A 72,089-nucleotide genomic window follows, 5' to 3' on the forward strand; every position below is an offset into this window, starting at 1 on the left:
GCATTATTAGGTACCAAGAGAGCCCTCCCGAAGATGCACGTGAAGACAGACAAGCCGCCAAGTCCACGGATGAAGAGGAACGCCGAAAGGAGAAGAAGGCATCTCAAGGGCCCGGACATCCGGCCCCGAGCCCGGACATCCGGCCGCTGGAGACATCAGCTATAGCAACCTCCCAGCCGCTGGACATCTACAGGCCCCGGACATCCGCCTCAGCCCGGACATCTGGCCCTGTCCTGGAAATCCGGCTTCTCGCCCAGATATCTGGACAAGCTACAACAGAGAACACAAGGAAACCCCCGCCATCCCGGACATCCGGCCTTCCGCGAATGCCCGGACATCTAGCCCGACGCACGGACGTCCGGCCTCCCCTGTCTACGCACGGTGTAAGGGCCCGAGGCCCGTGTACCCCTTTACCCGCCTAGACTATATATACTCTTCTCCTACCTACGTTTTAGGGATAGCATTGGTTAAGCTCATTTGAGATAGAGCTTTGCTCATCCATATCGGATCTACTCCTTGAGAGAGATCGCGGCCCCTCTTCGGAGAAGATCCACTTGGATTCAAGACCTCCTCACGGAGAAGACCATCAAGACCTCCTCACAGAGAACACCGGTTACCATTTGTATCATCCCTTGTTGACTTTGGATCTTGTATCTCCTCTCATGTTTCGAGGATCTAGCACATGTGTGACTTAATCTTGTTGGTTTGAGTGTTTCTCTTTGTGCCCCTTTTTGATTTCCCCTCGTGTTATTCGTGTTCATCGCGGGATCTGCTCCTTTCGTGAAAGATCAGCCGTCTAGGGTTCCGCCCTACATCACAACCCAACAAATTAATTAAGTAGAGTGATGAGATCAAATCAATAATTCAAGTACTAGATACTCAAGATGTCCATAACCGGGAACACAGCTAACCATGATTAGGTTATACACTCTACAGATGTTTGCGCACTTTTCCCCACAAGACTCGATCTCCTCCGTCAGATTTCTCACACTACATGATGTTTGAGAAACGGAAGATCGAGACACAGTCTTTCCGAAGAGGTCCCCTTAACCGATAGATAGGCCGGTACACCTACAATCCCCTACATCTGCTAGCCCGTCATGGAAAGGATTCCCATAACTTACTCAACTATGCCAGAGCCCATAATGGCTTGTGGCTGCACATGGAAGTTTCTAGCATGAATCATCTTATGATCCCTTTGAACCTGGGTGGCAAACCATAGGATGATCACACGGGTACTCCGGGATATCCCAGGGCAATGATGGATTTCTCCAGGTGCCTAGACAACCACTTGGTGCTCTAGGGTGCCTCAACCAATCCACCCAGATGTGTATTAGAGTATCCACCTTATGTTTAACCATTAACTAAAACACTCACATTTGTCATGGATCACTCAAACCAAACCACGTCTACGAGCATAGCATAGCAATATAAGCATAACATAATAACACCCAGGGTCTGAATACAAGACAATAGGTTCTACCTCATCAACTACTTCCCAATACCCACATGTTATCAAGTCCTAACCATGCAGTGTTTGAGGATTGAAACTAATGCATAAAAACTGGGTAATAAGGGATATGATCAAAGTGTTACTTGCCTTGCTGACGATCTGAAAACCCTAGTGACTCGTAGTAGCACGCTTCGCACTCCGGAAACTCTATTGTAAACAAACAATAGCATACATAAGAACTCAATCATAATATGCAAGGGTAAAACTCAACATAAAATATCCAAACTGAAAGTTCAACTGAAGAGCTTCGATTTGCAAAAAGAATCAATCGAATCGGAGTTACGAAACTCAAACTATGATAAAAAAAGTTGGAATTCAAATCTGCTTGAAACCAAATTTAAAATTGTCAAAACCATGTTCAAGTTGATTATCTGTAAAGAGGGGAACAAGACGAAGATTTTGGTGTTGGTTTCACTGGATTTGGACGAACGAGCAAAAAGTAGCGAGGGTTTGAAGAACAGGTACTAATCTGTGATAAAAGTATTCGCGGATAGGTCCATGTCCAAAAATAAAATAAAAAGAAAAACTTAACGAACGGACGTTCGCTAACAGAACTAAGCCGACAAAAACCGTTCGCTAAAGAAGCTAATCTAACGAACGCTCGCAAATAACCAGATCGGGAAAACCGGAAAAACCAAAAGAAAAACTGGGACGGTTTTGTACCGGTTCGGGGCGGTTTTTGTCGAAAACTGGCTACGGCAGTTAGCGAGTCCGGCGACGGGGGCGAACTCCGGCGTGGCAACGACAACGGGCGACGGCGGTGGCGCGCGGCAGCAGCAGCAGCAGGGCGACGGCGACGGGCAGAAGCGGTGGCAGGGCGATGACGACGGGCAGCAGTGGCGGCGAGGCTCGGCTGCGGCAGCGGTGGTGGTGCGGGCGGGGTGGGGAGGTGGAGGGGGGTCGGGGCAGCTTTATAAAGGGCGGGGGGCGTGGCTTGCGGGAGGGGCGGTGGTGGCGTACCCGAAGTCCGGCTCGGACTCCGGCGGCGGCGGGACTCCTCATGCGCGAGGAGGAAGGCGGCGCGGGCTGCTGGGCCGGCTCGGCTCGGCCTTCGGCCCAGTCGGGCGACAGAATTTTTTTTTTAAAAAAAATTCGCCCGAAAGAAAAATCCTAATGAAACATAAAAAAAATCTAAAAATACCAAAAATAATTTTCACTGTCCAATCCTTATATTTAGGACAAAGTGAACATTTTTCTGGCCTAAAAATGCAATTTTCAAAAATGCATATTTTTCTAATTTCAAATAAAATAGCAAATAAAATAATAATTTGATTTTAAAATTTCTCCTCTAATATTCCTCTCTTTTGAAGAAGTCATTTTATCTTCTCTCGTATATTTTTATTATTGAAAATAATTGGAGAGAAAAATATTTAAAATTGAATTGATCCTCTTTTCAAATTTGAAACATTCAAATATGAAATTTTGTGAAACCTCCAACTCTCTCCTTGGGTCCTTGAGTTGCTTAAGATTTCTAGGATCTCAACCAAAAATGCAAATAAAATATGATATGCATATGATGAACTATGTATTACATCCAAATTGAAAATTGGGATGCTACAAACCTACCCCCCCCCCTTAAGATGAATCTCGTCATCGAGATTCGGGTTGGCTAGAAAATAGGTGTGAACAGTCTTTCCGTAGGTCTTCTTCTCGCTCCCAGGTGGCTTCATCCTCGGTATGGTGGCTCCACTAAACTTTACAAAACTTGATAACCTTGCTGCGTGTAACTCGGCTGGCAAACTCGATAATCTTGACTGGTTTCTCCTCGTAGGTTAGGTCACTCTCCAACTGAATTGCTTCCCGGGGCACTGTATCTCTTAGAGGAATATCGGCCATCTCAGCATGACACTTCTTCAACTGGGAAATGAGAAACACATCATGAACTCCTGACAATCCTTCGGGTAACTCCAACTTGTAGGCCACTTCTCCCATATGCTCCAAAACTCGGTATGGTCCTACAAATCTCAGGGCTAACTTTCCCTTAAGTCCAAATTGTTTAACTCCTCGAAGTGGTGATACACGAAGATATGCTCTGTCTCCAATCTCATAGACTACCTCTTTGCATTTAGTATCGGCATAACTCTTCTGCTTGGACTGGGCTACCTTCAGTCTATCATGAATCAACTTAACCTTCTCTTCAGATTCTTAATCAAATCTGGTCCAAACAACTAACGGCCTCCAACTTCATCCCACATCAACGGTGTCCTGCACCTCCTTCCATACAAAGCTTTGAAAGGGGACATCTCCAAACTAGCTTGATAACTATTGTTGTATGAGAACTCTGCGTAAGGCAAATTATCATCCCAACTAGATCCATAATCTAGCGCACAAGCTCTCAACATGTCCTCCAGAATCTGATTGACTCTCTCGGTCTATCCATCGGTTTGCAGATGAAAGGTTGTTGTACTGAACTCTAGCCTGGTACCCAAAGTCTAGTGCAACTGATTCCAGAACTTCGAGGTAAACTGTGTTCCTCTATCTGATACGATGGTTCTCGGAACTCCATGCAGACATATGATCCTCGTCATATATATCTTGGCCAACTTTGCGCTTGTATACGTAGTTTTCACTGGAATAAAGTGAGCCACTTTGGTCAAGCGATCAACTACTACCCAGATGGAATCATATCCTGATCGTGTCCTGGGTAATTCGGTGATAAAATCCATGCCAAGTTTATCCCACTTCCATTCAGGTATCGGCATAGGCTGAAGTAATCCTGCTAGCTTGTGATGTTCTGCCTTCACTCTCTTACATACATCACATACAACTACATACTCGACAATATCCTTCTTCATACCTGTCCACCAGAAATGTTCCTTCAAATCCAAATACATCTTGGTATTTCTGGGGTGAATCAAGTATGGCGAGTCATGAGCTTCCTGAAGTATTAACTTCCTGATCTCCGCATTATTGGGCACATATACACGATCCTCAAACCATAATGTTTCGTGCTCATCCTCACAAAAACCCTTGGCTTTTCCTTTGCTCATTTTCTCCTTTATCTCAGCAATTTCCTTATCATCCTTCTGAGCTTCTCGATTCTTTCCCAATAATGTAGACTGAACCTCCATCACTGCAACAAAACCTCTTGGAACTATCTCCAAATGAAGTTCCTTGAGATCGTCGACTAACTCCTACGGTAATCCTCCGCTTACGAGGGTATTGACATAACTCTTGTGGCTTAAAGCATCTACTATGACATTGGCCTTTCCTGGATGATAATGCAACTTCATATCATAATCCTTTATGAGCTCCAACCATCTCCTCTGTCTGAGATTCAGCTCCTTCTGTGTCAAAATATACTTCAAACTCTTATGATCCATGTATACATCATAACGGTTTCCAATAAGAAAATGTCTCCAGGTCTTGAGCGCATGCACTGCGGCTGCTAACTCCAAATCATGCGTGTCATAATTCAACTCATGAGGTCGAAGCTGATGCTACCTCTTGAGCATTGCATTGGTATTCCCTTAAAGAGGAAAGGGTGATTCAGCGAAGCAGTGTAAGTATTTCCCTCAGTTTTTGAGAACCAAGGTATCAATCCAGTAGGAGACCACGCGCGAGTCACCTCGTACCTACACAAACAAATAAGAACCTAGCAACCAACGCGATAAAGGGGTTGTCAATCCATTCACGGCCACTTGCAAGAGTGAGATCTGATAGAGATAATAATAATAAGATAAATATTTTTTGGTATTTTTATGATATAGATTGAAATTAAAGATTGCAAAATAAAATAGATTGGGAACTTTTATGATGGAGAATAGACCCGGGGGCCATAGGTTTCACTAGTGGATTCTCTCAAGATAGCATAAGTATTAAGTGGGTGAACAAATTACTGTCGAACAATTGATAGAAAAACGAATAATTATGAGAATATCTTCGTATGATCATGTATATAGGCATCACGTCTGTGACAAGTAGACCGACTCCTGCCTGCATCTACTACTATTACTCCACACATCGACCGCTATCCAGCATGCATCTAGAGTATTAAGTTCATAAGAACAGAGTAACGCCTTAAGCAAGATGACATGATGTAGAGGGATAAACTCATGCAATATGATATAAACCCCCTCTTTTTATCCTCGGTGGCAACAATACAATACGTATCGTTTCCCTTTCTGTCACTAGGATCGAGCACCGCAAGATTGAACCCAAAGGTAAGCACTTCTCCCATTGCAAGAAAGATCAATCTAGTAGGCCAAACCAAACTGATAATTCGAAGAGACTTGCAAAGATAAACCAATCATACATAAAAGAATTCAGAGAAGATTCAAATATTGTTCATAGATAAACTTGATCATAAACCCACAATTCATCGGATCTCGATAAACACACCGCAAAAGAAGATTACATCGAATAGATCTCCAAGAGAATCGAGGAGAACTTTGTATTGAGATCCAAAGAGAGAGAAGAATCCATCTAGCTACTAGCTATGGACCCGAAGGTCTGAAGTAAACTACTCACACATCATCGGAGGGGCCATGGAGTTGATGTAGAGGCCCTCCGTGATCAATGCCCCCTCCGGCGGAGCTCCGGAAAAGGCCCCAACATGGGATCTCTTGGGTATAGAAGATTGTGGTGGTGGAAATAGGGTTTCATGGTGCTCCTCGATGTTTTTGGGGAATATGGATATATATAGGAGGAAGAAGTAGGTCGGTGGAGCAACATGGGGCCCACAAGGGTGGAGGGCGCGCCCCCTGCCTCGTGGCCTCCTTGATTGTTTATTGACGTCCACTCCAAGTCCCCTGGATCATGTTAGTTCCAAAAATAACGCTCCCGAAGGTTTCATTCCGTTTGGACTCCGTTTCATATTCCTTTTCTGCGAAACACTGAAATAGGCAAAAAACAGCAATTTGGGCTGGGCCTCCGGTTAATAGGTTAGTCTCAAAAATAATATAAAAGTGTAAAATAAAGCTCATTAACATCCAAAACAGATAATATAATAGCATGGAACAATCAAAAATTATAGATATGTTGGAGACATATCAAGCATCGCCAAGCTTAATTCCTGCTCGTCCTCGAGTAGGTAAATGATAAAAACAGAATTTTTGATGTGGAATGCTTCCTCACATATTTATCAATGTAATTTTTCTTTATTGTGGCATGAATATTCAGATCCGAAAGATTTAAGATAAAAGTTTAATATTGGCATAGAAATAATAATACTTCAAGCATAATAACTAAGCAATCATGTCTTCTCAAAACAACATGGCTAAAGAAAGTTATCCCTACAAAATCATATAGCCTGGCTATGCTCTATCTTCATCACACAAAATATTAAATCATGCACCACGCCGATGACAAGCCAAGCAATTTCTTCATACTTTTGATGTTCTCAAACTTTTTCAACTTTCACGCAATACATGAGCGTGAGCCATGGACATAGCACTATAGGTGGAATAGAATGGTGGTTGTGGACAAGACAAAAAAGGAGAAGATAGTCTCCCATCAACTGGCGCATCAACGGGCTATGGAGATGCCCATCAATAGATATCAATGTGAGTGAGTAGGGATTGCCATGCAATGGATGCACTAGAGCTATAAGTGTATGAAAGCTCTACAAAAGAAACTAAGTGGGTGTACATCCAACTTGCTTGCTCACGAAGACCTAGGGCAATTTGAGGAAGCCCATCGTTGGAATATACAAGCCAAGTTCTATAATGTAAAATTCCCACTAGTTTATGGAAGTGACAACATAGGAGACTCTCTATCATGAAGATCATGGTGCTACTTTGAAGCACAAGTGTGGAAAAAGGATAGTTTCATTGTCCCTTCTCTCTTTTTCTCTCTTTTTTTGGGCCTTCTTTTTTTCTTTTGGCCTCTTTTCTTTCTTTTTTTTCATCCGGAGTCCCATACAGACTTGTGGGGGAATCATAGTCTCCATCATCCTTTCCTCACTGGGACAATGCTCTAATAATGATGATCGTCACACTTCTTTTTACTTACAACTCAATACTTAGAACAAAATATGACTCTATGTGAATGCCTCCGGCGGTGTACCAAGATGTGCAATAACTCATGAGTGACATGTATGAAAGAATTATGAACGGTGGCTTTGCCACAAATATGATGTCAACTACACGATCATGCATGGCAATATGACAATGATGAAGCGTGTCATAACAAACGGAACGGTGGAAAGTTGTATGGCAATATATCTCGGAATGGCTATGGAAATGCCATAATAGGTAGGTATGGTGGCTGTTTTGAGGAAGGTATATGGTGGGTTTATGGTACCGGCGAAAGTTGTGTGGTACTAGAGAGGCTAGCAATGGTGGAAGGGTGAGAGTGCGTATAATCCATGGACTCAACATTAGTCATAAAGAACTCACATACTTATTGCAAAAATCTATTAGTTATCGAAACAAAGTACTACATGCATGCTCCTAGGGGGATATATTGCTAGGAAAAGACCATCGCTCCTCCCCGAGCGCCACTCATAAGGAAGGCAATCAATAAATAAATCATGCTCCAGCTTCATCACATAATAGTTCACCATATGTGCATGCTACGGGAATCACAAACTTCAACACAAGTATTTCTCAAACTCACAACTACTCAACTAGCATGACTCTCATATCACCATCTCCATATCTCAAAACAACCATCATGTATCAAACTTCTCATAGTATTCAATGCACTTATATGAAAGTTTTTATTATTCCTAAAAGCAAATTACCATGCTGTTTTAAAGGACTCTCAAAATAATATAAGTGAAGCATGAGAGATCAATTATTTCTATAAAATAGAACCACCGCCGTGCTCTAAAATATATAAGTGAAGGACTAGAGCAAAAACTATATAGCTCAAAAGATATAAGTGAAGCACATAGAGTATTCTAATAAATTCCCATTCATATGTGTCTCTATCAAAAGGTGTGTACAGCAAGGATGATTGTGGTAAACTAAAAAGCAAAGACTCAAATCATACAAGACGCTCCAAGGAAAACACATATCATGTGCTGAATAAAAATATAGCTCCAAGTACCGATGAACAAAGACAAAAGAGGGGATGCCTTCCAGGGCATCCCCAAGCATAGGCTTTTTGGTTTCCTTGGATTTTACCTTGGGGTGCCTTGGGAATCCCCAATCTTAGGCTCTTGCCACTCATTGTTCCATAATCCATCAAATCTTTACCCAAAACTTGAAAACTTCCCAACACAAAACTTAACAGAAAATCTCGTGAGCTCCGTTAGCGAAAGAAAACAAAACACCACTTCAAAGTACTGTAATGAAATCATTATTTATTTATATTAGTGTTAAACCTACTGTATTCCAACTTTTCTATGGTTCATAAACTCTCTTACTAGCCATTGATTCATCAAAATAAGCAAACAACACACGAAAAACAGAATCTGTCAAAAACAGAACAGTCTGTAGTAATCTGTAACTAACGCAAACTTCTAGAACCAAAAAAATTATAAAATAAATTTCTGGACGTGAGTAATTTATCTATTAATCATCAGCAAAAAGAATTAACTAAATAGAACTCTCCAGTAAAAAATGGCAGCAATTCTTGTCAGCGCTAAAGTTTCTGTTTTTTACAGCAAGATCAAAAAGGCTTTCCCCAAGTCTTCCCAACGGTTCTACTTGGCACAAACACAAATTAAACACAAAAAAACACAACCAAAACAGAGGCTAGATAAATTATTTATTACTAAACAGGAATAAAAATAAAATTGGGTTTCCTCCCAACAAGTGCTATCGTTTAACGCCCCTAGCTAGGCATAAAAGCAAGATAGATCTAGGTATTGCCATCTTTGGTATTAGGAAAGAAAAGAGAAATTTTCTTTTCTATAGCATTTATCTTTCTATTTTGATATAGCACGTGGCCATTGATAGTAGAAGAAATATTAAGTACGTTATAGAAATTGGCATCTAAGCTAGCCCTCATTTCTTTGATAATATCATTTTGGTAAAAGCACAAAAGAGAGGTAGATTCAACCTTCTCACACATGGGGTGCCCAAATATAGTTTTCATCCTTTCATAAGTATCAATGGGATCCCCCTCAAGAAAACCTTGTACAAAGATAGAATCTAAAACTTGGTTGAATGAAGAGGGTAAACCAATATAAAATCTTTTCAGGTAAACCTCAGTTTGATATTGGGGCACATAGCTAGCTCGAATCCTTAATAGCCTATCCCAAGAATCTTTCAAAGATTCATCAAGTAAATAACGAAAAATTCCGGGATCATCTTCATCAAAATTATTCAAACTCTCATTGATAACCCCTGTAGGTCTCTCCATAGCATCATTATTTATGACCTTAGAGAGGACAGAGGGACTATCCAAGGTAAAACTCGGGAGAGAACCCTTAGCCCTTTTTGAATCGGCCATGGTACAAGAAAACAAATGGAAAAGGGCCAAATAAAACGACAAGGTTGAAGTGGGGGAGAGGCAAATGGAAAATAATGTAATGCGAAGGGTAAGAGTTGTGATGGGTACTTGGTATGTCTTGACTTGGCGCAGATCTCCCCGGCAACGGCGCCAGAAATCCTTATTGCTACCTCTTCAGCACTGTGTTGGTTTTCCCTTGTAGCGGAAAGGGTGATGCAGCAGTGCAGCGTAAGTATTTCCCTCAGTTTTTGAGAACCAAGGTATCAATCCAGTAGGAGACCACGCGCGAGTCACCTCGTACCTACACAAACAAATAAGAACCTCGCAACCAACGTGATAAAGGGGTTGCCAATCCCTTCACGGCCACTTGCAAGAGTGATATCTTATAGAAATAATAATAATAAGATAAATATTTTTGGTATTTTTATGATATATATTGAAAGTAAAGATTGCAAAATAAAATAGATTGGTAACTTCTATGATGGAGGCCATAGGTTTCACTAGTGGCTTCTCTCAAGATAGCATAAGTATTACGATGGGTGAACAAATCACAGTCGAGCAATTGATAGAAAAGCAAATAATTATGCGAATATCTAGGTATGATCATGTATATAGGCATCACGTCCGTGAAAAGTAGACCGACTCCTGTCTGCATCTACTACTATTACTCCACACATCGACCGCTATCCAGCATGCATATAGAGTATTTAGTTCATAAGAACTGAGTAACGCCTTAAGCAAGATCACATGATGTAGAGGGATAAACTCATGCAATATGATATAAATCCCATATTTTTATCCTCGATGGCAACAATACAATACGTGTCATTTCCCTTTCTGTCACTGGGATCGAGCACTGCAAGATTGAACCCAAAGCTAAGCACTTCTCCCATTGCAAGAAAGATCAATCTAGTAGGCCAAACCAAACTGATAATTCGAAGAGACTTGCAAAGATAAACCAATCATACATAAAAGAATTTAGAGAAGATTCAAATATTGTTCATAGATAAACTGATCATAAACCCACAATTCATCGGATCTCAACAAACACACCGCAAAAGAATATTACATCGAATAGATCTCCAAGAGAATCGAGGAGAACTTTGTATTAAGATCCAAAGAGAGAGAAGAAGCCATCTAGCTACTAGCTATGGACCCGAAGGTTTGAAGTAAACTACTCACACATCATTGGAGGGGCCATGGAGTTGATGTAGAGGTCCTCCGTGTTCAATGCCCCCTCCGACGGAGCTCCGAAAAAGGCCCCAAGATGGGATCTCTTGGGTACAGAAGGGTGTGGCAGTGGAAATATGGTTTCATGGTGCTCTTGGATGTTTTCGGGGTATATGGATATATATAGGAGGAAGAAGTAGGTCGGTGGAGCAACGAGGGGCCCATGAGGGTGGAAGGCACGCCCAGGGGGGTTGGCACGCCCCCTGCCTCGTGGCCTCCTGGATTGTTTCTTGACGTCCACTCCCAATCCCCTGGATCACGTTTGTTCCAAAAATAACGCTCCCGAAGGTTTCATTCCATTTGGACTCCGTTTGATATTCCTTTTCTGCGAAACACTAAAATAGGCAAAAAAAACAGCAATTTGGCCTGGGCCTCCTGTTAATGGGTTAGTCCCAAAAATAATATATAACAATTTAAAATAAAGCCCATTAACATCCAAAACAGATAATATAATAGCATGGAACAATCAAAATTATAGATACGTTGGAGACGTATCAGCTGACGTGAAGCATATGAGACAACTCTTCCGTCTTGCATAAGTACACCTCCAAGTCCTAGGCGAGAAGCGTCGCAATACACTTGGAAATCCTTGCGTATATCCAGAAGAATCAGCACTGGGGCTGTAACCAAACGTTTCTTCAACTCCTGAAAACTGGCCTCACATTCCTCGGTCCATTTGAATTTGGTGTCCTTCAACAACTCCATCATGGGTTTTGCAACTTTGGAAAAATTCTTAATGAATCTCCTATAATATCCCGCGAGTCCCTGAAAACTACGAATCTCTCGATCTGAGGTGGGTGACAACCACTCAGTGAGAGACTCGACCTTGGTAGGGTCTACGGCTATACCTTCTCTTGATATAACATGTCCAAGAAATCCAACTTGCAGCCATGTAGGTTAGTACATTGAATGTACTGGCAACACACCATAGAGTAAAATAAAGAGAATGTCTATCTCTATATGCATATAGTTATAGCTGTTATTTGTTCTTTGCTCTATAGTGTTATCTTGCCAGCACATTCCATGTGCTGACCTACACACGCTACAACGTATTATGTTGTAGAGTTTTCAGACGAAGAGTAATGTGCGCTAGGTCATTGTTGTGCACTCAGCTATGCTGTTGGAGTTGATGGACTCATTTACCCTCGAAGATTCCGCAGTTATCTTACTTTAGATGGCCTTCAGCCATATTATTGTAATAAGTACTTTCTTTGAGTTATACGATGTAATAAGTATGTGATTGCACTCTGTTATAAATCCTCGAGTACTGTGTGTGTCAGTATTACCGACCCAGGGATGACACTTATGCACAGAGATTTGACCGTTTGAGGTCGGATCGCTACACTTTCTTCATGACTTATACATGTTCCTCTGACCATGAGATTATCTAACTCCCGAATAACGAAGGAACACCTTGTGTGCTATCAAACGTCACAACATAATTGGGTGATTATAAAGATGCTCTATAGGTGTCTTCGATGATGTTTGTTGAGTTGGCATAGATCAAGATTAGGATTTGTCACTCCGTGTATCGGAGATGTATCTCTGGGTCCTCTCGGCAATGCACATTGTCGGTGTCAAAACCGGCGGATCTCGGGTAGGGGGTCCCGAACTGTGCGTCTGAGGCGGATGGTAACAGGAGGCAGGGGACATGATGTTTTACCCAGGTTCGGGCCCTCTTGATGGAGGTAAAACCCTACGTCCTGCTTGATTTATTCTTGATAATATGAGTAGTACAAGAGTTGATCTACCACGAGATCAGAGAGGCTAAACCCTAAAAGCTAGCCTATGGTATGATTGTATGTTGTCCTACGGACTAAAACCCTCCGGTTTATATAGACATCGGAGGGGGCTAGGGTTACACAAGGTCGGTTACAAAGGAGGAGATATACATATCCGTATTGCCTAGCTTGCCTTCCACGCCAAGTAGAGTCCCATCCAGACACGGGACGGAGTCTTCAATCTTGTGTCTTCATAGACCAACAGTCCGGCCAAAGGATATAGTCCGGCTGTCCGGAGACCCCCTTATCCAGGACTCCCTCAGTAGCCCCTGGACCAGGCTTCAATAACGATGAGTCCGGCGCGCAGTGTTGTCTTCAGCATTGCAAGGCGGGTTCCTCCTCCAAATACACCACAGAAGAATTTGAATACAAGGATAGTGTCCGACCCTGCAAAATAAGTTCCATATACCACCATAGAGAGAATAATATTACCACAAATCGAATTCGCAGACACGTTTTGGCAGCATGACATCACGCCATGGCCCGGTAATTATTTGAACCGTTTTTCTTTAACCAGCCCCGCACATAACGTGAGGTGGTTTCTTGACACGTCTTGTCAAAGCAGAGATCATGTTCCCCTTATTACGGGATTCTGATCAATATGGACGTGGGTAACCCAACCGCGCCATCATCTACGCGGCTTGGGGGATAAGCAAGTTTTACCAGGCTAGTGGGGGCGCATAGTTTAGTTCGCCCATATAAAGGGATAAGATCTCACCTTTTTCTACCCACGCCTTCTTCCTTCTTGCTCATCCATTCTCGCGCACTCGAGCTCCAGCGCCCAAGTCCGCATCCTCCTCCTCAACTCTCTCCAAACATGTCCGAAGCGGGAGGCAAGTGGATGGCCTCCTCCGTCATGGAGGGGCACATCAAAAAGTTGCATGGAGCCGGATACTTAGCTGCGGACATCGTGCACCGGCTGCCAGCCGCGGTGCAGGTCATCCCTACCCTGGAACCTCACGAAAGGGTGGTTTTCCTCCCCCTTTTAGTCCGTGGATTGGGGTTTCCCATCCATCCATTCGTCCATGGCCTCATGTTATACTACGGGCTGGACTTTCATGATCTGGCCCCGAATTTCATCCTTAACATCTCGGCGTTCATCGTCGTGTGCGAGGCTTTCCTCCGCATCCGGCCCCACTTCGGCCTATGGCTAAAGACCTTCAATATCAAGCCGAAGGTGGTGGGCGGCCAACAAGCGGAATGCGGCGGAGCCATGGTGGGCAAAATGCCCAACGTTATATAGCTCAAGGGCTCCTTCATGGAGACCATAAAGGGGTGGCAATCGGCATGGTTCTACATCACCGAGCCGCACGACACCAACTGGGTGGCGGCCCCCGAGTTTCGATCCGGATTCCCCACGCGGCTCACTTCCTGGAAAGAGAAGGGCCTGTCCTGGGGTTCATCGGTGGAGCTGGACGGACTCCAGAAGTGTATCCGGAACATGACAAGCAAGAAACTTAAGCTTGTCAACATAGTCCAGGTCATGCTCTTCCGCCGGATCCTCCCATGTCAACAACGGGACTTCAACTTATGGGAGTTCGACCCGGCCCAGCACCAGACTCTACACGAGCTCTTCGACATGGCGCATAAGGACGTCTGGAGGGTGCTGTTCAAGGGCACCGACGTCCCTCCCTCTCTTACCGAGGACCGTGGGCTAAGCGCGAAGCGCCCTGTGAATCCGGTAAGTTCTGTACATCTGGTAGGATTTTATTTCCCATAGCTTAACCATGTTCGGGGTCTGAGCTCCCATGCCTTTGACAGGACTGGGTGGAGGCATCGGAGCAGATTAACTGTCCGGCCCCCCTTCTCGAAGACACCTCGGACGCCCTCCTGGCGGAGATGCTGACTCCGGCTCCTTATAAGGTGCTGGAGAAGACCAAGAAGAAGGCCAAGGGAACCCGAAAGAGTTCCCGGCGCCAGGTGGTATCAGACTCATCGTCTAATAACTCCGTGACGCACTCCTCCCATGAAGACGAGGAGGAAGACGAAGATGCTCCCCCTCCAGTCGGGGGAGATAAGAAAAGGAAGGCCGCCCCAACCGGGGAGGATGAAGGGTCCAAGAAGGGAAGGACTCTTCTTCCGGACTGCTCCACCACCGCCGCCGAAGGCGAAGACAAGTGGCTGCTCAGGGCCAAGCCCCTGGCAAAGTCGTAAGTATTCGAATACTAGAGTAACTCATAGCATACCGTTGTCGCACTGCTTTTCCTAACGCCGAATATGATTATGCAGACCGCCCCAAGCCTATATCGACGTATCTTCATCGGACGGTTCCTTGGACTCGTCGGATATGGATAGCGATCCACTTCCGACCGCCTCCTCCCCTTGCCCTACGGACAATGTCGAGGTATTGTCTCAAGGGGCGCCGAGCCGGGGGCGACAGTCCTGGAGGCGCCTCAAGGCGACCTTCCGGACTCCAGGAGCAAATGGAGCAAGGCTCCCAGGGGCTCCACGTTCGGCTCTCAGCCGAACACCGCGCTGGAACCTCCAGTGGTTCCGGACTCGGGCAGGCGGCTCCCTTCCAAAAGGGGGAAGACGCCCGTGCCGGTGACCTCTGTCCATCCAGAGGCACCGGACAACCTGCTGGGAGCGCTTCGCTATGCTTCCATCGACGAAGAGCACCGCACTATTATGAATGCGGTGATCAAGAAGGTTCAGTCCACCAAGAGCGGACTGAATGAAGCCTGTGCCAGCCTTCTAACAGGCTTTGAGGTAAGTATTTAAAATATAGTAAAAATATTACCGCATAGATAGTAGCCCCTGATGCTCTGTTTGGTGTTCACAAAGAAAAGTTGAATAGAGGAGCAAATAATATCTGCAGGAGTCTAATACAAGTATGTTGATATGCGTATGCAGGCTTCGCTGCTGACCTCTATCGCACTGACTGCGGAGGTTGCCGCACTGAAGCAGGACCTCGAGGGGTCTGAGAAAGAGCTCGGCCTTGCCAAGAGGTAGCTCAATGTGAACAAAGGTAAGTAATACCTTGTCTATAGATATATATATATATATACAAAAAAAGATGCGATTGCAAAATGATAGGATCATCATGAATTTGCCAGGGGCCACGACCGAAGTGGCGACCCTGAAGCAAGCGTTGTCCGAGGTTGAAAACAAAGCGGCCCAAGAGTGCACCGTGCGGGAAAAGCAAGAGGCACGGGTGGGTGAGGTGCAGCAAGAGCTCCAGGCTCTCATGACGAAGCACGAGGCGTTGGAGCTTGACTCGAAGACGCGAGAGTCTGAGCTTGCCGCGGCCCTTGAGAGCGCAAAGAATGCCAAGGCTGAAGCCAAAAAGGACCTCCAGGAGATTGAGGCTATGAGGAAGATAGCGGCGGGTAAGGCATTCAATATGCAAAGCAAGCATGTGAAAGTAAATTACTTGTTACTTACTCGAGTCTGAAGCTCTCCAGGAGCATCGCAGCGTGTCGGATGCTGCAAAGTTTTACCAGGCCGAGGAGGGAAGCTTGACGGAGAAGCTGTTCTGGTCTTAGTATACTGGGACCGAACACCCGATGCCTATGAGCGACCAGCTGAAGCAACTGGTCGAGCTGCACAAGGCGGTCGAATAGGCCATGAAGGGCTTTATAGTCCGGATGTGGCCTGGCGACGCCCTTCCCAATAGCTACTTCGGCCTGGTGTGGCGGCTTGTGGATGCCTGCCCATAGCTTGAAGTCATCAAGCGGTCCGTTTGCATCGAAGGTGCACGCCGGGCTTTTGCCCGTGCGAAGGTGCACTGGGCCAAGATTGACGCCGAGAAGCTGGTGAAGGAGGGACCGCCGCAGGGCAAGGAACATCGCCACCCCGAGATGTATTATGAGGGTGTCCTGAAGGGTGCCCGTCTTGTAGCGGACGAGTGTGGAAAGATGTAATATTTGAATGAACTTGCTCGTGTGATCCTGTATTATGAAAACTTGTTCATATGCGCTATGCAACACTTGTTTGAATTTAAAATATTACCTTATGTTCGGCTATTTATCAAATCTGAGAGATGGCTAGTCGTCGGCTTCTACCCCAATACCACGAGTGCTGGGGTGTTCGGGATAAACCTGAGCACTCTTGTTCCCATTTTTTGGGTCCTTCGAGGGTGGTGCTCAGCACAATCAACAAGGCAATCAGACTATAATGCTTTATCACTCTCACTTAGCCATAGAATTCTATAATTTTAAATTTTGGCGAAGCCCCTAGTATTCGGAAGGCCAAATTCGGGGCGCTATACACGCCTTAAGCCGGACAAAGCCGACTCCTCGCTTTAAGCTGCATAAGTCTTTAGGGACTCGAAACCTCTCGAATAGCGACCAGTCTCTCGCCTTATCATGACAGTTAGTTTTAGCTTTCTCTACTGAGGTGCTTAGCCCAACTGAACCGGGGCACAATCACAATAGTTCTCCCAGTGCTACCTTAGCCGATATAGCGGAACGTAAGGTACCAAACATGGGAGCCAGGCAAACCCAACTATTGACCCAAGACATGATTCAGAGCTGATGCATATAATGTTATAAGTTCGGGGTGCCGCACTGTCGAAAGTGTTTGGACTTTTCACGCCGTATTATGGGTTATGCTTAAGCCCCTAGCGTATTGGCCGTACCAGAGTGTACGGGTGTTGGATGTCATGAATGAACATATATATATAGGGTAGCACTATTTTGATCACAGGATCAGAATAGTTATTCAGATCACGGTCAGCCCTATATAGGGGCAACGAGGTGTTCCGGAGATTTAGAAAAGGAAAAAGATTAGCGCCAGACCGGCCCATTAGCACATTCTTGAATGGCCTAATAAACCACACACGACCTTCCCTTGTTCGCACCCCATTTCTAACCTCCCTCGCTTCCAGCCGGCCTCCACACACGACCCGCCGCCGCCCCATGCTTCCTCCCTCACCGGCACGGCGTTTCCTCCCCCGCCGCCCCGCGCTTCCTCCCCCACACCCCCACCATCATCGGGATCCTCGCTCCCCTGCTCCACCACCGCCGTGGTGACCACCCCAGATCCCCGCCATTGGGCGACCTCCCAGACCTCCCCGCAGCCGCGCCATGACCGGCTCCTTCCCCGTCGTTGGAGCTCCACATCCCCCGCCGCCGGAGCGCCACCTCCCTAGGCGCCTCGCTCCTCCAACCCCGACATGCGCGACCCACTAGGTGCCGCACCTGCATCTCGCTGCTCCGCTCCCCCGGCTGCCGGCGAGCCATCCGCCCCGCTCCACGATGGACGCCATCTCCCCGCACACCGACGCTCCATCCACCCCCGCCCAACAAGGTGATATGCCCCCCCCCCGCGGCTGTAGATAAGCACAGAAACACAATTCCTTCTTTGTACTTCTCTCGATTTTCTTGGGACGTTCGGATAGTACTCATCGGGCAGGTCGAGCAAAATTCTCGTGGAAGGTCGAACAAGATTGTTGGAATTCCTCTTACTTTTTGAGAAAAGCTTCAGTTTGATGTGTGCGTGCTCCGTGCAGAGGCATGTGTGTTAGTGTGTGTGTGTGTGTGCTCGCGTGCTCCGCAACAGAGGCATGCACATCCTCATCCTCCCGCAGTTCAGATTGGGGTGCAAATAAACCTGAGAATGGTTATTAAAAAACCGGGTGAAACGGTTCGGTTCTTACTTTGGATTTGATTGGTTCAGGTTTTATTGGGCTGAATCCTTTTTAGTTAGGTTTTGGTTTGGGTATGTGAAGAAACCAATTTGGGTATAGTTGGTTATGGGCTTAAACAATTTGGTTATTAACGGCTATAAACTATGAGTCCAAACCGGTTTCTGGGCATTGATTATGTGCAATAAGCAAGGACGCATCGACAACGAGTGTCTTTGATCCGCGTATGTGCTGCCATGCACTATGTAATTCTGTATTATGGGGAAACACCAAATGCAAATCGAATGCTTTAGCTAAGCAATTGGTTTTAATACACTTGCCAGTGGGCTTTTCAGTCATGGGCATTGTCTTTTTTACTCTTGTTCTGTGTTGACCGTATCTCAATGATAACTTTGTTCCCAAACTGTTGTAGATGCACTTATGCCTTTTCTATGTCATTTGCTTCTTAACATGTCGATTTGTGCAATCATATATACATTGAAGCAAACCTATAGTTATGTATTGGGTTTAAACCCACGGTTATGTATTGGGTTTAAATTGGTTTGGGTGGAAAAAATAGAGGGCCTAGTTTTGGTTGGGTTGAAAATGGCATTAAATGGATATGGTTCAAGTGTGGTTTTGAGAGATACATGTACAGGTATGGTTCAAGTATGGTTTAAGTATGAAACCATTCTCAGATTTAGGTGCAAACATCATCCAGGTAAGAACATTGTTGTGAACTCTATTATATTTTGCAGGGAAAGGTTTCAGATGTTGATTTTTAGCGTATTACCAAAAAGAGTTGGGTTAAAAAACCACTCTCCCAAAGACATCCAAGTAATATTTTCAAGAGACGGATGAAAAAATTGTTAGCCACTTCTCTCTCTTTGCTGACAATGGAAGAGCTTCAATTTTCTGAAACTTTATCCTAGTGGAGAATCAATTGACTCAACTTGATTTCTGCTCTGTCACAGTTGATGGCGAGATAGATTTTGGTGAGTCTGCCATGATGATGAAAAATACCAGCTATTGTGATAACTAGGTGGGGAGATGTCATTTTTGAGAGTGTGGACCTTTGTGTAGTTGTTCAATAACCATCGCATGTATACTGGATGAAAATGGGTGTTCGCTATAGGATGCTGCTTGCACTTAACGTATACAATTTTTATTTTTTGTGTTGTTGTTTTGTTAAGGTATTTTGAGTTTTGTAAGTTCAACATTATGGTGCTGGCAAGTTTCTCTCCATCATGCATGACAATAACATCTCCTGCTGATCATACATGCGGCAAGATGAAGGTGGTTAGAACGATTTCTTGATATAAAAAGTCTCTCTTGTCCATTTAAAAAAGTGTGTCGATAGTAAAATAGAGAATAAAAAAATAAAAAGGGGTGCAGTTCAATCACTGATAACAGGGAGGTCCAGTAATAAAAAAACTTGGTTAAAAAGAAATGAAAAACTAACTTAAAAAGTCAGGGAGTATGCGGGTACAAAGCATTTAAAAATTTGGAGACCAAACACATAGTGACACGGCCGAGATCCTCCGCAGGGACTTGGGGAGTAACTATATTTTTGGGAGATTCACATCAGAGAAACTCCCCCAGAAAAGTGTGCAGTCTTTTTTTCAAATACATGGCATGAAAAACAAGAAGAAGGCAAAAGCCTCGACCAAAAAATGCTTAATCTAGAAGTTCAAATTTAATTAATTGGATAGTGCGTAGCAAAAAAATGTGGGGTGTACAAAAAATTTCTCCATTGATTTTCCCATTTATGAAAATATAACAAAAATTCAATATAAAAACAGAGATGGTTGATGATTGTAAGAAGAACATATTTTCCACATTACTAAAAAAGCAAAGTTTGTTAAAAAATCATGTAACAGAGAGAAGTTCAGGTCGATAACTACCAGAAGTTCACGTACTACACGGTGGGCATTTTATATGAAAAACAAGAATGAAATAGCAAAGGCTAAAAGTTTTGTTGGTAGAAGTTCAAGTGCTCGGCCCGAGAAAGTTCAAAATTCTTGTGAGAGAGGTTGAACAAAAATACGTGACAATGGCTTAAGATGAAAATAACAGGAAGTTCAACTACTACATGAAATGCATTTCAGATAGCAATATAAGAATAGAAAACAAAAGGCTTAAAATAGCAGAAGGTCAACTACTACATTGAATGAATTTCAGATGAAAAACTTTTAAAACCATCACGAGTATGTAGAAATGATCAACATGAAAAAGTTGCGTGTTTACAGCAGTTTTCCATCGGTATATCACTTGCTCAATTCCGGTGAGTGGATGGAGAGCTACGAGCAGTGGATGGAGAGCTACGAGCAAAAAAATCACGTGAAAAACAGAGTGAAGTTCAGGTACACGCGCCGAGAAGTTCAGGTTCTTCACACGGTGCATTTTCGAAGAATCTGTTTCGCGATAAAGGTAGAACAAATGATCTCGCCATTTTCGAAATTACTTGAAAACGGTCAGGATTCAGAGAAAACCATCAACATGAAAAAGTTTCGCATTTTCCGTAGCTTTTCAGCGGTATATTATTTGCCCCATTCCGATAAAGTTTGCAGAAATTACAGCAAAAATACGTTTTTAACCATTTTCAAAACTGACATAAAACCGTAATGAATTAGGAGAAAGAATATATACAAAAAAGTTTTACATTTCTTCAAGCTTTCCAACACCATATCATTTGCTACATTTGGACGTACGGTTAAAAACTTATCTCGAAAATACGAACTCGGTGGAACTTGTACCATTTTCTAAATTACTTTTAAACCATTCAAGGTTAGAAAAAACTTTTAACATAAAAAAGTAGCGCATTTTCATAAGCTTTCCAATGCCATATTATTTTCCTCAATTGGATTAGCCGTTTAGAAATGGCGTCGAAAATACGAACTTGGGTGTTCGGTTTGCAAAATTTTACGATTTTCCGAATTACTCTTTAATCGTAGGGAATTAGAGAAAACTTACAACATTTGGAAGGAGCGGTTTTGCAGCAGCTTTCCAACGCCATATTATTTGCCTCATTCCGATAAACGGTTTAAAAATGCGATCGAAAATACAATTCATATTTTTTATATGAAGAAAAAACGGTTTTCAAAACTGCTCTTAAATCGCTTACATTTTGCCAAAAATTTAACTTGGGTCATGATACTCATGTCCATAGCTATCCAACGGTATATCGCAAGCCCCATTTGGACACCTTTTAGCTGAAGTTCAACCTAGTACTCGGGGAAGGTCAGGCGCGTTACTCGGGAAGTTCATGTTGTGATCAAAATATTATTCTGATCCCGTGATCAGAATAGTGTTTATATATATATATATATATATATATATATATATATATATATATATATAAAGAAGAATAAAGAATGCGATAATAGTCTAGTGCTAGGCATTGTTTATTCAAAAAGGTGCGTTAAAGCAGAATGATACAAGTAGTGCGATAAGCAAAAAGTAGGACTATTTGACATGTCCCCTCCAAGGGCAAGCTGAGGAATGGTACTTAAAGTAGGTATTTCACTCGTTGTGAGAGACCACCTGGGAGTTTTGTGGTGCGATGTAGCTCTCTGCCTCCTTGGTTGCTGCATCATGTGTTCGGCAATCATACTGCCGGACAGGGTTTCCAAAGATTAAAGTCCTGAAAGAGAGAAAAATAACAAAGCGGGAAGCCCCTTAGTGCGGCTGAGCCGCGTCTTGGGGTGTGCCGTGGTCGTGCCCCCCTACCCACCTATGCCCATGGTATTTTCAATGTGTAATTATGTACGCGTGGCACGGATTTCGTCGTTTGGTTGGGATTGGGTGGGGGCCGCATTGCTATGCAAGCTTGGAACGTTCCAGGCGGTCTTGTTGCCGATTACTCCGAGCGCGCTTGAAGGTGTTCGGGTCCTTAATCGCCGAACGAATGGATTGCCTTAAGAGGCTGCTTTGCGCTTCTGCTGCGAGGGTTGCAGTGTGCTCCTCCGTGCTGAGAGAGCGCTTTGTGTTTCCATTAACTGTGATGACCCCCCGAGGTCCTGGCATCTTGAGCTTGAGGTATGCATAATGCGGTACCGCATTGAATCTCGCAAATGCGGTTCGCCCGAGCAGTGCATGATAGCCACTGCGGAACAGTACTATATCAAAGATTAACTCTTCGCTTCAGAAGTTATCTGGGGATCCGAAGACCACTTCCAGTGTGACTGAGCCTGTGCAATGGGACTCTACACCTGGTATGACGCCTTTTAAGGTCGTTTTTGTGGGTTTGATCCTTGAGGGGTCTATACCCATTTTGTGCACTGTGTCCTGGTAAAGTAGGTTCAGGCTGTTGCCGCCGTCCATAAAGACTCGAGTGAGGTGAAATCCATCAATGATTGGGTCGAGGACCAGTGCGGCGAATCCGCCATGACGGATACTAGTGGGGTGGTCCCTGCGATCGAAGGTATCGGACAAGAGTACCATGGGTTGAACGTTGGGGCGACTGGCTCCAACGCTGATATGTCCCTTAGCGCACGCTTCCGCTCCCTCTTGGGGATGTGGGTTGCGTATATCATGTTCACCGTCCGCACTTATGGGGGGAACCTCTTCTGTCCTTCGGGGTTCGGCTGCCGGGGCTCCTCCTCGTCATCGCTATGTGACCCCTTATCTTTGTTTTCGGCATTTAACTTGCCAGCCTTCTTGAACACCCAACAATCCCTGTTGGGGTGGTTGGCTGGCTTGTCGGGTGTTGGGGATATTACTACTGGATGTAAACCGGCCAGGTGTAGCCGGGTTAACTCCTTGAAGATTAGAAGCCCATGAAGATGCAAGGGTGATGGCACTAGAAGGAGGGCCCAAGGCCCAAAGGCGGGTTACAGCCTATAAATGTAAACCGACCTAGTCATGTAACTTGTATTGTAAGATAGGAAGAGTAGAGACCAAACCGGACACGTTTATGATCCGGCTTCGGGACTCTGTAAGCCCGGCGGGCGTCAACCTATGTATATAAAGGGACGACCCGGCCGCGGTTTAGGGACAGACAACAAACCGAGAGCCAGACAAAGCGGATTCGCTCCCTGGCCTTCGAAACCCTAGCAATACCAAACACAACTAGACGTAGGCTTTTACCATCCTCGAAGGGGCCGAACTAGTATAAAACCCCCCATGTCCCCTTGTCCGGTTTAACCCCTTTAAGCTAACCCGTAGTGATGGCTCCACGACTAAGTCCTTTCACAAGGACATCTGTCGTGACAAACCCACAACAGTTGGCGCCCATCGTGGGGCTATCGCACGATGGTTTTGAGTTCTTGAAGGGCAGCTTTGATGGACTTAAGGGATACGCTGTGGGCCGGATGACGAAGAGTCATCGCGGCAAGCTCTACATCGACAATGCGGGATGGGGTCCCGAGGCCGATTCAATCGAGCCCGTGTACCGGGTCCCCTTCGGTGGGATTCACGTCTTCATTGGCAAGATCGGCGAACCGGCCCCTGAGCCGAACATCTGCACCGACATCATCGAAACGGCTCGGCGTGCAAGTTCTTCGCTGGTTCAGCCCGAGGCGAGGCATGTTTTCGTAGGTGTCATTCATGGATCGAGATACGAGGATGGGCCGGTGTCCGATGGAGAGACTGTGGTCTGTTCTGATAACGAGTCTTCTGGAGAGACCGAATCGCTTTATCAATTGCAGGACGGCCGGATTGATGGAGGATCCGAGGGCAACAGTATTCCGGATTCCCCTGATCTGCCAAACCGGGCCGCCATCTTCATGGCTGGCACACAAGCAGCGCCTCATTCATCGACCGCCGCAGCAATACTCTCCGGTTCAACTATGGCTACACCAGCAGGGGCAGGAAGCTCTGCGTCGCCTCCAGCCCAAGTCATGTCTGATTTGTTCGACGCTTTGGCGACATTGATGGCCGCAGAGGTGGATGCAGCAGTCAGGGATCAGCATAATGTGGAGACTGCAAAAGTGAAAGATCATATAGCCCAGGCTAAAGCAGACCTGGCGACAGAGAACACTAGGATGGCTACAGAGCAGGCTGAATTGGAAGCACAGGCTTACCGGATTAGGTTGGATCAGAATGCTTCAGAGGAAGTCATGAGAAGAAGGTACCGATCGCATCTCCCATTGGTTTATGCGCCGCAGAATCTCTTCAACACACCAGGAGCAGGAGCTGGTAACCAACCCATACTAAACCGGGCGGAGGCACCGGGAATAGGAGCGCCGGTTCAACCGCACACGATGGACCCTCCTCGCCAGAACAACGTTGTGCCACAGTATGTACCAACACCTCCTAGGCATTATTCCAACCCGTTGGACAATATTGTGGTCGCCGCTTCACGCCTGGCAACCCTCCCAACCGACGGCGAGTCACCAGTTGTGGTGGAAGCACGTCGGGCCAGGGATCTCCTTCAAACAGCGCTAAATCAACAGCAGGCATATTCACATAGTCGTGAGAGGATTCATTCCACTCCCCATCCAAGCCGAAGCTATAGCAGACACGTGGAGGACGAACCAGCCATGCCCAGTAGTGCACGTCGGCAAAATTCACCATGAGGAAACAACCCGGCAGGGGGAGGCGCTAATGCGTAGGATGTTGTGGACCATGGCCGCGCATGTCGGGAGGCCGAGTTGGCAGCTCGACACGGAGCACGACAACATACTCCGGTTCACCCTACGGCCTCAGTAGAGCCAGGTGTGGTGTTCAGTTCCTTAGGGGTGCCGTGTCTTACCCCCGCTTTGCGTAATGTGAGACTGCCCAAGGACTTCAAGGGACCTCTTAAGGTACCAAATTACACCGGCGATTTGCAACCAGAGGCGTGGGTGGAGAGCTATGAGATGGCAATGGAGATGTTAGATGTGGATGAAGTAGTGTGTGCCAAATATTTCACCATGATGTTGGTAGGAATAGCTCGCACTTGGTTGAAGAGCTTACCAACCAACTCTGTCGGGTCATGGGCTGAGTTAAAGCACCGGTTTATCCAGAACTTCAAAGATACTTGTAAGCAGCCAATGTCAATCGTGGATCTGGCCGCTTGTGTCCAAGAGGAAGGGGAGTCCATGACCCATTGGGCCAAACGGGTCTCAGCGATTTTGCATTCATCAGATCGTATCAATGTAGAGGGCAATTGCCGTTTCTTACCACTCAAATAGAAGTTGGGAAGACTCAAATGTCACTGCAATGATATGTCAACGCTCATGGCCGCTTTGGTTAAATACGCCGATTCAGATAATACCAAGGACCTGGATTCGGAGGAGGACAAATTGGGGAAAGGTAAGAAGAACGGCAATGCCAAGGGTCAGCAGCATAATCCGACAGGCCATGGAAACGGCGGTAAGCGCAAGGCTGACAGCAGGTTGGACATTGTTGCTAACACCAATGCACAGGAGAATGGTCAGCGATGTAAGGGTAAGCAGCCCCAGAGGGGTGGAGGTTCAGGCCCCAATTTGGAGCGCCTATTAAATCATCCTTGTCCAAAGCATGGATCAAAGGAGAAGCCGGCATCACATCTTTGGAAGGACTGTTACATCATGCGGGATTTCAAGAATTCCAATATGTTCCAGTATGATAACAGCCCGCCCGGCGGTTCAGGAGGAGGTTTCCATGGGCCGGGCTACAGAGGTGGTGGTTCCGGTTTAGGGTTTCAAGGCAACCAAATCGGACACATCAATCAAGGGCACCAAGGCAACCAGGGAGGTTACAACCATCAGGGGAAACAGCAGCAGCAGCAGCAGTCGGGTTATCAGAGCAATCCCAAGCAGCTAAATAGCGGGCAATATCATGTCTTCACTACTAGTTTGTGTAAGCGTGATCAGAAGCTTCACAAAAGGGCAGTAAACTCTGTTGAACCGGCAGTACCTCAGTATTTACGCTGGTCTGAGCAACCTATTCTGTGGAGTAGAGAGGATCACCCACCCTGGGTTGATAATCCAGGTCAATTGGCCCTAGTAGTAGCCCCTCAAGTTGGGGGATACAAGTTTACCAAAGTACTCATGGATGGGGGAAGTAGTATCAACATTTTATATTATGATACATTCCGTTGTATGGGGTTGACAGATAAGAATCTTAAACCGTCAAATACGGTCTTTCATGGTGTGGTGCCCGGTAAGTCTGCATATCCTGTTGGCAAGATAGCCTTAGAGGTAGCTTTTGGAGATGACTATGATTCAAGGTCAGAAACATTGACACTTGAGGTGGTAAAGATCAAAAGTCCATACCACGCCTTGTTTGGACGGCCGGCTTATGCTAAATTCATGGCGAGGCCGTGTTATGTTTATCTACAGCTTAAAATGCCAGGTCATAAGGGGACTATCACAGTACATGGAAGAAGAAAGATTGCTTTGGAGTGTGAGGAAGATGATGCAGCTTATGCTGAGTCGGTTTGTGCCACGGAAGAGTTGAAATTCTATAAGGAGCAAGTTGATCCGGCAGACATGACCTCTTTGAAAAAGCCGACTACGGAACATGATCCGGCATTGAAGTTCAAATCGGCTATAGATGCTAAGATGGTTGACTTTGTTCATGGCAATTCATCCAAACAGTTCAGCATTAGCGCTAACCTGGATCCCAAATAGGAAAGCACGCTCATCGAGTTCATCCGTGAGAATCGGGACATCTTTGCATGGAAACCTTCTGACATGCCAAGTGTACCGAGGGAACTCGCTGAGCACACACTCAACATTGATCCTAAGTTTAAACCAGTCCGGCAGTTCCTCCGCCGCTTCAATGAAGAAAGACGTAAGGCTATCGGTGAAGAAGTAGCCCGTCTGTTGGCCGCGGGATTTATTTTAGAGGTTTTTCATCCAGAGTGGTTGGCTAATCCGGTGTTGGTTCTTAAGAAAAACGGCACTTGGCGCATGTGTGTGGATTACACAGATTCAAACAAGGCTTGCCCTGCAGACCCCTTTGCTCTCCCTCTCATTGATCAGATAATTGATGCTATGGCAGGTTGTGACCGTTTGTCTTTTTTGGATGCTTACTCTGGTTATCATCCGATCAAAATGGCGGTTAAGGACCAGGAGAAGACAGCTTTCATAACTCCCTTTGGAGCCTTCTGCTATGTTTCCATGCCTTTTGGACTCAAGAGTGCCCAGCCAACTTACCAGCGATGTGTTCAGAATTGCCTTCATAAGCAAATTAGGCGCAATGTTCAGGCATATGTGGATGATATTGTGGTAATGTCCAGAAAGGAGGAGACATTGATAGATGATTTGAGAGAAACCTTTGACAATCTCTGGATTTACAACATGATGCTCAATCCGGAGAAGTGCGTCTTCGGTGTCCCGGCAGGCAAGCTCTTGGGTTTTCTGGTGTCAAACAGAGGCATTGAGGCTAATCTGGAAAAGATTGCAGCAATTACATCCTTGGCTAAACCGGCGTGTATCAACGATGTTCAACGTCTGGCCGGCCGGATTACAGCCTTGAGCCGTTTTATTAGTCACCTTGGGGAGAAGGCCATCCCTTTATATCAAATGCTCAAGAAGACAGATAACTTTGTCTGGAGTGAGGCAGCTGATAAGGCATTCGAGGATCTAAAGAGGCAGTTAGCTGAACCGCCCGTACTTGCAGCACCAATTGATAAAGAGTCATTATTTCTATATGTGGATGCTAATGCCCGGGCTGTTAGCGTAGCCATTGTGGTAGATCGCAAGGAGTTTGGCAAGGAATATCTGGTTCAACGGCCGGTTTATTATATCAGCGAGGTGCTCATTGAGTCAAAGCAGAGGTATCCGCATTGGCAGAAGCTGGTGTATGGAGTATTTATGGCAAGCCGGAAGCTTAAACATTATTTTCAGGGCAATCCCATCACAGTGGTCAGTTCAGCTCCTCTGAGCGATATCATTCAAAACAGAGAAGCAACTGGCCGGATTGCCAAGTGGGCTATTGAGCTTGGACCTCACGGGCTCAAATATATACCCCGCATAGCGATCAAATCCCAGGCACTCGTGGACTTCATCAATGATTGGACGGAGTTACAGGCACCTGAAGAGAAACCAGATAATACATATTGGACTATTCATTTTGATGGGTCCAGACAGTTGGAGGGCTCGGGGGCTGGAGTCATACTAACTTCCCCACGAGGTGACAAGTTTTGTTATGTCCTCCGTTTATTGTTCCCTTGTACTAACAATGCAGCTGAATATGAGGCTTTGCTCCACGGTCTTCGGATGGCTAAGGAGATGAATTTGAGCTGGGTTAAGTGCTTTGGCGATTTAGATCTAGTAGCTCAGCAGGTGTCTGGCACCTAGGATTCTAATGACCCACTCATGGATGCATATCGGCGAGAGGTGGACACAGTGGCTGGTCACTTTAAGGGTTATCAGGTGGACCATATAGACTGGCGGAAGAATGAAGCGGCGGATGCTTTAAGTCGTCTTGGTTCCCAGCGTAAACCGGTCCCACCTAATGTCTTTCTTGATGTGTTTCATAATCCGTCAGTCAAGGTACCAACCGAAGAAGATTTGGCTATTCCTGATCCGAAGGCTCAGTTGGTGGCAGCCCTGCATGCCATACCGGATTGGACAATTCCATATCTGGCTTACATGAACTGGCGCGAGTTACCAGACGATGAAACGTTGGCTTGACAGATAATCCGGTGTTCCAAGTCCATGACCATCCTCAACGGGGAGTTACATCGCTACAGCGTTTCAGGAGCAATTCAGTGTTGTGTTTCTCCTCAAGAAGGTTGTGAGATTTTGCGAGAAATCCATGAAGGGGACTGCGGTCACCATGCCGGTTCAAAGTCTTTGGTTGCTAAAGCTTTTTTCCACGGTTTTTACTAGTTGACGGTGCATGCTGATGCAGAAGATTTAGTCAAGAGATGTGACGGGTGTCAAAAATTCGCCCGCCGTGCGCACATTCCGGCTCAAGATTTGCGGATGATTCCAATTACGTGGCCGTTTGCAACTTGGGGGCTTGATATGGTTGGACCCTTCAAGCTATCTAAGGACAAAAAGACCCACTTGCTAGTAGCAGTTGATAAATTCACCAAATGGGTGGAGGCAGAGCCAGTCAGCAAGTGTGATGCAGCCACGGCAGTTCAATTCATCAAGAAGGTGATATTCCGGTTTGGTTTTCCACACAGCATTATCACACATAATGGTACTAACTTGTCAAAGGGGGAGATGGAAGAATTTTTTCAACGTGAGCACATCCGGCTCGATCTAGCATCGGTGGCTCACCCCCAATCTAATGGTCAAGCAGAAAGGGCAAATCAAGAAATTCTACGGGGTATCAAACCCAGGCTTATGGTTCCCTTAAAGCGGACACCGGGTTGTTGGGTTGAGGAGCTACCTTTTGTGTTATGGAGCATCAACACCACACCCAATAGGTCTACGGGTTACACACCTTTCTTCATGGTCTATGGAGCAGAGGCCGTTCTTCCTAGTGACATCCGTCAAGACTCGCCCCGTGTGACAGCTTATGTTGAAGCTGATAATGAGAAGGCACGTCAAGATTCTCTGGACCTGTTGGATGAAGAGCGTGATCTTGTAGCAGCACGATTGGCGATTTATCAACAAGATCTCCGACGTTATCACATCCGCCGGGTTAAAACCAGAACCTTTCAAGAAGGCGATTTGGTGCTCCGGCTCATCCAGGATCAGACTGATATGCACAAGTTATCCCCACCTTGGGAAGGACCCTTTGTGGTCAGCAAAAATCTGCACAATGGGTCTTACTACCTCATTGATGTTCGAGAGCATATAGACTCACGTCAATCGGAGGAGGAGACCAAGCGGCCATGGAACATAGCTCTCCTTCGGCCTTACTATACTTGAAGCCATAGGCTCTTCATCTGTACATATTTAGGACAGTGTATATATCATATAATAAACCGGAGCCTCCGTTATAAGCGGGGTATCTGTTCTTTTTACATCTTATGTGTGTTATACGAGTTAGCTGACAAAGCAGAGTTTTTCTTAATCCGGTCTTAGCAGTTGCACAGATATAAAGAAAATCACTAGGGGGCTTGGTCATATTTTGAACTACAACTACACCTCTTGATCGGTTTTGAAACCACGAAGGGATATCACTAGGGGGCTTGGTTGTTATCACACCATAGCTACACCCCTTTATAGGCATTTAGGCCACAAAAGAAAAATATGTGGAGCCAAAGAGAGTGTTGCACAAAGCACAGACTCAAACATGGGCACACACTGAGCCCAGCTCTCAAAGTTACTTGGGGGCTCTTTTTGCAAAGCAACAAAGAGTTTGAAAGGACCCTTGTAATTGGCTATCAAGCCACGGCTTGGAAGCCTGGTGTATTCACCTAAAAACCCGGGTTAACCTACCTTCACCAAGTAAGCCACTCCTGTCCAGGTAATCCTGGTATGACCCATCGAACGTTTGACATGTCAATCTTTTATAGACCCTGAACTTGTCAAAGTTAAAACAATGATTGGTTAATTGGAGGCCCATCTTAAAAGGCTTTGTTAAATGGTTTAACTCAGAGGCCATTGCAGCCCATGAAAAGCCTCATTTGGAGCCTAGCAGCTCGTAAAAAGCCTTGCATATTTTCCTTTTTGAGTTTTATTTGTTGAAGTTCATAAGTATTTTTTGTTAAACCGACGTCCTTGACCCGACTTGCCTTTTCAACTATAAGTTGTCGGCACCTGATCAGTTATACACCAGTGTTTCTTGATCCGGTCTGGTTTGACTATATCGCCAGTGTTACAAAGAAAACCCGGTAGTTATCCCGGTCCGGTTTACTATGTAGACCGGCATAATAAATATGGGGTTATCAATGTTCCGGATTGGTATTAACACCTTTGCCGTATGCACTGATTGATCAACCAATGAGGTATGTTATGTATATTGCTTTGTATACAAACACTTCGATTATTCGTCTATGTATTATATACTTCTTGGACGTCAAGATCCGTCTAGCGGTAAACCGCTAGACACTTTTATGTTGTTGTACCCAGGAGCACAATTCATCATGGGTTATGCATAAATATATCCCAAAAAGTGGCACAAGATTGTCATGAAGTATTATGAAACATGCTCGATGGCATGGCAGCTAACGATGTTTTTTGGCTATCCTATTACAAGAAGCTTTCAAAGCGGCTCCAATGGTATCATTGTTTTTCACAAAGGCCATGTAAACCGGCGACCGGATCAGGAATCTTCATTTGCATAGTTTGACGGTTGCGGGTCAGTTGGTGTGGGCACTTCTTCATCCCTCCCCAGACGCTGGAAATCAACTGTTTACCAATCGATTCCAGTTAAAGCTTGAAACACTGCTTCTTCATGGATAAGATTGGACGGGTTAATATCAGGAGCATAAGTGTGCTTACGAATTGGAGGCACAAGTTCTTCAACTTCATGGATGTCGGCCGGCTGCCTCTTCCCCTCTGCATCGTAAAACGGCTGAAAATTGGACAAATCTGTATCATCGGCCAACTTGCTAGCTGCTGGCCGCATCTGTTTGGTCATCCGCCGGAGGTCATCATTGTCGAAGTTGGAACTGTCTTCTTTAACACTTGGGTATCCTTTAATGATATCCTCCGCTTCAAGGTCCGGAATCCAGGCTTTGGCTCGAATAAGTGCGGTTAAAGCCCCTGCTCTGGTAGCTGCTTTCTTCAACTCGACAATACGGGCTGGTAACATGGCCAGTTTCTCAAGTGTTTCTTTAATCAAAGTTGGAGCCGGTTTGTTGTAAGCTGCTGTGCAAATTGCCTGCTGAGACCCAGAGTACAGCTGTTCAACCAATGTATATGCCACTTTGAGCTTCATGCGCATATCTATACCAAGATGAGCAATACGGGTGCCTGTCACGGTTTAACATCAGTATTCTGGTCAAAGATAAGGTTCCACAAGTTATGCTAAATACATAAAGGACACACTTACCAAAAATTGCAGAAGTCATGGCATTAATTTGCCGTTTTAAGCCAGCCAGTTCCTCCGCAACCGGTTTCAAGGCAGCCTTGGCATCTTCGGCACTCTTTATTAAACCGGATTTCTCGATATCCCATTCGGCACGGTCTTTGTTGAAAGATTCTTTGAGTTTTTCCATGGCGGCTAGGGCCTTCGTCAGCTCTTCTTTGTTTTTGGTGGCTTCTTGTTGTTGGGACTTCACATTGTTTTGCAAATCAATGTTTCGGGCCTCTTTATTCCTCAAATCAGACTGCAAACATTGAAGATATATCAAATCACAGGATACTTACATATTCTAAGTACAAATCGCATAACAGGTTATGCACTTCGTACTTGGGGGCTAATGCCTATTTGTTCTACATTGCTACAGTCTATACAAGTCTCCAGAACAATGTAAACATTATCCTTGACACTTGGGGGCTAATGTATGTCGATTCAAAAACGGATGCATGGATTCGAACCCGGATTAACTTGTTAGAGTTAAACCGGCCTTTGGGGGATACGCGGCAGAAAGCTATCTACTTGTTAAAGGGTGAATCTGGTTCTTAGCAGTGGCTTAAAGTGCTACGAAGACCCGGGTTATGATTCACATTATAACCCGGCCCTTGGGGGCTATTTGGGCTAGCATTTTCAGACTATCAATCAAGATATAAAGGAGGAAGAAACTACCTCATATCGCTCCTTCATCAAATTTACCAAACCGGCTTCGTAATCCCGGTTTGCGTGCAAGCGATTCAAGAAGCCAGAGTGAAGCTCCTCTGCGTTGAGATGAGCATAACTTGCCAAATCACTTCTCCATTTGCCTTTTTCTCTAGCAGCCTGCTCTTCTTTGGCACTATGTTGTGCCAAAAATATGGGATGGCTAGGAGAGTTATGGCCTATTCCAGTAATAATAATGTCATCACCTTGGCCTTCAAGGTTTTTGGTTGATGATATTGGAATTTCAGCATCTTTCACCGGACTAGCCTGGTTTGGTTCTGCCGGTTTAGCATCGGGCGCGGCAGGCTCAGCGTCTATAGGCTCGTCAGTATTTTGACCTTCAAGGGGCGGGTCATCAGAAGTAGCTTCAGGATGAGGACCTTCCGGTTCACAAGTTTGTTCCGGTTCACCTCTTGGTTCTTGTTCTTCGGCGACCGGATCTTCGGGCGGATTGGTGGTTTGAGCTTTCTTGCTGGGTCTGGCTTTGGCACTGCAAACAGAATAAAAGAGGATTAACATCCTATTCAAAGGATTTACGACGCATTGAAAGGAAAAGTTTTTACAACTTACCCAGCCACAGTTTTCAAAGGGGGAGTTGAGACACTGTCGATTCACCAGAAGATGAAGGAGGTGTCACCTGATAATTTGAATCGGAAGGATTAAGAGGTTGTCTGAAATAACCTGCCTTGGGGTAAGAATGGTCAGAAGTAGGAGAGACCTCAGATCGCGCTTCCGAACCGGGGTATCAGGTAAACCGGCTAAAGTGACCTGTTGGCCACTGTGTCGGGTTGTCCGGCGAGCTTCATGCTGCCGAGTATTCGAAATAAATGTTGGATCCAAGTGAGCAAGAGTATGAGAAAAGCTTACTTTCCGGACTGCTTGGCGAGTTTTTTGTGTTGGCATAGAGTCTAAACCGGAGGAAAGGGTAATTACCTCTACATCATCAGCTTGACTAGCCTCTGCGTCCTCCTGAGGAAGATCATTGTTAATGAGATGCATGAAAAGAGAGCCAAGTGAGTCGAGTTCTACCTCAACTTCTAGATCATCAATGTCATCATCAAGTTCCATGTTGATCCGGTCAGTCGTTTTCCATTTTGACGTCCGCTTTACGGCTTTGGTTTTGGGGCGGGATGGCTTGACCGCTTTATCCCTAGTCGGCTTTGCCGCTTTCTCTACGGTTTTCCGTTTCCAAAAGGGGTCATCACCCTACATACACAGAAGAAGGATTATAGATTGCATAAGGTGAAAATATTACACATGAAAAGGAAGTATAATGCTTACAACAGGCGGTTTATTCTTGGCATAGAAGGGACTCAGACCGGTTAGACTACAGGCCAGTTCCGATTCATTCAGAATTTTCTTTACACCTTCAGTAACTTCTTCATCAGATAATTGAATGTTGCAAAAGGGTTGTCAACCTCACTAGTATATTCACACATTAAACCGGGACGCCGGCTTAGAGGCAAGATGCTCCAAGATATCCAACAGCGCGGGAAATCCACACCTGTTAAGCCATTGGCCATAAAGGCCCAGAGTTTGGCGAGTTGAGGGGCATATTTTTCCCTTTCGGCGGAACTCAAACGTTGCGGCATCGGATGGGTATTGGTAAGCCGGTGCTCACGAAAGCCTGGAGGGGGATTTTTGTCTTCAGGCAAAGTGTCTCTGCAATAAAACCAAGTTTGGTTCCATTCCTTTGGGTGGCTGTGATGTTTGGCGTGAGGAAATTCAACTTATTTCCGCTTTTGAATCGAGACACCACCAAATTCTATGTCCGGGCCATTTACAAACTCTGTGCGCCGGTTTAAGTGAAAGAAATCCCAGAACAGTTCTGCAGTCGGTTCTTCCTATAAGTATGCTTCACAGAAGACTTGGAAGTTGCATAGGTTGGATACTGAATTCGGCCCAATATCTTGTGGATGGAGTTGGAAATTGGCAAGTACATCCCGGTAAAACTTTGATCCTGGCGGTTTGAAGCCACGGCTTATGTGGTCAACAAAGACCACCACCTCGCCCTGCCTTGGGGTCGGAGGATTTTCTGTTCCTGGAACTCTCCATTTGATTTCAGTTTTCTTAGGCAGGGAGCCGATGCTGACCATCTCATTCAACTGAGTCTCAGTAACCCAGGAACGAGCCCAGTTACAGGCAGTGAATTGTTTGGCCATTGCAAAACAAACAAGCTGAAAATGAAAGGCCAGTTTATAAAGCACGCATGATGATGTGCAAGATACAATGGAGTAAGAAACATACTGATATATGAAATGGCGTAAACCGGAGACCAATGCAATATAAAAAAATAGGACAATACCAGGATAGGAGTATTCAGACATTGTTAAACCGGAGTATAACTATGAAGGTAAAGGGTTCTTCCGGTTTATCAGAGGGCTAATTGTACAGATTGATTATGCAAAGTTAAACCGCTTATGATGGTGTGAGGAGAAACAGATTTCGCAGAGATGTATAAAAATTTCGGATCTAAGGTAAGACAGAAAAGCAAAATATTTCGAGCTAAAAAGGGTAAGACCCGAAACAGTTTATGAAGGACTGCAGCAGTTTTTTTGCGTATAAGGATTTGTGAGGGTAACAGAAGATTCATCACGACAAGGGATATGATAAGTACGAAGCATTCATCTACGGGTCAAGGAAGAACAGCACTAAAATCTCTGATGAACCTCAAGAACAGCGAGGAAACCCTAATGGATCTAGGAAAGAAGGGGGAAAGGACTTACTGTGACCGCAGAAGCAACGGAAGGGCGCTGTGGAACTCTGGTGCGAACAAGTTGATGCAGCGGCCGACGACGAAGCAGAGGCGAGGTTCGAAGATGACGGCGGCTCTTGAGTGCGGGGTCATCGAGAGGAAGAATAAGAGATGAATGGGTAGCGGAAAGAAAAGAAAGGGGTCCTCTGCCCCTATTTATAAGGCGAAGCGATAAAACGGCAAGCGCGGGAATCGAGGAGCCCAAAATGGATAAGTTAATAAAGGTGTCGCCTCGGTGACTGAATACACATTAAATGAGGTTAATCTTCGACATCAACGGATGGATTACGTCAGGGCAATTTATCATAATCTGGAAGTATGACGTCACGGCGGTTTACAAGATCAAAGTGAATATGATGAGGGAGGAATTTTTCTAAGTGTAGAAGATTGACATGAACAAGTTCAAACCAATCTGAGGCCTAATGTTGGGGATATTACTACTGGATGTAAACCGGCCAGGTGTAGCCGGGTTAACTCCTTGAAGATTAGAAGCCCATGAAGATGCAAGGATGATGGCGCTAGAAGGAGGGCCCAAGGCCCAAAGGCGGGTTACAACCTATAAATGTAAACCGACATAGTCATGTAACTTGTATTGTAAGATAGGAAGAGTAGAGACCAAACCGGACACATTTATGATCCGGCTTCGGGACACATGTATATAAAGGGATGACCCGGCTGCGGTTTAGGGACAGACAACAACTCGAGAGCCAGAAAAAGCGGATTCGCTCCCTGGCCTTCGAAACCCTAGCAATACCAATAACAACTAGACGTAGGCTTTTACCTTCCTCGAAGGGGCCGAACTAGTATAAAACCCCCCGTGTCCCCTTGTCCGGTTTAACCCCTTTAAGCTAACCCATAGCGATGGCTCCACGACTAAGTCCTTTCACAAGGACATCTACCGTGACAAACCCATGACATCGGGGATGCCATGTATTTGACACGAGCGGTCGAGTATACGGTCCAAACTGGACGGGCCCGGAGTGCTTCTTTTGAATGGCTTTTTCCAATGACCGGGTTTAGAGCCTTTGAATTCGGCATTCACTGTTGTATCCTCGGTATTGTCGCTGTTAATGTGGCGCTTGTGTTTGTTGTGATGTGACCTGTCATTGCCATCCTTGGTATCCGAAGTACCATGGTTCTTTGATATGTTATTGCTGCGAGCCAGCCAGCTGTCTTCTCCCACGCAAAAGCGGGTCATGAGTCTCGTGAGGGCTGCCATAGATTTCGGTTTTTCCTGGCCAAGGTGCCGGGCGAGCCACTCGTTGCGGATGTTGTGCTTAAAAGCTGCTAGGGCCTCTGCATCCAGACAGTCAACGATTTGATTTTTCTTTGTTAGGAACCGTGTCCAGAATTGCTTGGCCGATTCCTCTGGCTGCTGAATTATGTGGCTCAAGTCATCGGCATCTGGTGGTCGCACATAAGTGCCTTGGAAGTTGTCGATGAATGCGGCTTCCATATCTTCCCAACAGCCAATGGACTCTGCTGGAAAGTTGTTGAGCCAATGCCAAGCTGGTCCTTTGAGCTTGAGAGGGAGGTATTTGATGGCGTGTAGATCGTCACCGCGGGCCATGTGAATGTGTAGGAGGAAATCCTCGATCCATACCGCGGGATCTGTTGTGCCGTCGTATGATTCGATATTTACGGGTTTGAAACCCTCTGGGATTTGGTGATCCATTACTTCGTCTGTGAAGCATAGGGGGTGTGCGGCACCTCTGTACTGGGCTATATCGCGACGCAGCTCAAATGAGTCTTGTCTGCTGTGTTCGGCCTGGCCGGATTTACTTCTACTGTATCCGTCGTGACGGTTATCTTCTCGCATAGTGGCGCGCCCTCGTGATCCGTAGATCGATCTTCCATGTTTTGCTGAGTTTTTGGCTGAAATGCCTCTCTGCCGCGGGCACGAGGTGGCCGGTCAGCCGCATCATATGCTGGAGATGTAGGTTTGAGTGCTTCCTCCTCCAGTCGGGGTAGCAACCTCTGCTTTGGGTAACTCTTAGAGGGGCGTTCGAGTTTATATTCCTCGGCCGCAAGGACTTCAGTCCATCTGTCAGCTAGCAAATCTTGATCAGCTTGAAGCTGCTATTGCTTTTTCTTAAGGCTATTTGCCGTGGCTATAAGCCGGCACTTGAAGTGCTCTTGTTCGACGGGATCCTCAGGCACGATGAATTTGTCATCGTCGAGGCTTGTCTCGTCTTCGGAGGAAGGCATGTAATTATCATCCTCCGCCTCTTGATCTGCCGCTCTCTCGGGAGGGCTGGCTTCTCCATCCTCCTGCCCTAAATCTTGCTGGAGGGGATTGTTGTCGTCTTCAGCATTGTCCGGAGTGGTATTATCTCATGTGCTAGTGTCACCGCTTTTTCTTTGGAAAGACTTAGAGCGGCGCCACTGGCGTCGACGCTTGGGTTGCTTCTTGGAGGGGTCATCGTCCGCTGTCTCATCGCCATTCCTTCTTTGGGTGTGTCCACCATGTATATATCATATGATGAGGTGGCTGTCCAGTGCCCTGTGGGCAGTGGTTCCTCTTCGTCTCCCGCATCGTCGTCCATACCGTCGATGTCTTCGGAGCCGAAGTCGAGCATGTCGGTTAAGTCGTCGACAGTGGCTACTAAGTGGGTGCTGGGTGGGCGGCGAATTTCTTCGTCATCCGCATCCCAATCCTGCCGGACATAGTTCAGCCAGGATTCCCCTGACAGGGAGAGAGACCTTAATGAGTTCAGTATGTCGCCGAAGGGAGAATGCTGAAAAATATCCGCGGAGGTAAACTCCATGATCGGCGCTCAATCGGATTCGATAGGCACGGGCGCAGGCGGTTCGGAGTCCGTGGCCGGGGATGAATCTGGTAGTTCGGCATCACGGCTCCCGTGAAGGGTAAGGTCGATAATCGGCTCGATCACCGATGAGAGTGTGTCCTCCGTGGCGGGGTCTATCCACCCGCCCATGGGTGGCGCAACTGGATCAGAATTGAGGGTCGGAGCGGTTGCCGGCACGATCTCATGGACACTGTCCGATGGCAGAGCTAAATCATGCTCATCGTGACCATGTGGCGCAATAAGCAGGGGCTCAAATCCGTCGAAGATCAAGTCTCCGCGGATATCAGCCATGTAGTTTAAGCTTCCAAACCTGACCTGATGGCCAGGGCGTAACTCTCGATCTGCTCCAGATGGCCAAGCGAGTTGGCCCGCAGTGCAAAGCCGACGAACACAAAGATCTGTCCGGGGAGAAAAGTCTCACCCTGGACTGCATCGCTATCGACGATCAAAGGAGCCATCAAGCCTAACGGCGATGATACAGAGGAACTCTCAATGAAAGCACCAATGTCGGTGTCAAAACCGGCGGATCTCGGGTAGGGGGTCCCGAACTGTGCGTCTGAGGCGGATGGTAACAGGAGGCAGGGGACATGATGTTTTACCCAGGTTCGGGCCCTCTTAATGGAGGTAAAACCCTACGTCCTGCTTGATTTATTCTTGGTAATATGAGTAGTACAAAAGTTGATCTACCACGAGATCGGAGAGGCTAAACCCTAAAAGCTAGCCTATGGTATGATTGTATGTTGTCCTATGGACTAAAACCCTCCGGTTTATATAGACACCGGAGGGGGCTAGGGTTACACAAGGTCGGTTACAAAGGAGGAGATATACATATCCGTATTGCCTAGCTTGCCTTCCATGCCAAGTAGAGTCCCATCCGGACACGGGATGAAGTCTTCAATCTTGTGTCTTCATAGTCCAGCCAAAGGATATAGTCCAGCTGTTCGGAGACCCCCTTATCCAGGACTCCCTCACACATCACTATAAGTCTTGCAAGCAATGCGACTAATGAGTTAGTTACGGGATGATGCATTACGAAACGAGTAAAGAGACTTGCCTGTAACGAGATTGAACTAGGTATGATTATATCAACGATCGAATCTCGGGCAAGTAACATACCGATGACAAAGGGAATGACGTTTGTTGTTATGCGGTTTGACCGATAAATATGTTCGTAGAATATGTAGGAGCCAATATGAGCATCTAGGTCCCACTATTGGTTATTGACCGGAGATGTGTCTCGGTCATGTCTACATAGTTCTCGAACCCGTAGGGTCCGCACGCTTAACCTTCGATGACGATTTGTATTATGAGTTATGTGATTTGATGACCGAAGTTTGTTTTGAGTCCCGAATGAGATCACAGACATGAAGAGGAGTCTCTGAATGGTTGAGGGGTAAAGATTCATATATTGGAAGGTTGCATTTGGACATCGGAATGGTTCCGAGTGGTTCGGGCATTTTTCCAGAGTACCAGGAGATTACCGGAACCCCCCAAGAGAAGTATTGGGCCTATTGGGCCTTATTGGAGGAGAGGAGAAAGGCCACATGAGAGGGGCGCCCCGCCCCTACCCAAACCGAATTGGACTCGGGGAGGGGGCCGACCCCCCTCTTTCCTTCTCCCTCTCTCTCCCTTCCCCTTTTCCCTCTCCGGTGGAAGGAAGGAGGGCGGCCGAATCCTACTTGGACTAGGAGTCCAAGTAGGACTCCCCCCTTATGGCGTGCCCCTTAGGCCGGCCACCTCCTCCTCCCCCCTTTATATACGGAGGCGGGGGCACCCCAAAGGCACAACAGACATCTCTTAGCCATGTGCGGTGCCCCCCTCCATAGTTTACCACCTCGGTCATATCGTCGTAGTGCTTAGGTGAAGCCCTGCGCTGGTAACTTCATCATCACCGTCGCCATGATGTCATGCTAACGGAACTCTCCCTTGTCCTCAACTAGATCAAGAGCTCGATTGACGTCATCGTGATGAATGTGTACAGAACACGAAGGTGCCGTATGTTCGTTACTTGGATCAGTTGGATCGTGAAGACATTCGACTACATCAACCGCGTAACTAAACGCTTCCGCTTTCGGTCTACGAGGGTACATGGACACACTCTTGCATCTCGGTGCTATGCATCTCCTAGATAGATCTTGCATGATCGTAGGGAATTTTTTGAAATACTGTGTTCCCCAACAGTGGCATCCAAGCTAGTCTATGCATAGATTTTATATGCACAAGTAGAACACAAAGAGTTGTGGGCGATAGTAGTCATACTGCTTACCACCAACATCTTACTTTGATTCAGCGGTATTGTTGGATGAAGTGACCCAGACCGACATTACATGACCGCGTTCATGAGACTGGTTCTACCGACGTGCTTCGCACACAGGTGGCTGGCGGGTGTCTGTTTCTCCAACTTTAGTTGAATTGAGTTTGACTACGATCGGTCCTTATTGAAGCTTAAAACATCACACTTGATGAAAAATCATTGTGGTTTTGATGCGTAGGTAAGAACGGTTCTTGCTAGAAGCCCGTAGCAGCCATGTAAAACTTGCAACAAAAAAGTAGAGGACGTCTAACTTGTTTTTGCAGGGCATGTTGTGATGTGATATGGTCAAGACGTGATGAGATATAAATTGTTGTATGAGATGATCATGTTTTGTAAAAGTTATCGGCAACTGGCAGGAGCCTTATGGTTGTCGCTTTATTGTATGAAATGCAATCGCCATATAATTGCTTTACTTTATCACTAAGCGGTAGCGATAGTCATGGAAGCAATAGTTGGCGAGACGTCAACGATGCTACGATGGAGATCAAGGTGTCAAGCATGTGACGATGGAGATCATGACAGTGCATTGGAGATGGAGATCAAAGGCACAAGATGATGATGACCGTATCATATGACATATTTTGATTGCATGTGATGTTTATCCTTTATGCATCTTATTTTGCTTAGTATGGCGGTAGCATTATAAGATGATCCCTCACTAAATTTCAAGGTACAAGTGTTCTCCCTGAGTATGCACCATTGCTATAGTTCGTTGTGCCGAGACACCACATGATGATCGGCTGTGATAAGCTCTACGTTCACATACAACGGGTGCAAGCCAGTTTTGCCCGTGCAGAATGCTCGGGTTAAACTTGACGCCAAGCATATGCAAATATGGCCTCAGAACACTGAGACCGAAAGGTCGAACATGAATCATATAGTAGATATGATCAACATAGTTATGTTCACCATTGAAAACTACTCCATCTCACGTGATGATCAGACATGGTTTAGTTGATACGGATCATGTGATCATTTAGATGACTAGAGGGATGTCTATCTAAGTGGGAGTTATTAAGTAATATGATTAATTGAACTTTAATTTATCATGAACTTAGTACCTGATAGTATTTTCATGTCTATGTTGTTGTAGATCAATGGCATGTGCTACCGTTCCCTTGAATTTTAATGCGTTCCTAGAGAAAGCTAAGTTGAAAGATGATGGTAGCAACTACACGGATGGGGTCCGTAACTTGAGGATTATCCTCATTTCTGCACAGAAGAATTACGTCCTGGAAGAACCGCTAGGTGTAAGACCCGCTACAGGAGTAGCTCCGGACATTGTGAATGTCTGGCAGAGCAAAGTTGATGACTACTCGATAGTTCAGCGTGCCATGCTTTACGGCTTAGAATCGGGACTTCAAAGACGTTTTGAACGTCATGGAGCAAAAGAGATGTTCCAGGAGTTGAAGTTAATACTTCAAGCAAATGCCCGAATTGAGAGATATGAAGTCTCCAATAAGTTTTATAGCTGCAAAATGGAGGAGAATAGTTCTGTCAGTGAACATATACTCAGAATGTCCGGGTACCACAACCACTTGACTCAACTGGGAGTTAATCTTCCTGGTGATAGTGTCATTGACAAAATTCTTCAATCACTACCACAAAGCTACAAAAGCTTCATGATGAACTATAATATGCAAGGGATGGATAAGACAATTCTCGAGCTCTTCGCGATGCTACAGGCTGCGGAGGTAGAAATCAAGAAGGAGCATCAAGTGTTGATGGTTAACAAGACCACTGGTTTCAAGAAAAAGGGCAAAGGGAAGAAGGGGGACTTCAAGAAGAACGGCAAGCAAGTTAATGCTCAAGTGGAGAAGCCCAAGTCTGGACCTAAGCCTGAGACTGAGTGCTTCTACTACAAACGGACTGGTCACTGGAAGCGGAACTCCCCCAAGTACTTGGCGGATAAGAAGATGGCAAAGTGAAAGATATATTTGATATACATGTTATTGATGTGTACCTTACTAATGCTCGTAGTAGCGCCTGTGTATTTGATACTGGTTCTGTTGCTCATATTTGCAACTCGAAATAGGGGCTATGGATTAAACGAAAATTGGCTAAGGACGAGGTGACGATGCGCGTGGGAAATGGTTCCAAATTCGATGTGATCTCCGTCGGCACGCTACCTCTACATCTACCGTCAGGATTAGTGTTAGACCTAAATAATTGTTATTTGGTGCCAGCGTTGAGCATGAACATTGTATCTGGATCTTGTTTGATGCGTGATGGTTATTCATTTAAATCAAAGAATAATGGTTGTTCTATTTATATGAGTAATATCTTTTATGGTCATGCACCCTTGATGAGTGGTCTATTTTTGTTGAATCTCGATTGTAGTGGTACACATATTCATAATATTGAAGCCAAAAGATGGAAGGTTAATAATGATAGTGCAACTTATTTGTGGCACTGCCGTTTAGGTCATATTGGTGTAAAGCACATGAAGAAACTCCATGCTGATGGGCTTTTGGAATCACTTGATGCTTGCGAACCATGCCTCATGGGCAAGATGACTAAAACTCCGTTCTCAGGAACAATGGAGCGAGCAACTGAATTATTGGAAATAATACATACTGATGTATGCGGTCTAATGAGTGTTGAGGCTCGCGGCGGGTATCATTATTTTCTGACCATCACAGATGATTTGAGAAGATATGGGTATATCTACTTAATGAAACATAAGTCTAAAACGTTTGAAAAGTTCAAAGAATTTCAGAGTGAAGTGGAAATCATCGTAACAAGAAAATAAAGTTTCTACGATCTGATCGTGGAGGTGAATATTTGAGTTATGAGTTTGGTCTTCATTTGAAACAATGTGGAATAGTTTCGCAACTCACGCCACCTAGAACACCATAGCGTAATGGTGTGTCCGAACGTTGTAACCGTACTTTATTAGATATGGTGCGATCTATGATGTCTCTTACTGATTTACCGTATCATTTTGGGGTTATGCTTTAGAGATGGCTGCATTCACATTAAATAGGGCACCATCTAAATCTGTTGTGATGACACCATATGAACTGTGTTTGGCAAGAAACCTAAGTTGTAGTTTCTTAAAGTTTGGGGTTGTGATGCTTATGTGAAAAAGCTTCAACCTGATAAGCTCGAACCCAAATTGGAGAAATGTGTATTCATAGGATACCCAAAAGAGACTGTTGGGTACACCTTCTATCATAGATCCGAAGGCAAGATATTCGTTGCTAAGAATGGATCCTTTCTAGAGAAGGAGTTTCTCTCGAAAGAAGTGAGTGGGAGGAAAGTAGAACTTGATGAGGTAATGGTACCTTCTCCCGAATTGGAAAGTAGTTCATCACAGAAATCAGTTCCAGTGATTCGTACACCAGTCAGTGAGGAAGCTAATGATGATGATCATGAAACTTCAGATCAAGTTACTACCGAACCTCGTAGGTCAACCAGAGTACGATCCTCCCCAGAGTGGTACGGTAATCCAGTTCTGCAGGTCATGTTACTTGACCATGATGAACCTACAAACTATGAGGAAGCGATGATGAGCCCAAATTCCGCGAAATGGCTTGAGGCCATGAAATCTGAGATGGGATCCATGTATGACAACAAAGTCTGGACTTTGGTTGACTTGCCCGATGATCAGCAAGCAATAGAGAATAAATGGATCTTCAACAAGAAGACTGACGCTGACAGTAATGTTACTGTCTACAAAGCTTGACTTGTTGTGAAAGGTTTTCGACAAGTTCAAGGAGTTGACTACAATGAGACATTATCACCGTAGCGATGCTTAAGTCTGTCCGAATCATGTTAGCAATTGCCGCATTTTACGATTATGAAATTTGGCAAATGGATGTCAAAACTGCATTCTGCTACCTCTTGAGCACTGCGTTGGTTTTCCCTTGAAGAGGAAAGGGTGATACAACAAAGTAGCGTAAGTATTTCCCTCGGTTTTGAGAACCAAGGTATCAATCCAGTAGGAGACTACACGCAAGTCACCTCACACCTACACAAACAAATAAGAACCTCGCAACCAACGCGATAAAGGGGTTGTCAATCCCTTCACGATCACTTACGAGAGTGAGATCTGGTAGAGATAATAAGATAAATATTTTTGGTATTTTTACGATATAGATTGGAAAATAAAGATTGCAAAATAAAATAGATTGGAAACTTATATGATAGAAAATAGACCCGGGGGCCATAGGTTTCACTAGTGGCTTCTCTCAATATAGCATAAGTATTACGATGGGTGAACAAATTACTGTCGAGCAATTGATAGAAAACTGCATAATTATGAGAATATCTAGGCATGATCATGTATATAGGCATCACGTCTGCGACAAGTAGACCGAAACGATTCTGCATCTACTACTATTACTCCACACCTCGACCGCTATCCAGCATGCATCTAGAGTATTAAGTTCATAAGAACAGAGTAATGCATTAGGAAAGATGACATGATGTAGAAGGATAAACTCAAGCAATATGATATAAACCCCATCTTTTTATCCTCGATGGCAACAATACAATACGTGTCTTGCTGCCCCTGCTGTCACTGGGAAAGGACACCGCAAGATTGAACCCAAAGCTAAGCACTTCTCCCATTGCAAGAAAGACCAATCTAGTAGGCCAAACCAAACTAATAATTTGAAGAGACTTGCAAAGATAACAAATCATACATAAAAGATTTCAGAGAAGAATCAAATATTGTTCATAGATAAACTTGATCATAAACCCACAATTCATCAGATCTTGACAAACACACCACAAAAAGAATTGCATCAAATAGATCTCCAAGAAGATCTAGGAGAACTTTGTATTGAGATCCAAAGAGAGAGAAGAAGCCATCTAGCTAATAACTATGGACCCGAAGGTCTGTGGTAAACTACTCACACATCATCAGAGAGGCTATGGTGTTGATGTACAAGCCCTCCGTGATCGATTCCCCCTTCGGCGGAGCTCCGAAAAAGGCCCCAAGATGGGATCTCTTAGGTACAGAAGGTTGTGGCGGTGTAAATAGGGTTTCGTGGTGCTCCTGGATGTTTTTGGGGTATATGGATATGTATAGGAGGAAGAAGTGGGTCGGTAGAGCTACGAGGGGCCCACGAGGGTGGGGGCGCGCCCAGGGGGCAGGCGCGCCTCCCTGCCTCGTGGCCTCCTTGCTTCTTTCTTGACGTCTACTCCAAGTCCCCTGGATCACGTTTGTTCCAAAAATAACTCTCCCGAAGGTTTCATTCCGTTTGGATTCTGTTTGATATTCCTTTTCTGCGAAACACTGAAATAGGCCAAAAAAACAGCAATTTGCAGTGGGCCTTGGGTTAGTAGGTTAGTCCCAAAAATAATATAAAAATGTATAATAAAGCCCATTAAACATCCAAAACAGATACTATAATGATACGTCTGTTTTGCATCATGCTTTTATATCGATATTTGTTGCATTTATGGGCTGTTATTACACACCTATTATATAATTAAAACAGAAGACAAATAAGCCATCATGTTCGTCCAAATATGCTAATATTATTTGCGCCGTTTGATCAAGAAAATAATGGCTGAGATTTAAAAGATTTAACATAACATATTAACGTGTGCGTACCAATATATTGAACTACCACGTTGTCACGTGTATACATGCTTATGCACGAAATGACTTGCATCCGATCTAATTACGTTAGGCTAGCAAGGGTCATCATTAACTAAAAAAAGGCTAGCAAGAGTCATGACCATGTATGAGAAAAGAAGTGGGACTCAATGTACACATCCCTCAAGGTCACGAACGTGTACGACTCAGCAAAGGAGTCCAAGATTTATCAATTCCCACGTGAACTAAGCAACCTATAATTTCCTTTTTCTAATTATTAAGCATCAAGGTATTATATAGTTCCTCTTTTTAATCTGCAAATTATTTTTAACTTACTTAACATCCAACATATTTCTAGAATTTTTTGCCTCGGATAATCTACACAATACAGTCCATTCTTCAATATACATAGTAAAATTGTTAGATCATGGTCTCAGAAAACAAAAAGAGGTATGGTCACACGCTCATCCCTTCTACTTATATAACATAGTCATCATTCAACAGTAGTTTTACAAGACGACGTTCAACTCTTGGGTATGACTCATGATGTACTTACTTAATCGCTCTTTTGTCAAGATGTTAGGACGATCAAACACACAAAGACGGCCAACAAATCGAAGGCATGGAAACAACTCTAGCAACTTGCATCCAATATATGCCCGCGATGCCCAAATGATCGAAGACACAAAGAAACGTCCAACAAACTGAAGACACGACATCAACACCATCAACCTCAGGTAATATCCACATGCACTTCCTCATGTGTGTTAGCATTTGATCTCAGCTCAACCTTGCTTCTAATCTTCTATGTCAAAACTCTTCTAACCATGTTTTTCCATGCATCCACACACTGTCATGACAGTAGTGTGAAAGGCTGAAAGCTAAAAAAAGAGCAACACTATTGAACACTTATAGATTTATAGTGCCATACCAGATAAATAATATTGATCTCCAGATGTTCTGTATGTGACACCCCCATTATTAGTCTCTATATCACCAAATGCACTTACATGTCTGGCGTGGCAAAACATTATTAAGAAAACTCTATATGTCACTAACGAAATAAATTTTGTAGAGATGACAGTCCAACATATGTCAGCGCTAGGAGCTCATCATACAAAAAGAAAGATCAAGATCTAAACTCAAGGAGCACAAAGCAGACAAGGAATGCAGAGGGAAGAAGAAATACAAACAAACAGGCTCCTAAACAATTCAGAAAGGATAATGCTAAAGAAGATAAGGAATTTAAGCATACAAGAAGCGAAAGCAAGAAAATTAACATTAGAATCAATGTTGGAGACAACAACAGAACCACAACCTCAACAAGTGCTAATAGAAAGACATGGAACATAGGAAGGCCAACATACAAATGCTAATGTTGCAAATCATTGCTATGGTGTGAAGAACGATTAAATTCAACAAAGGAACTACGACACCCTCTTTTGGAATATGCAGCAAACAGGGAAAAATCAATCTGCCACCACTAAGAGACCCTCCACCATACCTCAGAAACCTCTTAAGTGAAGGGCTGGATTATAAGGTCATACAACTCAATGTTTTCAATCACATCGATGGGAGGAGTTGTGGACAAGGAAATAAACACTTGCAAAGAAATTTATGTTTTTCGTTTGCATGGACAGAACTACAACCACATCGGAACTCTTTTACCTAAAGGTACAGACAAACCTTGGTTCACATGGCTGTACATCAATGATAATGTAAATGTAAATAAGGTGGCAAACAGGATAAGTGCATCAAGATGCAATGATAATAAATCAATAGTAGACCCCAACACCGTCAAAGAACTGCAAATAATGCTCGACGACAACAACATCCTTGCAAAAACAAGCTAGGAATATATTTTCCTGAGCAAGCATTCTGCCATGGACAACTGTATGTGGCATTATCAAGAGTGACAAGCAAGGAAGGATTGAAGGTGCTGATCAATAACAAAGAGTGTCCAACTGAAGATGCCGCAAAGAATATTGTTTATAAAGAGATATTCTAATTTACAATATAGTTCATCAAGTCAACAAAACTAGAATTTTGCATAGACAATGCATGTGCAATTACAGAGTCGAAGACAACCTAACCATATATATATATATATGTCTGATATTTCTACAAAAAAATATTTTTTTTATTTGTTACTAGCAAAAAGGCATGTGCGTTGCAACGGGAGAAAAACTAATCACATGCTCTTAATTTACAAAAAATGGTCTATAATCTGAGAATTTGTAGGTACGACCCAGACAAAGATGGTCTTAGCCTACAACAACGTAGTTGAAGATTCCATAGGTATTCTATTCCAACACGGCTTGCATATAGATTTAATCTGTACAAAGAAACGGGCAAGTGATGATCATGCATTTATTCATGTCATGTGTGAAATGGGCTATTGTTACGGGCAGGTAAAGGAAAACGACAAAAACAGTGATAATGCATTATTTATTAAGATTGCACCCTAGATAGTAATTTTTTTAAAATTGTTAATGTTGGAGATATGCCCTAGAGGCAATCATGTATGATGATATTTCCTATGTGTTTATGAATAAAGATAGTCCTTGGACATTATCAATGATGTGTATTAGCAAGTACATGACTTGCTTGTGGGACTATGCATTGTATGATGACTGTCCTAAAAGGTCCCTAGTCGAAAGGGTTGTATGGACGCGCAGCCAACTAGACTAGCATATGACACGGTCGATAGCTTGGTCTCACTAGCCATGGAGCATTGGATGCTAACCGGATAATATGGACTTGGAAGGATCTGGTCGAATTCGACATAGTCGGATCCGAGTCGAGATAAGGTCTGAGTCGGACAGACCCAACTATGAGACGCGGCGATATGTCATCTGTGAGTCTCTAGTACAACATATGTTCTATCTCCTAAGAACTGAGCTGATGCACGTACTCGGGATGGTGACAAATTTGCTTTGGGCCGACCAAACACTACTCCGTAACTGGGTAGTTATAAAGGTAGGTTTCGGATTTGTCCAGGCCCATGCCGCGAGATGTGGTCAAGCAACATGGGATTTGCACCTCCGATCAGGAGAGATATACTCTGGGCCCCTCGTGTGATCTGACCAGGATAAGAATGGCCATGCGACAAGGATTATGAGATAATTCAGTTTGTGGTCGGCATCACTGGAACGAGAAAGAGGTCGGGCTAACACAAGGATGACAGACTCGCCATGAGCCCGACAACATATATCGTGTGGCAAAAGGAATGGAAGTATGATGTACAGGTTCGCCTAACCAGCTTCGTAGTCTGTTTGGTGTTCGGCATGCCTTGCTAGAGGCCACTACCAACTGTGTAGTTCGGAGGTGATCCGAACAGCGATCAAGCCGGCTCGAACCTAAAGGGTCGCGCGCTTAAGGGAAGGAACCTACGAGGTCAAATTCGAGGACACTGGTCGGATGTGATCTGAGTTGTATTTGGGTTATGGCTGAGTATACTTATGGGCTTTATGGTCCGTGCGAGGCCCAAGTGTTGAGCCCGCGACAGACGGCTATATAAAGTGGAGGTGCCGCACACTCACGCGGTTGATTGCTTCGGCACTGTCACTAGGGTTTGCATGTGTTGCGAATAGACACCTCCACTCGCCGCCGGTTATGTGATCGGACCACTACTAGGAAAACGGCTATAGCTAATATGGACATTAATGGCGCATCATGTATGTGGTGCGCCACTGCTATATAGCAGTGACGCACCAGATACAGGTACGCCATTATTGACAAATTACTAATGGCGCACCTGGTCTGTGGTGCGCCATTACTAATTTTGAAAAAAAAAGTTGTTATCATTGACGCACCAGGGGATAATGTGTCATTACTAGTTGACATAGTAATGGCGCACTGCGTCATTACTATGTGTATGACTGGGTCAAACCTTGGTCAAACTTAGTAATGGCACACTTTGCATAGGTGCGCCATTACTATGTCAAACTTAGTAATGGCGCACCTACACAAAGTGCGCCATTAGTAACTTTGACCAAGTCATACACATAGTAATGGCGCACTGTGTGAAGGTGCGCCATTACTAACTTTCTTTGCACCCCCCCCCCCCACCTCCGTGGACCGCCTTTTCAGTTTAAAAAAAATTAAAAAAATGATGGAAATTTTAAAAATTAAAAGATAATAATTTCCCATATGATATGTGGTCTAGTTGTTGGGAAAATTTACAAATATAAATTTCGACTTTATTTGTAAAATCTCTCTGGAATTTAGTAAAATGGACATAACTTTTGCATACGAACTCGGATAAAAAAGTTTTTTATATGAAAAATCATCTACTCGAAAAGTTACATCTGAATTCAACCGGGGGAACCCCGTTTAAGATTTTCAAAATCCCCAAAAACCTAACAGAACAAAAGATACGGGGCTTTTAAGATCTAGAGGGGGAAAATGGAAAAAGTTTCAAACTTAGTAATGGCGCACTATTTGCTAGGTGCGCCACTAGTAACAGGAAAAAAATTGGTTTCGAATATTTTTTTGGAAAATATTTTCAAAATATGATACGTAATATGATCGGGAAGTTTGAAATATTTTTTCAAAATTTCATCACACTCATGAACATGAACAAAGTCCTAGACATCGACAAGGTTTAATATGATTGATATGATAGATACAACAGCAAGTGCCTATTAAGTGAGGTGGTGCTAGGGTTGGATGGAACTACGAAGTTAAGCATTCTCGGGTTGGAGTAGTGTGAGGATGGGTGACCTTTCGGGAAGTTTGACCACTTAGTGCGATTTGACTTGAGATGAAAAAAAATGAATTTTTTTGCGCCGATAGTAATGGCGCACCAAATGTGCGCCATTACTATTTGTTACTAGTGGCGTGGTAATGCGTCATTAATGGCAAAAATAGGTACGCCACTAACAAGCCTTTTTCTAGTAGTGGACCTAGCAGTCTGTCGCACGACGTTCCTCCTGCACGCGCGGATACCATTAGAGACAGTGCACTTGCGCCGCTCCGGCGAACCTGTACGTGGAAACCGACTACCGGCTGAACAAGGAAGATCGGACGAGGACGAGACGATCCACGCAGACGCGCTGCCCCAACTCTTCTTCCGCCGCACGGCACTGCGCGTCTACTGGTAACGAACTATGATCCATTTCCCGTAGCATGTTCTTGGTTGTTCTGCGCATAGGAAAATTTTAATTTGCAGTCGACGCACCCTACCGTAGATCCCAACAGTTAACATGTAAAATAACATCCTATTCAAATTTTACATATTTTATAATCAAAAATCATATATAACATGTTAAATTTAGAGTTACAGTTTAGAAGATATGAGTATTTGAAAAAAACATTCGACATCTACTGCGGGTTTAATGTCAGAAAAATCAGGAGATTTTCTCTAAAATAACATGACGGACTAAGAATACCTATTTCTTTTATTAGTAGGTATGGATTTATTATCCCTGAATATTTTTATCTCTCTTCTATCATCATTTAAAAAGTGTAAGCATGGATATTTTCACGTAGCTACGTACCTATGTGTCGAAATATAAGCCTTTTTAGATATTTCAATACAGACTATATACGGATGTATTTAGATATATTTTAGAGTGTAGATTCATTCATTTTGCTCCGATGTTTCCGTACTAGAATCTCTAAAAAAACTTATATTTAGGAACGAAGGGGGTACTATATTTGATTGTTCTAGAGAAAGTTCACAAATAAATTCCACCTAAATAGCAATTACTAATATCCCTCGCACTAACACTCTCATCACTCTAGCAGGCTGGAAGGGGTGTTTGCTACCGATTGCGGACCGGCGAGTGCTTGTCAGGAGCGTGCTCTCAGCGCTCCCTGTGTTCGCGCTCGCCGTGCTGCGCGTGCCGCGAAGATTTCTCAAGGACGTCGACAAGACTCGCAGAAGATTCCTTTGGGCGCATGACGAGGAGATGTCAGGGGAAAATGCATGGTTGGATGGCCGGCCGTTACATCGCCGATGAACCGTGGCGGGCTTGGCATCCCTGACCTTGAGAAAATCGCGTGTGCGCTCAGGTTGCGCTGGCTTTGGCTCGCCTGGAAACACCCGGACAGGCCATGGGTGGGGCTCGGCACGCCATGTGATGAAAAATACCAAGCTCTCTTTGCATCTGCCACCTCGGTCACAGTCCGGAGCGGTGCAACGGCCTCTTTCTGGCGCTGCCACTGGCTGGGGGAGCGGCCTCTCTGTCTGGCATATTCGGACCTTTTCAAGCACTCCTCTCGAAAAAATAGGACAGTCATGGCTGCTCTGCAAGGGGAGAACTGGATTCAAGACCTGCGGCACGGCAACCTTGACAACATCCTTCCACAGTTTGTGCACTTGCACCGTGCCATCCGGTCGGCTGGAATTGTGTTGGAGGAGGGTGTCGCTGATGAGATCAAGTGGACGGCAGGTGGAGGAACGGAATACACAGCGCGCTTGGCCTATGATCTGGAGTTTGCTAATCGCCCTCTGACAAACCTCCAGGAGATCATATGGAAAGCTTGGGCCCCGGGGAAGATGAAATTCTTCAGTTGGCTGCTTCACCATGACCGTCTATGGTGCAACGACATGCTGCAGCGTAGGGGGTGGGATAATCACTACTTTTGCGCCCTCTACAACAGAAATCTTGAGTCCTCTGTCCACCTCTTCTGGGAGTGCACATTCACTAGGGCCATCTAGGCTCAGGTGGCGACTTGGAGTGGTTGCGCTGCGCTGATCCGAGGCGACCAGACGCAGGAGCGGGCGACCACACAGATCGTTCAAGGCTTGCTCGCTGGGGCAACGCCAAGGGCAGCGAAGGGGCTGAGGTCGATCATCATCATCACAACCCGGTACATTTGGCTGGCGAGAAACGAGTACACCTTCAGAGGAAGCCAGCCATGCGCACGCAGAGTGATCAGCCAAATACGCAGTGATCTTGAGCAATGGCGACTGGCAGGTGCAACCTGCTTAGCGACCCCTTTTGGGGATCAAACGTGAGAATGTAGTTTTTAGCCCCATTTTTGTTTTCCCTCTCTTTTCAGAGTTTTTCGCAGCAACATCAGTCTGTTGATGGGCTTGCTTCTCTCCTGCCTCTCTTGTGACCAGTGAGAGGAATTTTTTTCTGTACTTCTCTCCTGCTAAATCAAATGAAAAGCCAGCAAGACGCTGGATCTTTCAAAAAAAAAACACTCTCATCACTCTCATGAATAGTCTCTCAAAAAAATTAGACATCAACATAGCCTCCTCAACCAAATAAATGTATGTGTATTCACGTATATAAATGTTAACAAGTACAGACAAGACAATGAATTATTTACAGATTATAGGTGTTATAGGTAGTAGACAAGACAATGAAGTATTGAACATCTTTTGCTATATGGAACTTCATATAATTAATACGGACGTGTTGAAGAGACAATCTAAGTTGAAGAGTCGATCTAAGTTGTGCAGAATGTGAACTGAAAAAAAGAGTTAATTTCCCAAAACAACACAAGGTAAGCAAAAGGGCAGGGGGATATGAGCAACTCTGACATAAATTGAGGCAAGTCTTCGCTTGCTTGATCCTAAAAAAACTCCATGCACATATTGGTCACCTCTCTGCATTTGCCCTTCCGGGCTTCTGAGTAGTACCTCACCAGAGAACACGCTCTCTGTCTTGCGAGCATGAAAATTATGAGTAAGAAGAAACCATGCAAGATAAAAAACATAGAGAAAGGTCAGTAGACCATAAGCATCTCCTTATCTCCACCAGAAAAAATCTCTATGAGCTGCAGGCAGGGGATAACATGAGACCACGAGCCGATTTCTCATGAAGAATCCAAAATCCACGCAATTGCTGGATCCTAGCAGACCAAGCATCTGGGAAGGAAGGAGAAGGAGGGGAAGAGGAGAGATTACCTGGAGGAGAGTCGCCGCTTAGGTTCAAGGGGAGCGGACTCCACGGCCATCCAATCGACGGCAGTGGGCGAGCAGCAGGCACGTGTAGTCGAGCTGGAGGACCGGCCGCCGCCGAGAGCCTGCAACCGAAATGGCTTCACACACGACACGATTGGACGATTTGCGAATGATACACAGTATGCATGCATCAGCTAACAGGAAAACCAACTGCCTCCTGCATGTACGTGCGCTATTGATGCTGCCACATGGGATCGTGCGCACGTCGGCTGCAATTTCGTCGTGTGTATAGCATCGCTCGCCTGCAACCACGACAGTCTGCCACAAATACTACTCACCATGAACTTCTCACTTGCTGGATCTAGAAACGATCTATGGATGAATCCTGGGAAGAAAAAGAGAAAAACGAACGAAAGGAGAATGAGAATGGGAAAAGGGTTCACGTCTAGAGATAAGAATGGATAAAGAGATGAACAGTAGCACTCCCTCCATTTCAAAATAAGTGCGTCAAGTTTAGTAGTATTACTTTATACTAAAATTAGTATAAAGTTGAGACACTTATTTTGAAATGAAAAGTACAATCATACAGATGCAAAATACTACCCCGTAACTTATATTGTAAGTACTATATCCAAACCGAATGTGCACGCCGTGTAGCTGATAAATACTCTGCACCATCAGATGCATTAGGAACAAAAGTACAGATGGCTGGATGAGACACGTCATCCATGTGTCGTCCAAAAGTATAGGCTGTATAGCAGTGCTCATATTAAAACTGTGTAATTTCTAAAAAAACGGTGTCACTTCACACCGCTTCCTCCGATCCCATCTATCACGTGCTGCTCTTTCGCGATTGCATCGGACGGACTGCGAGCGGTCGCACGGAAAGCACTTTCTAGCACTTCTTTTTTCGGATGGGATGCTTAGCCCGTTGTAACTTATATGAAGTGAAAACGAATATATTTTTTCGTTTTCATTTATTCACTCCTATAATGTATTAGATTTTCATTCCATTTTTACACGAGGGTATATTAGCTACTGTGGGAGATTAGTTATAGAATAGAACTTTCTCACAAGCACATAAGCTACGGAATTCAGTATTCCATGATGGATTGGGAACATGCAGTAAAAACAAACAAATCAGAAAACTGTTGGGCATTCACACACACAAAATTGGCCAAACTAAAATAATACTCACTCCATTCGGAAATAAGTGTGGTCATTTCATTTTAAATTTAAATTAAAATCATGACACTTCTTTTAAAACAGAGGAAGTACGTAGACATAACCAAAACACAAACAATGGTATGAAGAGGAAAATGCATAAGGAGATCTTCCGTGCAATGCAATGTAAAAAAGAAAAGAAAATGCAAGTCCATGTGACATATAATTTATTAAAAAGTATAAAATATATCAATTCTAGCCGCGCAATTGCGTGGGTGGACCCTCTAGTTATGTCACAATACTTATGCATATTCTCTCTTATTTTACAAGGTTTACATAAAGAGGGAGAATGTCGGCAGCTGGAATTCTGGCCTGAAAAAGGAGCAAATATTAGAAACCTATTCTGCACAGCTCCAAAAGTCCTGAAACTTCACGGAAGATATTTCCAGAATATATAGAAAATACTAAACGCAAGAAGTATGAGAGGGGGGCCACCCACCAGCCACGAGGATGGGGGCGCGCCCTACCCCCTTGGGCGCGCCCCCTGCCTCGTGGGCCCCTGGTGGCCCTCCGATGCCCATCTTCTGCTATATGGAGTCTTTCGTTGAGAAAAAAATCATAAGAAAGCTTTTGGGACGAGACTCCGCTGCCACGAGGCGGAACCAATCTAGGGCTCCGGCAGAGCTGTTCTGCCGGGGAAACTTCCCTTCGGGAGGGGGAAATCATCACCATCGTCATCACCAACGATCCTCTCATCGGGAGGGGGTCAATCTCCATCAACATCTTCACCAGCACCATCTCATCTGAAACCCTAGTTCATCGTTTGTATCCAATCTTTGTATACAAACCTCAAATTGGTACCTGTGGGTTGCTAGTAGTGTTGATTACTCCTTGTAGTTGATGCTAGTTGGTTTACTTAGTGGAAGATCATATTTTAGATCCATTATGCATATTAATACCCCTCTGATTATGAACATGAATATGCTTTGTGAGTAGTTACGTTTGTTCATGAGGACATGGGAGAAGTCTTGCTATTACTAGTCATGTGAATTTGATATCCGTTCGATATTTTGATGAGATCTATGTTGTCATCCCTCTAGTGGTGTCATGTGAACGTCGACTACATGACACTTCACCATTGTTTGGGCCTAGAGGGAGGCATTGGGAAATAATAAGTAGATGATGGGTTGCTAGAGTGACAGAAGCTTAAACCCTAGTTTTTGCGTTGCTTCGTAAGGGGCTGATTTGGATATATATATGTTTCATGCTATGGTTAGGTATACCTTAATACTTCTGTTGTAGTTGCGGATGCTTGCAATGGGGGTTAATCATAAGTGGGATGCTTGTCCAAGTTGGGACAGCACCCAAGCACTGGTCCGCCCACATATCAAAGTATCAAAGTACCGAACGCGAATCATATGAACGTGATGAAAACTAGCTTGACGATAATTCACATGTGTCCTCGGGAACGCTTTCCTTGATATAAGAGTTTGTCCAGGCTTGTCCTTTTCTACAAAAAGGATTGGGCCATCTTTCTGCACCTTATTTACTTTTATTATTGGTTCCCGTTACAAATTACCTTATCAAAAAACTATTTGTTACCGATAATTTCAGTACTTGCAGAGAATACCTTGCTGAAAACCGCTTATCATTTCCTTCTGCTCCTCATTGGGTTCGACACTCTTACTTATCGAAAGGACTATGATAGATCCCCTATACTTGTGGGTCATCAAGACTCCTTTCTGGCACCGTTGCCGGGGAGTGAAGCGCCTTTGGTAGGTGGAATTTGGTAAGGGAAAATTTATAAAGTGTGCTGAAATTTACTGTCACTTGTTACTATGGAAAGTAATCCTTTGAGGGGTTTGTTCGGGGTATCTTCACCTTGTCCGGAACCACAATTAGTTACCCCTCAACCTACTGAACCTACTGAAAATGTTTACTTTGAAATTCCTTTGGGTATGATAGAGAAACTGCTAGCTAATCCTTTTGCAGGAGATGGAACATTGCATCTCGACTTACACTTAATCTATGTGGATGAAGTTTGTGGATTATTTAAGCTTGCAGGTATGTCCGATGATGTTATCAAGAAGAAGGTCTTCCCTTTATCTTTGAAGGGAGATGCATTGACATGGTATAGGCTATGTGATGATATGGGATCATGGGACTATAAGCGATTGAAATTGGAATTTCACCAGAAGTTTTATCATATGCATCTTATTCATCGTGATCGTAATTATATATATAATTTTTGGCCTCGCGAAGGAGAAAGCATCGCTCAAGCTTGGGGGAGGCTTAAGTCAATGTTATATTCATGCCCCAATCATGAGCTCTCAATAGAAATGATTATTCAAAAAAATTATGCTCGACTTTCTGACAACAATCGCTCCATGCTCGATACTTCTTGTACTGGCTCCTTTATGATGAAGACTATTGAATTCAAATGGAATTTATTGGAGAGAATTAAACGCAACTCTGATGATTGGGATCTCGATGAAGGTAAGGATTCAAGTATAACACATAAGTTTGATTGTGTTAAATCTTTTATGGATATCGATTTTTTCCGTAAATTTAGCACTAAATATGGACTTGACTCTGAGATAGTAGCTTCTTTCTATGAATCCTTTGCTACTCATGTTGATCTTCCTAAGGAGAAGTGGTTTAAATATAATCCTCCCATTTAAACAAAAGTAGTTGCACCTATTAAAGTTGAAGAAAAAACTATCACTAATGATGATCCTGTTGTACCCACTGCTTATGTTGAGAAACCACCTTTACCTGTTAGAATAAAGGATCATGCTAAAGCTTCAACTGTGGTTCGTAAAAGTAATATCAGAACTTATACACCTCCTGAGCAAGTTAAAGTTGAACCTAATGTTGCTATTGTTAAAGATCTCTTGGCTGATAATATCGATGGGCATGTTATTTATTTCTGTGATGAGACTGTTAGAATTGCTAAACCTGGTGCTAAAGATAAACATAGACCTGCGGTAGGCATGCCTGTTATTTCTGTTAAAATAGGAGATCATTGTTATCATGGCTTGTGTGATACGGGTGCTAGTGCTAGTGCAATACCTATTTCCTTATACAAAGAAATTATGCATGATATTGCACCAACTGAGATAGAAGATATCGATGTTACCATTAAGCTTGCTAATAGAGATACAGTTTCACCAATTGGGATTGTTAGAGATGTTGAAGTCTTGTGTGGGAAGGCTAAATGTCCTGCTGATTTCCTTGTTCTTGGTTTTCCTCAAGATAGCTTTTGTCCCATTATATTTGATAGACCCTTCTAGAATATTGTTAATGCTAAGATAGATTGCAAGAAGGATGTTGTTAATATTGGTTTGGATGATATGTCTCATGAGTTTAATTTTTCTAAATTTCGTAGACAATCCTGTGATGAAGAATTGCCTAGCAAAGATGAAATTATTGGTCTTGCTTCTATTGTTGTGCCTCCTGATGATCCTTTAGAACAATATTTGCTAGACCATGAGAATGATATGTTTATGAATCAAAGAAGGGAAATAGATGAAGTATTCTTTAAACAAGGACCCATTCTGAAACACAATTTGCCTGTTGAAATCCTAGGGGATCCTCCTCCACCCAAGGGTGATCCCGTGTTTGAGCTTAAACCATTACCTGATACCCTTAAATATGCTTATCTTGATGAAAAGAGGATATATCATGTTATTATTAGTACTAACCTTTTAGAGAAGGAGGAAGAGAAATTATTGAAAACTCTGAAGAAGCACCGTGCCGCTATTGGATACTCTTGAAGATCTTAAGGGCATTACCTACTCTATGTCAACAAAAAATAAACTTGGAGGAAGACGCCAAACCAATTATTGATCACCAACGACAGCTGAATCCTAAGATGAAAGAAGTGGTAAGAGAGGAAATATTAAAACTCCTTGAGGCATGTAAAATTTATCCCGTTGCTGATAGTCAGTGGGTAAGTCTTGTCCATTGTGTCCCTAAGAAGGGAGGTATTACTGTTGTTCCTAATGATAAAGATGAATTGATTCCACAAAGAATTATTACAGGTTATAGGATGGTAATTGATTTCCGCAAATTAAATAAAGCTACTAAAAAAGATCATTACCCTTTGCCTTTTATTGATCAAATGCTAGAAAGATTATCCAAACATACACATTTTTGCTTTCTAGATGGTTACTATGGTTTCTCTCAAATACCTGTGTCAGCTGACGATCAAGCAAAGACCATTTTACTTGCCCTTTCGGTACTTTTACTTATAGACGTATGCCTTTTGGTTTATGTAATGCACCTGCTACCTTTCAAAGATGCATGATGGCTATATTTTCTGACTTTTGTGAAAAGATACGTGAGGTTTTCATGGACGATTTCTCCGTTTATGGATCCTCTTTTGATAATTGCTTGAGAAATCTTGATCGAGTTTTGCAGAGATGTGAAGAAACTAATCTTGTTCTAAATTGGGAGAAATGCAACTTTATGGTTAATGAAGGTATTGTCTTGGGGCATAAAATTTCTGAAAGAGGCATTGAAGTGGATAAAGCTAAAGTTGATGCTATTGAAAAGATGCCATGTCCCAAGGACATTAAAGGTATATGAAGCTTCCTCAGTCACGCCGGTTTTTATAGGAGGTTCATTAAGGACTTCTCGAAAATTTCTCGGCCTCTGACTAACCTATTACAAAAAGATATTCCTTTTGTCTTTGATGATGATTGTGTAGAAGCATTTGAAATACTTAAGAAAGCATTGATTTCTGCACCTATTGTTCAGCCAACTGATTGGAATTTACCCTTTGAATTTATGTGTGATGCTAGTGATTATGTTGTAGGTGCGGTTCTAGGGCAAAGAGTTGATAAGAAATTAAATGTTATTCAATATGCTAGTAAAACTCTAGACAATGCCCAAAGAAATTATGCTACTACTAAAAAAGAATTTTTTAGCAGTTGTTTTTGCTTGTGATAAGTTCAGACCTTATATTGTTGATTCTAAAGTAACTATTCATAGTGATCATGCTGCTATTAAATACCTTATGGAAAAGAAAGATGCTAAACCTAGACTTATTAGATGGGTTCTCTTGCTACAAGAATTTGATTTGCATATTATTGATAGAAAGGGAGCTGAGAACCCTGTTGGAGACAACTTGTCTAGGTTAGAGAATGTTTTAGATGACCCACTACCTATTGATGATAGCTTTCCTAATGAACAATCAAATGTCATAAATGCTTCTCGTACTGCTCCATGGTATGCTGATTATGCTAATTATATTGTTGCTAAATTTATACCACCTAGTTTCACATACCAGCAAAAGAAAAAGTTCTTCTATGATTTGAGACATTACTTTCGGGATGACCCACATCTTTATAAAGAAGGAGTTGATGGTATTATTAGACGTTGTGTACCTGAGCATGAACAGGAACAGATCCTACGCAAGTGTCACTACGAGGCTTATGGAGGACACCATGCTGGAGATAGAACTGCACATAAGGTATTGCAATCCGGTTTTTATTGGCCTACTCTCTTCAAGGATGCCCGTAAGTTTGTCTTGTCTTGTGATGAATGTCAAAGAATTGGTAATATTAGTAGATAATAACCCACAAGTATAGGGGATCGCAACAGTTTTCAAGGGTAGAGTATTCAACCCAAATTTATTGATTTGACACAACGGGAGCCAAAGAATATTCTCAAGTATTAGCAGCTGAGTTGTCAATTCAACCACACCTGGAAACTTAATATCTGTAGCAAAGTGTTTAGTAGAAAAGTAATATGATAGTAGTGGTAACGGTAGCAAAAGGTAATGATAGTAAAAGTAATGTTTTTGGTATTTTGTAGTGATGATAGCAATAGCAACGGGAAAGTAAATAAGCGAAGAACAATATATAGAAAGCTCGTAGGCAATGGATCAATGATGGAGAATTATGCCGGATGCAGTTCATCATGTAACAGTCATAACCTAGGGTGACACAAAACTAGCTCCAGTTCATTGATATAATGTAGGCATGTATTCCGAATATAGTCATACGTGCTTATGGAAATAACTTGCATGACATCTTTTGTCCTACCCTCCCATGGCAGCGGGGTCCTTACGGAAACTAAGGGATATTAAGGCCTCCTTTTAATAGAGTACCGGAACAAAGAATTAACACATAGTGAATACATGAACTCCTCAAACTACGGTCATCACCGGTAAGTATCCCGATTATTGTCACTTCAGGGTTAACGGATCATAACACATAATAGGTGACTATAGACTTGCAAGATAGGATCAAGAAATCTCATATATCGATGAAAACATAATAGGTTTAGATCTGAAATCATGGCACTTGGGCCCTAGTGACAAGCATTAAGCATAGCAAAGTCATAGCAACATCAATCTCAGAACATAGTGGATACTAGGGACCAAACCCTAACAAAACTAACTCGATTACATGATAGATCCCATCCAACCCATCACTGTCCAGCAAGCCTACGATGGAATTACTCACGCACGGCGGTGAGCATCATGAAATTGGTGATGGAGGATAGTTGATGATGACGATGGCGACGGATTCCCCTCTCCGGAGCCCCGAACGGACTCCAGATCAGCCCTCCCAAGAGGTTTTCGGGCTTGGCGGCGGCTCCGTATCGTAAAACGCGATGAATTCTTCTCTCTGGTTTTTTCTCCCCGAAACAAGATATATAGAGTTGGAGTTGGAGTCGGAGGAGCTCCAGGGGGCCCATGAGGTAGGGACGCGCCCTAGGGGGGCAAGCGCGCCCCCACCCTCGTGGACAGGTGGTGGGCCCCCTAGCCTTCATCTTTTGCAGGTATTTTTTATATTTTCCAAAAAGTTGCTCCGTGAAGTTTCAGGTCATTCCGAGAACTTTTGTTTCTGCACATAAATAACACCATGGTAATTCTGCTGAAAACAGTGTCACTCCAGATTAGTTCCATTCAAATCATGCAAGTTAGAGTCCAAAACAAGGGCAAAAGTGTTTGGAAAAGTAGATACAACGGAGACGTATCAGTAGACGTCAAGAAATGCCTATGAATTATTCACTTGTTATTGAACCATTTGATGTTTGGGGATTTGACTATATGGGACATTTTCCTTCCTCTAACTGGTAGACACATATTTTAGTTGCTGTTGATTATGTTACTAAGTGGGTAGAAGCTATTCCAACAAGTAGCGCTGATCATAACACCTCTATTAAGATGCTTAAAGAAGTTATTTTTCCGAGGTTTGGAGTCCATAGATATTTAATGACTGATGGTGGTTCACATTTTATTCATGGTGCCTTTCGTAAAATGCTTGCTAAGTATGACGTTAATCATAGAATTGCATCTCCTTATCACCCACAGTCTAGTGGTCAAGTAGAATTGAGTAACAGAGAGCCCAAATTAATTTTGCAAAAGACTGTTAATAGATCTAGAAACAATTGGTCCAAGAAACTTGATGATGCATTATGGGCCTATAGAACTACATATAAAAATCCTATGGGTATGTCTCCGTATAAAATGGTTTATGGTAAAGCATGTCACTTACCTCTTGAATTAGAACATAAGGCATATTGGGTTATTAAAGAGCTCAACTATGACTTCAAACTTGTCGGTGAGAATAGGTTATTTGACATTAGCTCACTTGATGAATGGAGAACCCAGGCCTATGAGAATGCCAAATTGTTTAAAGAAAAAGGTTAAAAGATGGCATGACAAAAAGATACAAAAGCGTGAGTTTAATGTAGGTGATTATGTATTGCTATACAACTCTCGTTTAAGATTTTTTGCAGGAAAACTTCTCTCTAAAGGCCCTTACCTTACCGAGGAGGTCTATCGTTCCGGTGCCATAAAAATCAACAACTTCGAAGGCACAAATCCGAAGGTGGTGAATCGTCAAAGTATCAAACATTATATCTTAGGTAATCCCATAAATGTTGAAACTACTATTATTGAAACCGTAACCCTGGAGGAATACATAAGGGACACTTTCCGGATTGTTTCAGACTCTGAAAAGGAATAGGTACGTGCTACGGTAAGTAAACCGACTCCAAAACAGCTCTAATGGCAATTTTTCTCCGTTTTGGAATATTTAGAAAAATAGGAAAATAAGAAGCAGACCGGAAAGGACACGAGGCTTCCACGAGGGTGGAGGGCGCGCCCTACCCCCTAGGCGTGCCCCCCTGCCTCGTGGGCACCTCGTGTGCTCTCCGGACTCCGTTTTCTTGCACGATACTTCTTTTGGTTGGTAAAAATTCATTATATAATCTCCCGAAGGTTTTGACCACTGTATCATCCAAAAATCTCATGTTCTTGTTTTGAGCTGTTTTCTGCCAGGGTTGTCAAGGCCAAGCATCATGTCGTCTCCCTCCTCCAACAATTAGGGCAACGACGCTTGGCTAATGAAGATAGAGCTGAAGAGAGAAGAGCCCGGAGAGATCAACAAGGATGAAGGGATCAAGAAGGCCACAGAGGACCAAGTCCCGGCAGTAGAAGACCTCCCTCAACTTGATCACAATCTTCTTACCCCAACTGAGATCGAAGCTTTCAAGATGATTGATTTAGCTCGTATACAAAACAAATATCTCACATATAAAAATATTTTGTTGAAGGAGGATATCATCGCACTCAAGGGCATTATCCGCAAGCTAGAGGACCTCCTACGCTCGATGTGCTACTATCCATCATCACCAACACCCTCTTCACCGACAAAGAAGGAGATATAAACACATGGGTATGGGCACTCCCCTTGGCAACTGCCAAGCTTGGGGGAGTGCCCCGGTATCGTATCACCATCACTTTTATCTTTGCCGTTTTTCTTAGTTCGATCCTTTTGATAATATCTTGATCTAGTAGAATAAAGTTTTGGTATGATCTAGTTGTGAGTTTTGCTTTATGATCCTTCTATGTAATCGAGTCTGTGAGCTATATATAATAAAGATTAGTGTTGAGTCAAGGGCTTTATTATTTTGCTATCATCTTGAGGGAATAAAATAAAAGAGAAGAAATAAAAAAGAAACAAATAAATCATATGGATCTTATGGAGAGTAATGAGCTCACATATAAAGAGTATGATGAATAAAAGTTGTTGAGAGTTGACAAACATAGTTTTGTCATCATTGCAATTAATAGGAAGTAATAAAGAAATAGAGGTTCACATATAAATATACTATCTTGGACATCTTTTATGATTGTGAGCACTCATTAAAGTATGACATGCTAAGAGTTGACGTTGGACAAGGAAGACAACGTAATGGGTTATGTTTTCTTACATCTGAGATGAATTATATTGGCATGGATCATCCAACATGTTGAGCTTGCCTTTCCCTCTCATGCTAGCCAATTTCTTTGCACCAAGTAGAGATACTACTTGTGCTTCCAAATATCCCTAAACCCAGTTTTGCCATGAGAGTCCACCATATCTACCTATGGCTTGAGTAAGATCCTTCAAGTAAGTTGTCATCGGTGCAAGCAATAAAAAAATGCTTTCTAAATATGTATGACTTATTAGTGTGGGAGAAAATAAGCTTTATACGATCTTATGATGTGGAAGAAATAAAAGCTACGGACTGCATAATAAAGGTCCATATCACAAGTGGCAATATAAAGTGACGTTCTTTCACATTAAAATTTTGTGCATCCAACTATAAAAGCACATGACAACCTCTGCTTCCCTCTGCGAAGGGCCTATCTTTTACTTTTATCTTATACCTTACATAAGAGTCATGGTGATCTTCACCTTTCCTTTTTACATTTTATCCTTTGGCAAGCACAATGTGTTGGAAAGATCCTGATATATATAGCTAATTGGATGTGAGTCTTCATGAACTATTATTGTTGACATTACCCTTGAGGTAAAACGTTGGGAGCCAAAACTATAAGCCCCTATCTTTCTCTGTGTCCGATTAAAACTTCATACCCATAAATATTGCGTGAGTATTAGCAATTGTGAAAGACTAAAAGATGGTTGAGTATATGGACTTGCTGAAAAGCTCTTATATTGACTCTTCCCTATGTTATGATAAATTGCAATTGCCTCAATGACTGATATTAGAGTTTGTTGGTTCTCAATGAAGTTTATGATTCATACTTGAAATTGTGATTGAATTGTTACTTTAGCATAAGAGATCATATGACAATATATATATATATATATATATATATATAGTAGCACTATTTGGATCACGATCAGCCCTTATAAGGAGCGATGGACATGTTCCCAAACCCACGCTCCCACTACCCCACGCCCCCACTCCACTCTGATCCGACCACCCACCCTCGTCAACCTCCGCCTGCCTCCCGAAATCCCGGTGACCGTGGCCCGGCCGACCACCCGCCGGTGACCAGCTGCACCGGCGCCGCTCTGGATCCCCCACGACCGGCAAATCGTCCCCATCCCCAACTGGCGCATCCTTCCCCCTGTCTCGCCCAGAACGCGCCACCGCTACCAACCGGCGCCGGATCCGTCCCTCGACCCGGATCTCGCCGCCGCCATCGTCCATCGCCACACATCGCGCCGCCGCCACCGTCCATCGCCCCACATCGCGCCACCGCCACCGTCCCACAATTGGGATCGCGGCGCAGCCACCATCCCACGACGGGGATCGCGTCGCAGGAACTGTCCCACAATGGGGATCGCGCCACTGCAACCGCCATCGACCCACCTCCCGTCGTTGGGATCCTGCTGCGGTGCGACAAACCACCGGGATCATCCCACCGTGCGACCTTCCTCCACATGCCGCCATGAACTTCTTCCACCGGCCACCGCGACCTTCTTCCCTCCCCTTCCTCACTGAAGATGAGCTAGTGGGCCACCATAGCTACTCTGCCACCAACGCGCCATCGCCTCCGGCGGCCCCTCCCGCATCACCTCTGCTTTCCCCCGCCAGCCACGGCATGCGGCGCACTCTGGCACCACCACTTTCATCTGACCCTGCTAGTGGTCAGTACATCGGCCCTCCCTTTCATCAGATATATTGGCCTCTGGATCCTCTGATGACCACCACGGCCGAGGTCCGATTGATGTTGCCGGCCTTGAGTAGTGGTTGCCGGAGCCCGTGTTTCTCCTGACAAAAACTGATGTTTTTCTTGTTGTTCTTCTTCAGTTTTGTTGACTGAACATAACTGTCTCCACTGATTGGACTGCATGTGACATGTACATGATTAGTCTGAATGATTGGTCTGAAGTGCCACTGAAGACATATAGAAACGGGTTCGACAGTGTGTCTTGCAATTAGTCTCTGCCCACCTTATAACAAAATGATAAAATGATTCATTTACTCCAAGCATGTGTGTACGTGGATTTGCGGGATTTGGTTTTTTCTCTAGTAACTAGCATATTTGGTGAATGTGTGAAGTCCTGCTACTACTAATAGAGAAGGAAAATCACCACTAAACCTTGTTTTGAGATAAAATGAAACCAATTTAGAAAAACTTGGCAAGCCCACAGTATATCACCACCCATTTCTTTTATAAGACAGTAGTGTGCGTGCGTTTGATGTGCTCGTGCTATGGGTATGCTTTTTTCGCAAGAATTTCGAAGTATATAGAAAACTCAGATTTGTTGAAAAGAAGTTCAAGAGCTATGTGCGGAGAAGTTCAAAAATTCTTGCGAAAGAGTTTCACCTTTTACTTCCATGTTCAGCTTTTTCTGTATAAAAATTGAATACAATTATTTACTCGAAATATAAAAAAGGTGAAGTTCATATTGAAATAACAGAGAAGTTTGGAGTTTATCAAAACCTAGGATTTATCTGTTCAAAAAATAAAAAAACACAACGCCATTTTTTGCACTTTTAAAAACAACTCATAAACGAAAAAAAAGGTTGCTAGAAGTTCAAGTGCTCTACGAGGAAAAGTTCAAAAAATTGTTGTGAGAGATGTTAACCGTGTATTTAGATGTCCAAAATACATTAAAAATGTGTTTTTGTGTTTTGAAATAATTCTCTCAAACTAGAGAGAAGTTCAGAGTGATAACAACCAGAAGTTCACGTACTACATGGTGTGTATTTCATATATGAAAAATACAAAAAATTCTAACAGAGTGAAGTTCAAACAGACATGCACCAGAAGTTCAACTACTTCATATAGTGCAAAAAATAGCACGTTCAAAAACAGATTGAGGTTCAAACAGACATGTCTGAGAAGTTCAACTACTTCACGCACTACAAAAAAACAGCATGTCAAAAATAGAGTGAGGTTCAAACAGACATGCTCGAGAAGTTCAACTACTTCATGCAGTGCGTTTCTGTTCGCGATGAAGGCAGAAATCATGATCTCGTCATTTTCTAATTTACTTCAAAACGCCAGGAATATCATTTGTGTAAGTTTAAGTCCTCGGTCGGAAAAAATTAAAAAAATTATTGTGAGAGAGGTTTGTACAAAAACAATATCATTTGTGTAACACTGACGAATGGATGAGAAAATTGCAAACAAAAATACGCCACAGAAGTTCAACGTGAAAACAGCTGGAAGTTCAACTACTATGCTGAATGAATTTTAGATTAAAAACATGTAAAATCGTCGCGAGTATGAAAAGATGATCAACATGAGAAACTTGCTTGCTTACAGCAGCTTTCCATCCGTATATCACCTGCTCAATTCCGGTGAATGGATGGAGAGTTACGAGCAGTGGATGGAGACCTACGAGCAAAAAAAATCACGTGAAAAACAGAGTGAAGTTCAGGTACACGCGCCGAGAAGTCCAGGTTCTTCACGCTGTGCATTTTTGAAGAATCTGTTTCGCGATAAAGGCAGAACGAATGATCCCGCCGTTTTCGAAATTACTTGAAAACAACTAGGAATCAGAGAAAACCATCAACATGAAAAAGTTTCGCATTTTCCGTAGCTTTTCAGCGGTATATTATTTGCCCCATTCTGATGAAGTTTGTAGAAATTACGGCAAAAATACGTTTTTAACCATTTTCAAAACTGACATAAAACCGTAGTGAATTAGGAGAAACAATATATACGAAAAAGTTTCGCATTTCTTCAAGCTTTCCAACTCCATATCATTTGCTGCATTTGGACGTACAGTTAAAAAATTAGCTCAAAAATACGAACTCGGTGGAACTTGTACCATTTTCTAAATTACTTTTAAACCATTCAAAATTAGAAAAAACTTTTAACATAAAAAAGTAGCGCATTTTAATAAGCTTTCCAACGCCATATTATTTGCCTCAATTGGATTAGCCGTTTAGAAATGGCGTAAAAATACGAACTCGGGTGTTCGGTTTACGAAATTTTACGATTTTCCGAATTACTCTTTAACCGTAGGGAATTAGAGAAAACTTTCAACATGTGGAAGGAGCGGTTTTGCAGCAGCTTTCCAACACCATATTATTTGCCTCATTTCGATAAATGGTTTAAAAATGCGATCAAAAATACGATTCATGTTTTTTGTATGAAGAAAAAATGGTTTTCAAAATTGCTCTTAAACCGCTTAAATTTTGCCAAAAAATTAACTTGGGTCATGATACTGATGTCCATAGCTATCCAACGGTATATCACAATCCCCATTTGGACACCTTTTAGCTGAAGTTCAACCTAGTACTCGGGGAGGGTCAGGCGCGTTACTCGGGAAGTTCATGTTGTGATCAGAATATTATTCTGATCCCGTGATCAGAATAGTGTTTATGTGTGTGTGTGTGTGTGTGTGTATTGTTGTTGTTGTTCTAAGAATGATCATGATGCCCTCATGTCCGTATTTTATTTTTATCGACACCTCTAAATCTAAACATGTGGACATATTTTTCGATTTCGGCTTTCTCTTGAGGACAAGCGAGGTCTAAGCTTGGGGGAGTTGATATGTCCATTTTGCATCATGCTTTTATGTCGATATTTATTGCATTATGGGCTATTATTACACATTATGACACAATACTTATGCCTATTATCTCTTATTTTACAAGGTTTACATAAAGAGGGAGAATGCCGGCAGCTGGAATTCTGGGCTGGAAAAGGAGTGTCGGGGGTTTGGTGCGACATATGCCAACGGATGGCTTATCATGGTGGGGGTGCGTAGAACGTCGCCGGTGCCTGGAAACGGGATGAGGCGAAGACATGCACGCCGGCGAATCTTACCCAGCTTCGGGGCTCTCCGGGGAGATAATACCCCTACTGCTGCTCTGCGGGGTCTCCGCATGATCACTATAGTCAAGGATTTACACGGTTGCTCCTTGAGCTGTGTATGGTGGTAGGAGAGGGCAAGGCTAGCTCTCTCCCTCTATCTGGTGAGGTATAGAACTACTAGGATCCACCCCTTTGCATGGGAGCCCTGGGGGGTTTATATTGGCCTACCCCCCCAGGGGTACAATGGTAATGTGACTTGGCGCGGGTCCAGCCATCAGTGTCTCCGACCTCCGACTTCTCCGCCGACTGCTGGGGCCCGCCAACTGGCCTGGTACGGAGCCGACAGGCCGCGTCCGCCGCGGGCGGGTCTTGCCGGCTGCCGATTACTGTAGCCATGCTCCTGATGATGCAAGTTTGGTTATGGGGTCGTGGAAACAGCCCCGCCGCCTGGCGGGCAATCACTGTGGCCACTCCCCATCTCTTCTTGATTAATGGTGCGTGGGCCCGGGGAAGGGCTCGGCCGACTCCCCCGAGCCGACTCCCGTTGGGTCCGACTGGCGGTGCCCCCGCCGTCTCCCGAGGTCTCGCTGGCTGGTGGGCCCTGCTGCCTCCAAGCCGTACAGACAAGCCGTCATGGGCGCGAGAATAGGTACAATGGTGCTGATGTCAGGGCCGGCTGGGCAATAGTGCCACGCCGTGGGGAGATCTTCCCAAGTACGGCGCGTTGTAGCCATTCCTGCCCTCGGTAAGGGGCGGGGAGTGGGCTTTATTGTAGTCATGCCCCTGCCCCATCCCTCTCGATGAGGTCACGGTTTGTTGGAGTCGCCGGCCGACTCCCCAAAGCCGGCTTCTCTGGAAGTCGTCCCTGGGACTCGGCCGTGAGCGGGCAGTCGGCCGCCTTGCCGTAGAGTCCCCAGGAGGCGGCTCTTCGCCCTGTGGTCTTGAGGGGCGCAGCCTGCCCCGATGTCTTGAAAGGTCGTGGGGCTCGGGTTGGCCTACCCGTGGCCCATTACTCCGACAGTAGTCCCCAAAGCTGGTGAGGCGCCGTGAACGATTGGCCGAGAAGCCTCAGCAGTTTCTCTTTCCGGGAGCAGCTCATGGTCTTGATTGACTTCCGTCGGGCTAACTAGAAGGAGTCGGACTCGCCCAACTCATACTTACTCAATTCTAACTTGCTCAGTAGTTCGAACGTCGCGGCGGGATTTCAGGTGGCGTGCTAGCTAAGATTCCAGAGAAAGCCGCCCGTTCCTGGCCTGTCACACAAGGGCACGTGGCCGGGCCGTTCTGCCATCCCACGCGCGCGACGGGACAGGTCCATAGGCGGGGCCCGCCACTACCGTGCCTCTGCGCCCGAACGGATCCGCTGCGGCCCTGGCGGGCGGTTAGGATTCTCGTGAAGTTACCGCGCGCAGTAACTTTACATGGATCGTGGGGGTCATGTGGCTGCGGGCGCAGTAAATCCCCATGTCCGCCCCCTCGGCTTCGCAGCCCATAGGGCTATAAGTAGGGGGAAGAGGGGGCACGCGCACCCCTTCTCCCCACTACCCCTCACTTCTTCCTCCTCGCAGCTCCTCGCTCTCCTGCTTCCTCTGCTTCCTCTTCTCTTCCTCGCCTTGCCGCACGCCCAAGCTCCACAGAACGCTGCGGCAACAGCTTCGCAATGAGCGTTTCCTCCGCTGCCGCGCCTTCCCCAATGCGCTCCGGCACCTGGGACAGCTCCGAGGTCCACGAAGACCATATCGAGTTCCTCCGCCGGACCCATCGGCTTCCCGGCGAGGATCGCGTGCAGGTGCGTCTCGCACCGGAGGGGGAGGTTTTCCCCGCCCCGCGGGAGGGCGAGCGGGTCATCTTCTGCTCGCAATGCCTGCGCAGGCTGGGGCTGCCGGCGAGCAGCTTCTTTTGGTCATTCATGGAGTTTTACGGACTCCAGCCACACCACCTCACCCCCAACACAGTGGTGCTGCTGTCCGCCTTCGTGGCTCTATGCGAGGGCTTCCTTGGAGTCCTCCCCACCCTAGAGCTCTGGGGGGAGTTCTTCTTCTCCAAGCTCGGCACCCAGGCCGCGGGCGTGCCGGCTCAGTGCGGCGCCTTCATCACCGAGCGAAGGATAGGAGTCGACAACCACTTCCCCTCCATCTCGCTGCTGAAGTCGGTGAAGATGTGGCAGCGGTCCTACTTCTACGTCAGGAACGTCGCCACGAGGGGCGACTGGGTCAATTTGCCAGCTTTCGAAGCCGGCCCGCTGGCTGGCAGACTGCCCAACTGGTCGTACCAGGCCAGGTCGCTGACGCCTGTGTGAGCCGGCGCCATCACGCGACTCCAAATGCTGACGCAGTCGGCGGGTCTGACTGGCCCGGACCTGCTGGCCTCCTTCGTCTCGCGCCAAATTCTCCCACTGCAAGGCCGCCCTCACCTGATATGCCAGATGAGCGGGGGTCGTGACCCGAGTCGGATGTGCACCAAGGACATGCCTCACGAGGAGGTGGCCCTGATGGTGAACTACCTCTCGGACAGCAGGCTCCTGGAGGACTGACGATTCGGCAAGGAGCCATACTCCCGCGCCAACCCCCCGCCTGCGGTGAGTCGCCTTTCTTTTCTTTGGATTGTCTTCTTCTTGCCGAGTCTTGT

The sequence above is a fragment of the Triticum aestivum genome, chromosome 1A (assembly GCF_018294505.1).
Source record: "Triticum aestivum cultivar Chinese Spring chromosome 1A, IWGSC CS RefSeq v2.1, whole genome shotgun sequence".
Lineage (NCBI taxonomy): Eukaryota > Viridiplantae > Streptophyta > Magnoliopsida > Poales > Poaceae > Triticum > Triticum aestivum.